General features: G+C 38.8%; 3 protein-coding genes across 6 annotated transcripts; 2 read left to right on the forward strand and 1 right to left on the reverse strand.

The window, feature by feature from the left end:
* Positions 1-3343: 3343 nt before the first annotated feature.
* On the reverse strand, positions 3344-23056 carry cpsf6 (cleavage and polyadenylation specific factor 6). Of its 4 annotated transcripts, none has more exons than XR_013205411.1 (11): positions 22916-23056; positions 20980-21189; positions 20372-20475; positions 18202-18347; positions 17151-17321; positions 15312-15801; positions 14319-14423; positions 13641-13756; positions 12608-12761; positions 11832-12137; positions 3344-11725 (listed from the first exon to the last, which is right to left on the reverse strand). XR_013205411.1 is itself a non-coding variant. In XM_077235033.1 (11 exons), exons 1-10 carry the CDS (start codon positions 23042-23044, stop codon positions 11948-11950), a joined length of 1815 nt encoding a protein of 604 aa, XP_077091148.1. In that variant the 5' UTR covers positions 23045-23056; the 3' UTR covers positions 3344-4638; positions 11936-11947. The 4 variants fall into 4 exon arrangements, 2 of the variants coding, with proteins under 2 accessions (XP_077091148.1, XP_077091149.1); XM_077235033.1 differs by having other exon boundaries at positions 3344-4638; positions 11936-12137; XR_013205413.1 differs by lacking the exon at positions 14319-14423 and having other exon boundaries at positions 22916-23055.
* A 605-nt stretch (positions 23057-23661) lies between these two features.
* Positions 23662-25891, forward strand: yeats4 (YEATS domain containing 4). Its single transcript, XM_077233837.1, has 7 exons — positions 23662-23888; positions 23985-24104; positions 24207-24273; positions 24381-24475; positions 25213-25302; positions 25383-25470; positions 25632-25891. The coding sequence occupies exons 1-7, from the start codon at positions 23838-23840 to the stop codon at positions 25799-25801; spliced, it is 681 nt and encodes a 226-aa protein (XP_077089952.1). The 5' UTR covers positions 23662-23837; the 3' UTR covers positions 25802-25891.
* Positions 25892-27377: 1486 nt separating this feature from the next.
* On the forward strand, positions 27378-54566 carry frs2a (fibroblast growth factor receptor substrate 2a). Its single transcript, XM_077235041.1, has 7 exons — positions 27378-27753; positions 50358-50442; positions 50662-50753; positions 51204-51390; positions 51870-52007; positions 52084-52247; positions 52711-54566. The coding sequence occupies exons 3-7, from the start codon at positions 50688-50690 to the stop codon at positions 53671-53673; spliced, it is 1518 nt and encodes a 505-aa protein (XP_077091156.1). The 5' UTR covers positions 27378-27753; positions 50358-50442; positions 50662-50687; the 3' UTR covers positions 53674-54566.
* Positions 54567-72089: the final 17523 nt, after the last annotated feature.

The following is a 72089-nucleotide window of genomic DNA, read 5'->3' on the forward strand; positions in this document are numbered from 1 at the left end:
ATTTTTTTCGGCGCCCATGTGCCATGTTAACAGATTAGAGCATTCACACCGCACGCGGAGGCGGCGCGGCAGCGCGTAACTGGAGCAGAGCAGGAGCAGCAGTGCCGCGATAGTTTTGGCGCCCAGTCTATTTTTGCCGCGCCGCTTACGCTGAATTAAAGTGACAATGCATTGATCATGGCCAAAATACACAGCAGATTTACCCAAAAATCGCATTGATGATATATATTGTGTTTTAAACAGTCAATCAAATGTCCTTCATCAATTAAAAAAGAAAACAAATGTCCAAAAACAACTTGTTGGCCAAACTACAAAAACAAACATGAACCAAACGTTATATAATATATTAATTAATAAAATAAGCTTCTTGATAAGTATTATTTCTTAAATGTAATTGAAAACGAAATAAGGCAATGCCAATTTACTCAGTACTACTCTGTCTACACACGCCGCGGTTCAGTATAGTTGAGTAGCCTACATTTGAAGCCACACAAAGCCACTTCTAGAAAAAGAGTCAATGATTGAAGGTTTGCACAGACCTACAGAATGCTTATAATGCTTTGATTTTAGGTTAAAGACTAAATCATTCATAAGTAATCAAAAGCACACTTGCAGTATTATTATTCCTCGTTTAGGTTAACGACTCAGCTTGTCCATCAATATTTTGTTCAAACTTTCAAAATTTTAATTATATATAAAACTATAAAAAGTAATATATTTTCGTATCATAAAAGTCATAAGAGCAATGATTAACAGATATAATGGTGGAACAATCCGCAGTGTTTCACAGCTGAAGCAAAATAAAATTTTTGTTCTTATCTGAAAACTATTTGTTTCCTGCATGTTGTTTTTTTCATTCTTTGAGCTGTCGGTAAGATGAACAACCCGAGATAGCGATTACCAGAAAAATATTTTGCAAATATAGTCTGCATGATCATCATATGGAATTCCAGACAGCATTACGCAAAACAAGCTGGATGTGCAACGAGCATGATTATTTTACACAACCATAAGTGGTAACGACAATAGAAACACCGAGGTACAACGTCAACTGAATAATTTCTATGCCCCAAGACAATAGAAAAAGACCATTCGGATAATATTCTACACCAGTCTTCTGAACATACTACTTGCACAATACGCCTCTATTTAATAGACGTTATGTTATCTTAGCAATTACTCATGTCATGATCAAGGCAGAATCAAGTTGAGAAAAATAAAGGTCCTTTATTGCCATTGGTTCACGAAGAATCATTTTTTATTGCACAAAAGGTTCTATAGTTCAACATTCTTAGATCTTTATAGAATGTTCTAAAGAAAATGTATAAAATGCAAGCGTTTAATGAATTAATATTATTAATTAATTATAAATGTTCCTCATCCTCTTTTGTAAGCTTTGTTCACATTTTGATGGGTGTGCAAAAAAAATCTGTTCGATTCTTAGAAACGGCTTAGTAAATGTAATAACATTTGCAAAGAAATGGCAAGTAACACGTTGAATTAAACATAAAAGTTTGAAGTAGAATTTTCTTGTAAAACGTAGGCTACTCCAATAATCTTTATTTTATTTACAGCTTCAAAATAACTTTTATCTGGCTTATTTATTTAGTGTAACAACTGGCCTCATTGAGTCTCTTTTCATGCAAATGTTAAAAAAAAGTTATTTGATTTACATTTATAGAACGTTCTTAACCTTATAAATATTTAATATGCACTCTTAAGACGTTAAGAGAATGGCTTTATGTACTTGAACGTTCTCATTACATTGAGAGAAAACGTTCTGAGAACATTCTTATAATGTTATACTTGTAATAGTTGAATGTTAAAATGAACCTTCTTGGAATATTACAAATAGGCGTAAACGTTCATAGAATGTTAGGCCTACATTGTGAGTAAAAATAGGTTATTTAATCTTTTAAATAAAGTTCTAATCACGACATTTCACGCTTTAGAAACATTGAAAATCATTGTTCTCACGGTTTCAGAACATCAGTTTCTCAGCTGGGTGAGTCCAGAGGACTTTATGCTCATCTAAAGTCAGACGGTCCGAGAATAAAGTTGTTCAATGCACAATCAAGGTCATCTCTGTGGTTCAGAATGAGGTGTTTCATTCTGGGTCGTCTACAGAAAAAGCCAGCACTGTTACTGGCTACTTTAGGGAAGCACCGTTGCTGGGATTAGGCTACGAGTAGACAAAAATAACAAACAAAAAAAACAGATTACACAGAAAGATATCTGACCCCCCAGATGAGTTAGCGCAAACCCACACACATTCTGTGGAACTGCATTATCACAGGGAGTCTTTGTTTCAGGAAATATAAAGAGTTTTGTGTTACTGTAGAGTTCTATAGGCCTGCACAATTATCTTGATGCATTAACTATCGTCAAAAGTGTGCGACGCAGTGCATTATCTGCAGGAATGGACGCACAAGAAGTTCATGCGCATTTACTCGAGCTAGCAGAGCAACATTAGTTCAGTAACATTCACACTCATAACTTGACTACAACTTCAGCCTAGTTACCCAAATCATCCCACCCATAATTTTTAAAGATTACAAAATTAAAACTTGTTTGAACACATCCAATTATTTAGAATGGCTTCATTAAGAAAAATGTCATCTTGCAACCTGCGTTTAGACTAAGAAACAGATAATCTAGTTTGTGTAGCAAACCTGACCCACATGGGATGTTTTATCAAACACCAGAACCCCCTCTCTCACAGGACTACAGGAAAAAGCAGCATTTACAGTATTCTAGTAGTCCATTTTACACTTCTAGGCACAGTTACAATTAAAAGTACTCGCATTATTCTGCCTCTCCATGACTTTTCATTCCCAAAGCACTAGAAACAGAAGACAAGAAAAAAGACAAATCTAGTGTGGGAAAAATTTATTGATTGGCAAAATTATTTTGAAATAGGTAGCCCACATTAATCACGAATTTAATAATATGTGGACTGAACCACCTCAAATGTCTATGCACAATGAATGAAAATGCATCAGAGAAAACGCCATCCAACAGAAGGTCCTGAAAAGTTTAAGCATAACTGCAATGTACAAGTATAACTGCATAACTAGCAATATTACAACAAAATGTCCATTCAGAGCTGTAAATGCTTGGGTCAACAAAAACACAGGCGTATCCACTTCAATAAGATACAAGGCAAAATTGACTTACCTCTCAGTCCAGATGATTCAGTCCAGGGAACAGGAACCCACAATACAGTCGTTCATCCACTTCATCACCAGAGTATTCAGTTGCAAAAAACCACTAGAAACTAGCATAGAACTTACTCTATTTGCATTAAAAAAAACCATTAAAAACACAGGCCACAAGGGAGTAATTGTGTTCACATGAATCTTATTTTCTGTTGTTCAACAGATGAAACCCGACCACAGCGGTCAGTGTGACAAACACCCCATAGTCCAAGTGCATCCCTCAAATCTATTAATGCATTCAAAGTTTCAAAATAAAGTACTTGCATATTTACAGTAAGCAGTGATGGTCATTTGACAGACTAGTTGCCGACACTGCTCATTACATCACTGGCAAACATTGCCGTAAGTGAAGTGAGACAATGGATCTAAAAACTAACCTTTTTACAAGCGACAGACAAGTTGAGAAATTAAGATCAATCCATACAAATGCATTGGTCAATTTGCATAAATCTCAAGTTAAAATTTTAAATTAGCAGAATCAAACAGTAATAAAGGACAAATTACAATATTGCCTGTATATACACACACATATATGAACATAAGATATATGCATAAAGAAATGTACACGTGTCCGATACATTACAAATGCGGAGTATTTTGTATTAATATTTACGACTCAAGTGATTTGTGTTCTAAAAATAAACTGACTACAAAAATTAGGAGCATTTCATTCCAATTACAATCAAGAAAACCACTGAAAAGTTTCATGGAAAGATAAAACCCTACAAGAATTGGCAAATAATTTGGAATATGAACATGAATGATAAATCTACCCAAAACGTCACCATCACCTCTTTAAACACTGAAACCACTGCATGGAAACTCTTGAAATTGGGTAAAACTGGAAAAGGCACAATGGCACAGCATTTATAGAAAGTAAAGATACAAATTTTTTTGGGGGGGGGATTGTCAAGTGTAGGACAAATTTTGTCTTTTGGCTAAAATGGAGATTGACCCAAATGGAAATTGACCCAAATGGCAAGTATAAACCTTAATTATGAACAAGCAACAACCCCAGTACACACTTTATTACAACACAGATTCTATTTAATAATCAAGGCAAAAGACACTTACAAACATTATATGGACAAGGGCAAAGGGGGAAGAAACATGGAAAAAAAAAAGTTCCTATAAAAACAAATCTAGCTAACTGACAATTTACAACATTATAGCAGTCGGAAAGTTGTTCTGGTTTCGAATGAGCAAGCAAATTATTTGTCAAAAGCTGAACTGACTTAGCACACAGCTACTTCCAAATAAAAGTAAAAAAAATAAAACAAGAGCTGTTGGGAATTAAGAGTGAGTGTATAATATTTGACAGAACTCTCCTCGTGTCCGGAGTCCAGCGCTCTGCGATGCGGGATGCTGTCGGATGAATCCACGTTGCTCCTGACGTCTCTCCTCCTCCTCTTGCGTTCAGCTGAAAGGTGTCAAAACGAAGGTGGCAGTTTGTTTTGGGGCACAGAACCCAGAAACACACACAGATGTTTTTCCCCTCTACATCTACACACGCTCAGACTGTCCCAGACATACACAGGCATGCAAACGTTAAATCAATTTTATAACAGCACCAGCCTAAGGGGCAATTTGTTTCCTATTGATTATAGCAATATAGGGTAATACTTAAATGTATTTTAGTTTCACATCAGCACAGAATTGGGTACAAAAGTATATTAACTGCAGTCAGGGAGAACAGTGACTACGTTCACATGCACCCTCCATGTGAACAATGAGATTAAGGCAATATTGCGGCAAAATTTAGGCAATTTAAGCAAATAACCGTAGTTAAATGTGGTGGATATTGATTTTAAATAGCAATAAACAGGCATGTAAACAATTTAATCGCATCGATTCCAGTCTGATCAAAGTGGGCATGTGCATGTTTGGGTCCTGAAGAAATAAGTGACTGAAGCCCTATTCGCAAGGGATAAATATTACCTGGTGACCTCTAGTCATTTGTAAGAAATTGCGGAGGTTGTCTGTGATCTTAATCCTGTGCGAACCGCCATGTCTGTAATTTATAAAGTAAAAATTCCCCCGCAAATGACCTACCATATTTCGCCGAACACCGAGGTCATGTGATATTAGTCCCGTGCAAATCGGCATCTCTGATTTGGCGGGGTTGTCTATAATTTTCTTTCAAGGTTTTTGTTCTCTGTGCGCTTTTTTTAATCCATCTTTCACGAAGAATGTAGTTGGAGTGTTTTGATAGTATTTTGGGTGCTGGGTCATATCACTATACATCATACAATTTGCAGAAAGAGAAAGCTGAAAACCATCAGAAGAGCAAAAACAAAAACGATTAGATGGATGAGATATATAGCAGCGGTAAGGAACATTATTCTGTTTATGATATATCATACAGCTAGACCTATAATAGCGACAAGACATTTCGAAGCAATAGCCTATTGACATCATATCCGGGAGATAAGTGGAGTAAAATCCCAGGCTTCGCTTTTCCCGTGCGAATGCGAAATTCAGATGTAGGGGGTGATTTCTAATTCACACGAGGTCACCAGATAATACTAATCCTGTGCGAATAGGGCTTTAAATGTTAATTAATTTGGTCGGTTAAGCCTCTTCTCATTGACTATTAGGGGGCATCATCAAAAACATTGAAATGGAGGCATTTGTTACACGTCACCGGGAAAAAATTTAGGCAGATTACAAGAGAACTGGCGAACAAATCGCGCTGAAAGAGCTTGGCCAGTAACAAGCCTACTTTATGTGAGTTTATTATTTGTGCTGTGCACTGGGGTAAGTGAATAATGGCATTAATATGTAAACATCTTGCTGCAATTAAGACCGTACTCTGATTATTGGAAAATATCACATTACTGGTGCACATGTAAATGTAGTCAGTGATAACTGGAAATGCTAAAAACATACAACACTATTTAAGACAAGTCCCTGGAATCAGTGCATCAATACAGTGTGAAAAGATGACAAAAGCATAGACAATGGCATGCAGAACTATGAAACATGTACTTAACACGACAACTGAGCAAATACTTCACTTACACTCGGATTACCTAGTCAATAGCAATTATCATTCTTTCATGGAAATTATAATCCTTATATGTATCCAGACGCACAATAACTCACATCAAAACTGTAATTCATAAGAGTTAACCAGTTGTCAAAATATGTATTAAAGTCATATGAAAATATATGGCTTTTAGTTCCACCGAGACAAATCAATCAAACACAAATTCATACAAATCAGCATCTGTATTGTCAACAAAGCAGATTTTCCAAGTACTTTTGTATTTTAAAAGGGCACATTTTAGCTCATTTAATGAAAAAAAAAAAAAAAAACATACAGGTTTGCAACAAGTTGAGGATAAAAGGATATATAATTTTGAGCATGACTTAAAACAAAAGAACATGCATTCAATTTATTCAGTTGAATTGCATAAGCTAGAAGTTAGACAGTACGCATTGCATGATTCCTGCATTGTGATACTGATTTGACATATTGGCTGATTGGTTTGTCTCACTGGATGTAAAACATGTATGACCTCTTATGGCTTTAAACAAGGTTAACTCATAGTAATTGAGTTTTTTTTTTGGCTTGTTGCACAAAATCAAGTTCACAGGTAAATTATAATTCTAGAAGCAGAAGTGATCCAGGTCATTAGTGCTCATTTCTTACACTTCATATCTATTTCTGATTAAATATTTTCACATCTAAAAAGGAGTAAAACAGAACATTCAAATTTAATGTCGCCAAAACAATCGTTCAATTATGGGTAATGAAGACTAAAGACTCATCTACACATGGTTAACTACTTAAAAGATACTACTGATTTTTTTTCAAACGCTCATCCAATCATTTAAGTTTCTTTAGAGCAGTTAACTAGTCGATTACAATTAAACTAAATTAAATGAGTTCTGTATTTTTGCTACAACAGGAAAAATCTTATTTCCCCCATAGAGAACAACTTTCTGTTAAGCACATAATAAAATATACAGTGTCCACTGCACCTCTGAGAATAAGCATCAAATCCACATTTCAATTTTGATTACCCTCGATGCAAAACTATGCATTTTATTAATTAAGATGCAATGCTTATTTACATCGTTTTCTACCATTGAGTTTACAGTTTTCTACATAATGTTTATGCATAACGTGACCTAGAAGCTAAGTTTCTAGGAGTTTATATAATAAAAATGAAATAAAAACTGCAAATGAACGACTAGCTTGATTCTAGTGATTCGGTGGACACTGGAGTTACAGTACACAGGGTTGGACAAATAATTCAGAAACGAATTATTCTTTTGAGCATCTGTTGTAACAAGAGAAATGGACATGAAATAAAACGTACTGAAGATGTGATTTCTTATTAAAACATTAACCTGTGTCTTACTATAGCCATATTCATAGGTCTCAGCCCATTTTACTACAGAAATTTCATAAATATTAATTTTACTTTACCTAGACATTAACACATGAAAACTCTCGCACTGAATTAAGGATATCACAGTTTAGTTTGTTTGGAATGACAATTATTAGCACAACCTGTAACTACTACAAAAACATAAGTTTGTCCAATCCTGTGACAGAATCTTATAAAGCACAATACTGAACAGAGGAAAGGGGGGTGGGGATTAAACCCTTCAATATGTCAGGACCATTACTTGAGGAAAAACTACACAAACAACCTTGGAAAAACAGTCATTTCCACCCATACAAATGGACACTACATCCAAATATCCCAATAAACCCAACGTAACAGGGCTGTACGCACGGAGCAAATGCTTTAAAATCCTTCAGTGCATAAAAATCTTTACTCAATCTCACCTGATCTAAAATGCTGTCTTTAATGTCGGGTTTAGAATACACAATTTTTGCCTGTTATGATAGTCACTGTGTCAGATTGTGATTTTAACTCCTAAATTCTTCTATCGTGGACAGAAACACATTTCTCAAAACCAATCAATCATCGCTTGCCACATTTAACGATGTATGTGAAGTCATTCAGAAGGCAGAAATATCAAATGACTTTCGGAAACAAGAGCGTTAACATTGGCTACCGAAGCGGCATGTTATCTTAAAGGTATAGTTCACCCAAAAATAAAAATTCTGTCATTTACTCGCCTTCATGTTGTTCCAAACCTGTATGAGTTTCTTTCTTTGTTTGAATACAAAAGATATTTTGAAGAATGTTGGTAATCAGACTAGGGATGCTAACCGATGACCGTTTGACCGATGGTTGACAGTCTCAACGCTAACCGATCAAAGTTGTCGGTAGTCGGTTAAAAAAAAAAAGTGATCTCTGAATTAGGCTATTATAGACAGTGGACTAAACGCTACTACAGTTAGCCATCTTATTCCAAGATATTTTTGTGTGTAGTGAACAAATCCCTCACACTCAATTTTTCATAACTCGCCTGTTTGTACTTAATAAACCATTAAAAACATTTGGCGCGAGGTCACAGCGGTTGGGTTAGCGCGCTCACAAGGTTTGCGAAAAGTAAAGGCTACAGGCTAAAACACTCGAGGTTAGAGCCAGGGCAGACGACAGGATGAAGCGTGCAAAGAAAAGTAGTGTGTGGGACCATTTCACCAAAAAGATTGACACAGTAAGTTGCAACTTGTGTGATACAGTGCTTAAATACAGTAGTAATACTGTAGAAATACATTACATCTACATTTCAGTGGTAACAGATAAGGTGATGATCATCTTTTTTTATTATTGTTAGCACTAACGTTACCTCAAACTAAGTCTCTTCGGAGCTGTCATTTTCTTAAATGAGACGCTGCAATGTTTCAAATGAGCTTCTAACGCTAGACTAACGCCTTTATTTTCAACGCGATCACCTTGTACCCAAACCATTTCGAAACTAAGGAGCCATTTGCCCTCCGATTACATACAAGCTCCTCGGCGCCGCGTTTGCGGGACTCATTTTTCACGCTGTAGGGGATTTTAAAAAAGTGACGTGAGTGGAAGTGCGGCACCGGGGCAGTGTGTGTGTGTGTGTGTGTGTGTATGTGTGTGTATGTGAGCAGCCAGGAGGCAGAGAGAGATGCGACAGAGTTGCGAAATTGCAGGCGCGGCTCGAAATGGCTGTTATTTCAAATAGCGTGGTATATTTTAAACTAATCGGTTAACCGGTTTCAACCGGCTAATGAGGCTCGGTGGTCGGTCAAGAAAATTTTTAGTTTTCGCCATCCCTAAATCAGACAGTTGAAGGTAGCCATATACTGTGGACAGTTGAAAAAAAGGAAGTCCATCAACTGTCTGGTTACCAACATTCTTCAAAATATCTTGTGTTCAACAGAAAAAAGAAACTCATACAGGTTTGGAAAAACAGGAAGGCGAGTAAATGACAGAATACTTATTTTTGGGCGAACTATCCCTTTAATGCTAATTCCAGCATTAAAGTGCCTCTGCTATCATTCGCTAGGATTTATCTTTTTTCACCCCGTCCTGGTAACCCCGGTCTTTTGGACATGATGTTGGTTGTCTATGATGACACTATACAAGATAAAAAGATGATTTTTCAAGTCTCGACGGCCATTGCCATTTATGAACCAATACGGCATCCTACGTCAAACAGATCGTGCCAAAATCTGGCCGATATTATGTAGTCTGAACCCAGCATAAGAGAAACAGCATGTATTAAAAGTGCAAGGTAAATTCTGTTAGCTAATGGCTTTGGAACCCAATAGTCTTTCCCTGATTAGTGTTGCTTCAATTATAGACTGTACAATTAAGGTTAACAATTGATAATACAGATAAAAATAAAAATAAAAAAGACAACCCGATTAATTGGCAATTTCAGATTTTTTGGCTAGGAGGCCAGAACAATTTGGAAGATTTTCTTGCCAGAATTACATGAAACAAAATTGACAACGTAATTGTGCTTGAGTTTATGCATTTACAATGATTGCAATCTATTTGCTAAAAATTAGCCAACTTCTGTTGCAGTTCTAGTTTCATAATTTTGTCTATGGACAGTTGATAACGTCTCTATGCATCTAAAATCAAATGTATGTGAGATCACTCACAATGGATCACACATGATATTATGGTGTCCTCAGCATTTACATACAGTACAAAATTTAGCCTGTAGGAAACAGTCACACAGAGCTATGAAGCAACAGGCCACAAGTGAGACAGTGACAGTAATGTGTCTCAGTCAGAAAATTAACTAAGACCAAAAGGGTTTGAACTGAGGACATGCTACATAAATTTAAATACTGACTGTGAAAATATTTATTAAATACTGGTTGCATATTAAATAAAAGCAATTGTAAATCATTACAAACATGAGTATGATTAGAAAAAAATTAAATAAAAAAAAAGTAAAAATGTTCACTTTGGAAAAGCTATAGCAGTTCTTTTCCATTCATAAAAGCAGTGAGGAAGATATTAATATGTAAGGCATACTTTGTATTATTTGCCCAGTAGCGCCACATTCTGACCTTGCAGATCTGTAGTTTTATTTTACAGTTAAAACAAATGCTTGAGTGAGTTAAGTGTCAATGGTGAAGAACTGCTACATCTGAGTAATCTAAGGTGTAACATTAACAAACATGGAAAATAAATGAATAACGAATTAATGTCAACTAAGAAAATGTCAAATTCAGATAATTAGCTTTTAAGATGGAAAAACTTTTACTACTAAAACCCTGCAAATATGACTTTAAACCTTGCAGAAATACTAGGACGCACAGTGACGTCTGAAATACCCTTCACAGTAAAAGACATTTAACTTGCTCTGACAGAAGACATTCAGAATGCTTTTCTGAAATTATACTGTACAGATGTTCAAGACTAAATACTTCATTCATAAGGCACAACATGAAAAGATTTGATATGGCCAACACCATGCACAACTCAACCTGACATAAGACTACAGCAAACGTATTTTTAAATGCCAATGCAGATCAATTTGACTCCATTCATTTGTTTTTCACAACATTCAGTTCAATGTGGAACTAAACACTAGGAAAACCATTATGTCAATATCAAATCTGCCTACAGGAATGTCAATGCACAACCTGAGAAACATGATTTTGCTCATTCACTGAAATCAGTAAATGTTTCAATGTGAAATACAAACATTCATTTTCTCTCATCCAACTACAACCAAATTCTCTTCACATTTATGATAACAGGTGGAATTTATATTTCAGAATTGCAACCCTAAAGACATGCAATACATCCAGATTTTTCTGTCAAACAATTAGGCAAAGTATGATAAAGGTAGTTTTCTGCTTGACCTAGACAAAATTGGCATAGTCTTTAAACTTGGAGCAAATCTCAAGCTAAAATGGACAAATACTAAAGTGCAATGTTTATGAAAGGCATTCTGTTTTTTTAAAAAACATTTAAATACACATAAAATCCCTCCAAAGACAAACTGGATTGTGCACAACACAATTGCTTTTTTTTATAACAGTGCCGGACAGTTTATAGTTTCTGGAGCTGATATTGTACAATAAATGGCTTCAAGACCGGTACACAAATTTAAAGGATCAGTGTACTCAGATCATGCTACATCCATAAAATAAAAGAGAAAAAAAAATAGATTAGCCGTAGGGAAAATGACAGTACATGGTCGAATTGTAGGATCAAAGGCTCACCTTTTCTGATCACCTACCTGTGATATCCCAACCTCTGCAGGATAGGATGCAAGTACATCTGAATCCTGAAGGGAAAGAGGAGAAAGAAAGACAGACAGAGAGAAACAAACAGGATACACACCTTCCTCTCCAACTAACGGTGGCGATATTCCCTTTCACGTTCTCGGTCTCTCTCACGGTCTCGGTCTCGTTCGCGATGGCGGTCTCTCTCACGGCTACGCTCCCGGTAATAGTCCTCGTGCCGGTCTCGGCTGCGAGACTTGTGTCGGCGGTTCTTTTCACGAGAGCGACTGTGGTCCCTCTCCCTGGACCTTTCCCGTCTGCTAAAGGGTGAAAAGCATTAAAGAGAATATGAAACCACATGAAATACTTTGCTGCAATGCATCAAGTTATTTAATTCATGCAAATTTAAAATCTTTAAATTGAATGCATTAATGCAAATCATGCACTAATTTAATGCATTGAGGCAAACTGAAAATGCATGAAGTAATTTAATTCAACAGAAAAAACAGGGCAAGACTATTTTTCCATCTGGATTTGATAAGATCACGAAAAAGAACATGTTAGGCTCTGATATTATTAGTTGATTTTACTAGGGCTGCGCAACGTTCAAAATTGAACTGAGAATGCCCATTAAAGCCTTATTTGGTTCCAATCCCTGAATTTTTACCTGCCCTTGTGGTGCTGGTTACATCAGCAAAAAGTGGTCTTAAAACATGTTTCACTTAGACGAAAGATCATGCAAAAATGAATAATCCTCCACAACAAAAACAAAAATCCACAAGATATTTACCTCGACACAGATCCATAGGATTTGGATTCAATTCCATGTAAGCAATCCTGTAGTGAGCTGATGAGAACCTTACAGCGGTCATCAGCGGAAACCTTCGACTGCTTTATTAGAGAGATGGCCGTCACCAGAGTCTCTATAGCACTGCCGTAATCAGCTGCAAAATTAGTCATTTAGATTAAACATGATGATGATGATGAGAACAAGGTAAATAACTGAAGTCATACAATTAACAAACATTGAAAGTCCCCCTGTGGTGAAAATCGAGCTATTAATGCTTTTTATATGTCTATGTGGTGGTGTTATGCTTTAAGACAAACCATGTGCAAATTCACAAGTTAACACCATTGCTGAGCATTTTCTCCTTAAACTGCAGTGATCCAAAGACAGTAACAAAAACACGGTTTGAAATCACTGGTGTTTCTGAAGTCACAAACTACCTTGCAACCAATCCCGTCAATGAGTGGATCTCTGAGCTGGTGCGAGTGAGTGGAGGCGGGCTAATTTGCATATTCATAGAACCGCATATACTAAATGAGGCAAGGGTGTAGAGTTATAATTCAAGCTATTTTAAGGCATGAAGAAATTAAGGAAAAAAGTTCGTCATTTTGGTGATCAAAGATGAGTTTTAAGGGATAAATTATTGACTACAGGGGGACTCTAAGATTTAAACTAGACAATTTGAAAATGCATTCAGGTGATGCATTGAATACATCAGCCATTTTCCTAAATAAAAACATTGAATATTACCTTTAAAAACAGTGCAGCCATGTTTGTTTAACAGTTATTGGAATTTGACAAAAAAGACATGATGACAAGGAAGCTTATTTAACCTTCCAATAAATTACCACGTGTGAATCTTGAATTAAGCAGCACCTAGTAAACAACTTGATCATTATGTGGCTTTGAAATTGCTAAAAAACAATAATAACAAAAAAAACTTCTAATAGTAGGATTTATTTCATATAAATTAGCTGCAAAAAAGACAATTTAACTACCACCATACAAACCAAAACAAACTAAATCACGTTCGCACCTGCGCTCGCATCCGACACAGCCCTTGAGATAGCACTACTGGAGATCGCTCGGTTACGATTCATGATCTCCTCAAACTCTGCTTCGCTCAGAGGAGTTCGAGACGCATCCATGTCCCTACAAGAGAAAAAAAAAGTTGCATTAAGATATGCAAACTAAAAACATAAGTCAGAATAAAACAAATGCACCGAGGGCCAAATTCACACAAAGTGCAGCAGTGCTGTTAACGCTGGATCATATTGCATTGCATCATGTTAAAATTAGCGATGCACCAAAATTTCGGCAACCAAACATATTCAGCTGAAACAGTAAGAAAAAATTTTTTTGGTTTTGGCCGGAACCGTTTTGGAGGGCCAGAATAACTGATTGAAAATTGTTTTGATTGTGTAAGCATCTATTTTGTGCACAGCATGTGGATGCATTTTACCAAGACCAAAAATGTTAGCAATAATTACAATTTGTTGCCGAAGAACTTTCACTCATTTAGCACCTGAGAGCACGAGACACTGAACAGCATAAAGTTCAATTACTGCAACTTTATATTTGGATTTCGTTTTCGGTGTTTCGGTGCATCACTAGTTGAAAAATCACTGCAGAAATGCTGCACACTCAACACTCAAGCCTGAAACGAAGGTCCCATTTCGGGATCCTGGTCTCAGCGGACGGTTACATCACTAACCCTTGATCACTTGTATTGTGCAAGTGCTGGCCAGAGTTTTTCACATCAACCAACCCCTCGTTTATCCAGGGCTCAAAGCCACATACTACAGGGGGTCTGAAGTTACTGAAGAAAGGCCAGAGAGGAGATTCAGGGTCAGTTTTAGGCTACACATTTCACTTTCTTTTTCTTCTTTTTTTAACCAACATTGCCCAATTCTGGAGTATGTAGTAGGTAGTATGCAGTAGGGCTGCACGATTAATTTGAATAAAACCCATTTTGCAATATATCGCTTACTGCGACTTATCTAAACGCACTGCATTCTTCAGAGTGGCATTGTTTTTACACTAGCAGCTTTAGACAATAAATATTTGAATAGTCATTTTACAGTTGTGCAGTAAAAAAGTTTGGTTACACTATTTTTTAAGGTGTAATTATTACAGTGCAATTATAGACTCAAGTACTGAGTAATTTTAATTAACATGTACCTACTATAGGCTAGGATTAGGGTTTGGTTGAGGGTTAGTTGCGTGTAATTATGCATCATTTACTGTTATTACTATGGTAAGTACATGTAACATGTAAAAAGGACACTGTAAAAAATAGTATAACCACATTTTTTAATACTTTAATGTTACAATGTAATTATTGTAATAACATTTTAAATTTTAAATTTAATTACTTATTACTAAATATTAAAATAGTCTTCATATAAAAGTATTCTTATTATTGTTATAGTTACATTGATAATCTCAATTTCAGGCCAAATTGTGCAGCCCTACAAACAAGAACAAACCCGCATCTTAAAACAACAACAAAAAACCTCCCTCATTTTAAATCACAATAGCAAATGTTTTTAATAGCTATAGGAATTTTTTATATACAGATAAATTAAATTAAATTGTGCAGCCCTAGTATATGGTCAACAACAAATGGGACTCAGTTTCCACCAATAAGACCTGAGATCTCATTAAAGGGTGAGAATTACAGAAGTGAAGGTGAGGTGTTTATTACCTGCCACCCGGGCCGTAGTCTCGGTCATAAGGAGGAGGGCGGCCGTAGGGGTCGCCGGGTGGAGGACCCCTGCCGTCGGACGGTGGCATGTTGTTGTTTCCAGGTGGAGGGAAAAAGGCTGGGTTGACGTGAGGAGCTGGTGGTGGACCTCCAGGTGGGGGTCCCTGCATGTGAGGTGGAGGTGCAAGGCCAAGCGGGGGTATTAAGGGCCCAGGTGGACGGGGTGGGAAGGGTCCGGGAGGGGGCGGACCTTGCTGAGGTGGTGGGGGGCCTGGGGGGGGCCCGTATCCTGGTGGAGGCGGGCCAGGAGGCATCGGACCCATTGGAGGTTGACCAAACTGACCAGGAAAAATGACGGGAGGTGGAGGGCGGTCTCCTCTGTGAGGAGGTCCACCGAGAGGCGGCAGGAGACCTTGTCCAGGTGGAGGGGGGCCAGGGGGTCCCGGAGGCCCAGGTGGGCCAGAGGGAGGACGCGGTGGTCCTTGCATACCTGCAAAATAATTTACAACTTGCATTGAGGAAAGACTACATAAGGAATGGGGGGCAGGGATTCCCAAACCGTTTTCTCAGCCAAACCCCTTTGAACTAAAATATTTCTTTAAGTCTACCTGAGAGTTTAAAGTTAATATTTATATGATTTAACACATGGGCGTCAGAACCATAGTATATGGGTGGGACAAGACCCACCCACTTTTTAAGACCAATGGACCCACTCACCTTTACTGTCTCTAATTCAGCGCATATGTTTGCTTACTTTTCAGCCACTTGCAGTGATCTAATTGATTACTCTTCCCATCTCAATAACGCTGTTACCGCCAAAAAATGCGGCGCGTTAGATATTTGATAGGGCTGTGTAACGATACACCAAACCCACGATTCGGTTCGTATCACGATTTTTGACGCACAATTCGATACAAACCTTGATTATTTTGGAGGTGTGGTGATGCAGTGGTGACACGTTCATGTAACATGTATGGGTAGCGCTGCCAATAAAGCACCTAAAAGCTCTCACAAAGAACCGGCAAAAGTAATGATTATGAATGTCAAATATAGCAAGGAGACATTTTAATTGTTTATTAATAAACAAGTGTTTTTTTGTGTGTTGGCTGCAAAGATGAAGTTGACGATGCTTACTGCGATCTTTGTACATTATGAAAAAATAGAGTAGCTTATCAATCGCTACTGTAAATAAAAAATAAAAATAAAAATAATTTCCTTCCTATCCCTTGCTGCCACTAAAAAAAATAAAGTCCCTACCGACCCATGACCTCGACTGACAACCAACCGGAACCAAACTTTTTTTTTTTACGCCTAACTGCTGAAGTAGTTACAAGGGGGAAAACAGTGATGCTAGTTTGTTGTTTGTTACTAGGGCGCAGCCATCTTCAGCTTCAACGGTCCGTCACGTCATAAATGAGACATGCAGCCAGAGATAACTATTTTAAGGAAAAACACTTCCTCACCCTGATTGCATCTGCGAAGATTTTTCTATCTGTTAATATCAATGTTTTTGAGGTCAACCGTCCAATTTGTTTTCTCCTTGTGATTTCACCATTTTCTTGTCTTCTAGGTTACATTTCGAGTTTCAACTAAACCTGATACAAAAGTCTCCTTGATTTTGCACAAAAGATAAAATGCACAGTGATACATCAGAGAGTGAGCCAACTTGCGTTGTCATTATGTTTGATAAACATAGAAAGAGTAGCCGCACTTGAAAAGAAGTGCACATGGTTATGTAAACGCTGTCATAAGGTCAATTATTGGCATTTCATCAACTTACAAACCACTTGCAGTTCCCTCACGAAACTCAGTTTAGGACCCTGATTTAGAGATTTGTACCTGGAAAGTGTGGCGGAGGTCCACCAGGCCCACCAGGTCCAGGAAACCGGTCTCCACCTGGGCCAGGTTGGCCCGGAAAGCGTCCTCGACCCCTGCCGGGAGGGAAGCCACTGCGACCTCCTCCTGGAGGCCCAGCCTTCCCCTCTCCTGACATCTGCCCCGACTGTGTGCCTGGGTGGACAAAAATTGATTTTAAAAGAATTGCAGCACACACACAACAGAAGCCTCACAAACCGTGTTAAAGGATCAGTTCAACTTAAAATGAAAATTTCCTTATAATTTACTCACCCCAATGCCATCCAAGATGTTCATGTCTGTCTTTCTTCAGTGGAACAGATATTAAGTTTGAGGAAAACATTTCAGGATTTTTCTCCACACAGTGGACTTTAACAGTAACCAAACGGTTGAAGTCAAAATCAATGCAGTTTCAAAGGGCTTTGCGCCAGGCATTACGCAATCACTTTGGAAAGGTCACGCTGGACGTAGGCGGAAGAAAAAGTTTGGGAGTCAAAAGATTGAAACATCAAGGATACGCACACGAAAGGACCATTTTAAACAATAAACTGACACAAAGACATAAATATGTCATTCAACATACAATAAAATTTGAACGATCCTCCTCCACGCTTGTAAACAATGGGGCGGTACTTCCACCTACGTCCATTCCAACGTGATTATGTAATGCCTGGCACATCGCAGACCAGCACAAGACGAACTATTGTGGTTAATTATATACAGTTTATTTTTTTTAGAAAATGACCGATCGTTTCGCTAGATAAGACCCTATTCCTCAGCTGGGATCGTGCAGAGCCCTTTGCAACTGCATTGATTTGGACTTCAACAATTTGGTTAGCGTTAAAGTCCACTGTGTGGAGAAAAATCCTGAAATGTTTTCCTCAAAAAACTTAATTTATTTTCCACTGAAGACAGACATGAACATCTTGGATATACAAGAATATAAAAAATTATCATTTTGAGGTGAACTAATCCTTTAAATCAATAAATTTAAGTAAATGCAAACTGTCGAATCATCTGCGAATTACGGTCTCACTTTTTCGGGACTGCATCTCAAACTGGCTCAGCGACTGTTTGTTGCAAGGAGTGACGATCGGGTTTTGTCCGTGCAGCTCCCGTTTAGACAGCAGATCCATCAGCTTTCTGGACGAGGAATCTGAACCCACGCAGACCAGCGCAAACCTGTTGAACAGAGCCGATGAGAAGTTGTCGTGGAGAAAATCTTCTCTTTGCAAGAAATCACTCAAGTTACAGAGCTCCAGATGCCAAAGACAAAGCAGAGATGCTTGCAGAACAACTAACAATTACACTCGTAACTCATTTTTATACTGTTTTTGACCAGTGACCTCAAATACAGCTGTTTGCCTCTTCATCTTTAGACAGTCTGCCCAAAAACATACAGTTGGGCACTTTCAAACTCTTCCTAATTAGCTCATCCAGTTATCCAATCTTCTAGCTACTCCCTACTAGTGGCATAGTCTGTTTTGAAACATTTATCACATGCTGAAGGCCAAAGAAAAGATTACTATAATGCAGGTACAAGTTCAGCTAAGGTGAGGCCTACAGTTTCATTGTGCATTGTGTCTTTGTTACCCATATCTTGAAGGTTAAAAGAAGAGCTTACGGTCATTATGCAGCTGCAAGTTCAGTTAAAGGTAGACGTACAGAGTAGGGCTGGGCGATAAGGAGCAAAAAATATATCTCGATATACATCTCGATATCTTTACAGGAAAAATAATCCCCCAAAAACTATTGCAAAAACAAATATGCCAAATACCACAGTCTTTTTTTATTGAAGTGCGTTCATGTAGGAACAAAGTGCTTCTGCGACATTAAAAAAAAAATCCCTGTATACAAAAATAATAATTTAACTGTAAAATAAAGGATGAAATAATACATATTCATTGCCTTTTCATTCAAAAATGAAACAACTCAAGGTAGGCAGTATCTCCATATAATGGAGCCAGTAGCTCTTTTTTTGAGACGAGTTCTGTAGCCTCGGGGCTGGTTGCGGGCACCGCCATGTTGAATGAGACGACACGCGAGCAGTGTTGACAACTATTTTCAAAAGAAAGTAGCTAACGCCTTCCATAAAAGTCGCTAGATGACGTCATACGCCAATTAGCATATTCATGACGTCATACGCCAATTAGCATATTCATGACGTCATTGCGTCGTACTTGCGTTCTGCCTGCCTAATGTGTTTTCTCTCTAAATGCATGCTCACATTCTGTATTTTAATATAATATAGCTGAATGTCCAATAAAGCTGTTCTCATTTCCTATATTATTTTTGTCAGACAATAGAACAAGTAGCTATGATATAGTGAATGACTACTTTTTTTATATGTGTAAAATTAACTGAATTGAGGGTTCGGGAACTGGGTGAAAGCTCTGTGATAGTGAGTATTACAAGTAATAATCAGAAGAAAGGAAATTAAAATGGTGAAACAAAACTTTAAATATAAAACAAAAGAGAAGTAGATAAGTGACAAGTCCGTGGAAAAACAAAAAACTGCCGCGCGCTCAACACATGAATGTGCTGCTGCTCATCTCAGCCATTCACTGAACAAGGGAGACGCAGTTAGAGAGAGTGACGGCAGGGAGAAAGCAAGAGCTTGCGCTCGCAGAACAGTACTGGCAACATCTGGAGGTTACTGAGGTTTGTCTAAAAAGTCGCTAGATTTGTCACTAGTCGCTTTTTTGAAAAAAAAAAAAAAAAAAGTCGCTAAAGGTGTCTGAAAAGTCGCTAAAATAGCGACAAAGTCACTAAGTTGGCAACACTGCACCCGAGGGGAGGGGGAACAAAAGCAAGGAGGTGGGGGCGAGCACAGCACAGAGAAGGCAAACAAGCAAAGTGGCGAAATCAGAATTAATATAAACAATATATCAGTATACAATGTGTCAAAATCCATATCGTGTTTAAAAAATATCTCGATATATTTTAAATAGAGATATCGCCCACCCCTAATACACAGTTATCACAGAGGTAGTTCATACATTCTGCAAATATCTTTGAAATGTCCAATAAAAATATACTATAAACCCAAAACCATAATGTTTCAGAAAGATAGCGGTCAATCAATATGGGTTGTTTAAGTTCGGTGCAGATATCTAGAAAGCCATGCCGTCGAAAGCCAAAACAGGGCTGAGCTGTGCATTAACTAACCTAGGCAGTGACGTGTGGACAAAACAGAATAGACTTACCCCTTTGACTGGCCATTTGCTCTATTCTCAAAAAACTTTATCTCCAGCACATCATTGATGCCTATGGAGCGAATCGCATCTGTCAAATCTTCATCAGTGGTCCACTGTAAAGAGGAAAGCACAACGTCACAATCTGAACACTGGAACAGAATATTATTTATTTATACATATACACAGTAACGGGGAAAAGTGATGATATTTGTTTTTAATGACCCTACAAGTTTGATTAAACCATTAAAATGTGGAAAATATTTTAATTATGAGGGTGCACTATTTTGTACTAATATATATATATATATATGCACAACAAGGATTGTGTGATATCCTGAAAATTAGCTTTGATCACAGGAATAAATTAGATTTCATAATATATTCAAATAATAATTATTTCTCTTAGATTGTAAATTTTTTTCACAATATTACATTTATGTATTTTGATCAAAAAAAATGCAGCGTTGTTGAGCATTAACATACTTTTTAAAAACGTTTAAAAACGTAAATCAAACTTTTGACCAGTAGTGTATATAGATTCTGTGAGCACAATATTGTGGAGATGCCAATGATCATTATGTCAAGATATTTTGAAAATGAAGAGGTACAAGACTAACCCATGTGAGGTTGCCGATGTACAGAGCGATTCTTTTGCCAGTGTAGGTGTAGACGACGTTTGGTGGAGCTCCTTTGGAGCCCTCATTGCCTCCAGGTGCAGGGAGGTTATCCAGGTAATCTCGGTCCTCAGGTGCGTCCCCGTTGTTGGCAGATGGCGAGATGACATCATCATACAGGTCAATCTGCTCATGGACAGGATAATCTGATTCCTGTATAAGGGAATGACAAATATACATTTCAGAAATATGACAGAAGCTTAAACATGAGCAAATTCATTGAAAGAAATCAAGCATAATTTAAAGTATTATGGGTAATATCAATAAAGATAATCGATATTTAAATAAGGGTAATAAAATGTATTTCTATTGTGATTTATGAAAAAACGCATAAGTGCATAACATTATATAAAGCACATAACATTATTTAAAGCACACAATAAGGTAGGGCTGAAACGATTCCTCGAGTTACTCGATTACAAAAATTCCTCGAGGCAAAAACTCTACCTCGAAGCCTCGTTAAATTCCTATGACGCGCGGCGCAGGGATTCGATTGTTTCACACGGACCGTTTATTCACACGGACCTGTTAAAGAAGAAATAGTTGGCGCGATGGCGGAGAATAAATATGTAAATAAACGGCAGAAATTGTCTAAAGTGTGGGGTCATTACACATTTAACTCGCTGAAAAAAGGTAACGTAGTCTAAGCCTATTGATGTTCGCTTATTTTAATCCCATACTGTATTTGTAGCGATGATGCGGTTTGACTAGATATGATTTTTAGCTTTGATGACATTTGCATTCAATTGCAAGAGTATAGCCTAAAAAAAGAACCCCTTCTCTCTCACACACACACGCCAGTCAGACCAATTGCAGCAATGCATCACATATGCTTACACTTTTATGTAGCCACGCAACAATAATTTCAGCATGCATTCACTGTACACACCGGGACGTGATGGAGGAACAAATATTGTATTGCAGTCTTTGCGAGACCTTGTTTGTATTTCACGTCTGCCACATACAGACAACAACAAAACATTAAAGTCCCCAGTCTGTTGGTTTTTAATAAAGATTCGGAGTACTAATTTTTCAGTTAAAACGCACCGAACAACAAGTCTCGTTACAGCTCTTCTTCAGCGTTAAACTACCAGAATACACAAATATGCTTAGATGCTTAGAGTGGTTATATTATAACATCTTAAAGAAAAATTCACATATGAGATAGCTTTATAACTTGAATACTATATAACTTTTCTATTCTGTTAATAAAACACACACACAAAAATATCCGATTACTCGATCGATTAATTGCTAGATTAATCGATTACAAAAAGAATCGATAGCTGCAGCCCTACAATAAGGGAACCTTCAAAGTAAATGCTTGTAAATAAAATAAATGTCGTGATCAATCTGATTCCATGATTTGAGCTCCTGCTTCCAAATCCCAATTTGCATTTTTATTAAAATACCCGGTCTGCGGGAAAATAAAACCTGCAACAACCAACCAGTTCATTTATGAGTGTTAGATACAACGTGAACACGTTTGTGGTAGCATTTATTGATCATAAATATTAATCTGCCCAGTTGACGCGATATCGTGCCTCGCGCCAGGCCTGCTGTATTTACACGAGACCACAAACAATGAACGCACGAGACGCAGAGTTCGTTTCGCGCCACAAACACGCGTTCCAAATGCATATCAACATAGAACAGACATTATTTCGATAAACAACTGCCAATAAGATATATAACCATTTTAACCACTACATTAACGTATACACAAACGCGGCTCGATAGCTAACGTTACCTGCTAGAGTTAGCAGACGCCCTAGTTCCTCAGAGAGCTGCATGTATGGAGCTCTCTTAAATCTTAGTGTGCAACACGTAATATTTATATATATTATTAAGCTAATCTACATGTTTAAAGTAAACCAACCTGATTAAATTCCTCTTCTACATCAGCGTAAATGTCGATGTGGTCAACACCGTCCGCCATTTTCTGTTTCCCTCCTCCTCCTCGGTCCTCGCGTGAAGAAGAGACGCCTATTCGTGAAGTCAGAAGCATGCGGGGGGAAAACGAGTCTGCCTGATGAGCGATACGCAATTTCAAAATAAAGTTTGAGTTTTTTTCTCTTAACCTTCGCACTCTTTTGCTGTTGAGATTCACTTTAAAGTCTGCATTTCTTGTTCTTAGTGTATAAAACTGTGTATAAATTTAACAATAGAAATTTAACCAATTAAATTCCATTTAAATGTTATTAATATGGTCATCTGCTCTGTCCCAGTCAAACCATTTAATAGCTATTATTGAAACTTCTTTTAACCATGATTTTATACCAGTGAGTTGACTAGATGAAATGATATTATAGTAAAAATAATAATAATAATAATTCCGACGTTTTATCTCACAATTCAGATTTTAATTTATTTTTTTTGCAATTGTGCGCTTATATCGTACAATTATTATTTTTCTCAGAATTGCGAGTTTAAATCTCGCGATTTGGACTTCATAACTAGTTTACAGTTCTGAAAAAAAGGCAGAATTTCAAGATATAAACTCGCAATTCTGATTTTATTTTCTCGCAATCATGACTTAAAATGTCGAAATAGTGGGATAAAAAGTCACACGCAAGTCACTAGTAAACATTTGTTAGGACTCTTAATTTGAAATTTTGTCTAAATACTTCTGTTCTTGTCGTAGACGCAATCAAAAGATCGCTACATACACAGTGTCTTTCTTCATTGAAGAGCCTTTATATCGTGCTTAATGGCATTTCAATACAGTAATTTAGTTCATTTCATAAATGTACCCATTTCATAGAAGCAAATACGAATAAACACTTTGCTCTCTGTATACTATGTTTAAGAGGATGGCTGAATTTGGTCCAGATTCGGGGGGACGGGTGAAGGTAGGTAAAGCTATCATAAGGCTAATGCTGATGCCATAGGTGTTCATTTAAAATAACAGGTGATTTATGTATTTACCATAATTACTTTATTCTCAGGGAGTTACTATCGTGAAACCCATCGTGTTTGGAAACGTTGCACGATATTTTGGCAAGAAAAGAGAAGACGATGGTCACACTCATCAGTGGACAGTTTATGTGAAGCCTTACAGAAATGAGGTTGACACTTATATCTTTTTGTAGGCATTTTAAGTGCTGTATATAAATGGTAAACTTCACCAACAAAGTGTTATTTTTCTTTCCCCCTTGATATTCCCCCAGGATATGTCTGCTTATGTCAAAAAAATACAGTTCAAACTGCACGAAAGTTATGGGAATCCTTTAAGAGGTGTGCTATTCAATTGATCTTAATGTATTATAGTACAATATCAATATCAAATTTCATGGCTTAATTAACAAACATAAGCTGATCAAATACTCTTTATTTTATTTCAGTGGTTACGAAGCCTCCGTATGAGATTACAGAGACTGGATGGGGAGAATTTGAGATCATCATAAAGATCTTCTTCATTGATCCAAATGAGAGACCGGTAAATTACATTATATGACTTTTTTTCTCTGTGCCTTGAGGATGGGAAAGTATTTAATCAATTATTTAAAGAAAATTTAATTAATTAAAAAATATTTATTATTATTTTAAGCTGTATTTATTTTAATCAACTTATATTTACTTATTTTAATAAATCAAATTTATATTATTTATTTTAATCAAACTGTTTACTTTTTAATTCATTAGTTAATCTTATTTTTATTTATTTATTTAAAAAATTGGTTACACTTTATTTTAAGGTGTCCTTGTTACAATGTTACAGTGTAATTATACAATTAAGTACTAAGTAATAGTAATGAACTACATGTACTTACAATATAATTTAAGTTAAGGGTTAGTTGCATGTAACTATGCATAACTGACTGTATTACTATAGTAACTACATGTAAAATACACTGTAAAATAAAGTGTTAACAAAATGTACACTGTTTTTATTCAAACATTTCTACTGGACTCCCTGCACTACTGTACCTTCGTATAAATAGAAAAAAGAAAATAAATAGAAAAAGAAAATAAATAGAAAATAGAATAAATAGAAAAAATAAATATATTGAAAAAGATAAATACCCAAATAGAAAAAATAAATAAATAGAAAAATATTAATAAATAGAAAATAAATTAAAATAATAAAAATAGAAAATAAAAATAAAATAAATAGAAAATAAATAAATAAATAGAAAAAGCACAGGTTTTATGTTGTGGTGTTTTTTTCTTCAGGTCACCCTGTATCATCTGCTAAAGCTGTTCCAGTCAGACTCCAGCGCCATGCCAAAGAAGACTGTTGTGTCCGAGTTCTACGACGAGATGGTGTGAATTTGATCAGAACACCACATCATGACATTATAGTATTAATAAAATCATAAAGCCTAAAACCTGTGTTTTTGCAGATATTTCAAGACCCAACAGCCATGATGCAGCAACTTCTGAACACCACCAGACAGCTGACGTTAGGTGCTTACAAACACGAGACCGAGTGTGAGTGCTTCACTTACCTTTACAGCTCCTTTTGAACCCCCCTGTGAATGTGCTAAAATAATAAAACCCTGAACATACTGTAAATCAGACGGCATACCTTATAAAGAGAATCACAGCAGTTCTAATCATGTGACCTAAACATTCAGTGTTCCGTATTACAGTTGCAGAGCTGGAAATACGAACGCGAGAAAAAGTGGAAGCGGCAAAGAAGAAGACCAGCCTAGAGATCGCAGAGCTGAAGGAGCGACTGAAAGCCTCCAGAGAAAACATCAACTTCCTGAAGGGAGAGATACGCAGACTGGAGGAGGAGGACCAGATGAAAGATCACTGAGGATGTTACGGATTTGTTATGCTTTAGTGTGGCGATACATGACCTTAGTAGACTTTTTTTGTATGAATAAAACTTTGTTTTTTTACAGAAGTCAGGCTTATTGTCCATTTTTGAGTATATAACAATACACTCTCAATTATATTTAGGGGTTCAAGCACAAAGTGCTGAAACCCTATTGTAATTGTAAGGATTTGTAAAACGCATCGTGCAGACCAAACCGTGAGTGCTAGAGACTTGGAACCTGGCCAGATGGTAGGCCTCGATTTGGGGAGAACCCATCAAGAGTAGTCCCTGGTTTTTCGCCCGATCGGAACCAAACCAGTCTAAGTCAATTCTCTGGACTCTCTGGATCAATAATTATTGAAAAACGGTTGAAATATTTTATTTGGGTGGCTGTAACAGGGTCATTTAGAAAGGGGGCGTTACAAAAGCCTATAAATCCTGTACGAAAACTCAGAACTTCACTAAAATTGGTGAGCATATGTGACATAAAATCCTTAAAAACCATGCCAAATTATATGGAGATCGGACCATAGGTGGCGCTATAACTGTTAAAAAGCTTTGAAAACCATGTATTTCCTATGGTAAATTGGCTGTAAATGGTCTTTTCCATCTATAATGTCAGTGGTTAAATGCTTGCTAAATTAATGCTTATGTTCTTAAAGGCCTTAAATGGTTGAACCCCGATAAATGGTGCTTGCAGCTTTAATTTAATAGTGCTTTTTTAAAAATGCATTGTTTCAAGCAGCTTTACAGAACATCATCCCTCAAAGCCCACAATGAACAAGACCAAAGTGACTGTGGCAAGAAAAACTCCATGGCTGCATCTAAAAGCAAACTGTCAGCATCCAGAATTGCATACTTCTCTACTATATAGAAGGTGAAAAAGAGTGTGACAAAAGAAGTATGTCTGAATTCACAGTCAAAGAGTAGAGTAGAAAAGAGTAGGCAAAAAGTAAAGTACCCGGATGACCTACTACTTCCGCAGAGATTATGAAGTGTGCATATGATGGACACTTTACTATCCCATGTGTAGGGAATCTATATAGTAGAGAAGTATGTGTTTTTGGGTGCAGCCCATGAGATGTTCAAAAGAGAAAAAAATGCTGTTTTAAGTGCTTAAAATGCTTATACTTCCACTAGAGGCTGCTAAAGCACGACTATACAGCAATTGCCAACCACTTTTTATTATAATATTCTGAGATTTGTTCATTGTATTAATGTTATATTAAGGACAAGACTTATATGTAGTATATTACACATAATACAACAATATTAAAAAGCAAAGATGCATGGTGCATTTCCGTTTCATGCAGAAATGGATAAACTATATAGACTATTTCAGGCTACCTTTACAAAGCTAAAACTATTTATTTGGCTCTAATGTTTTGAAAGGGTTGTCTAGGAATCCTCTTTCTTACTCATAAGTTTTTCTGTATTTTCAGAAATGAGTGCCTCACATATACACTCACGACCCGGATGCAGTAGTAATGGGGCAGATCTCTCTCTCTCTCTCTCTCTCTCTCTCTCTCTCTCTCTCTCTCTCTCTCTCTCTCTCTCTCTCTCTCTCTCTCTCTCTCTCGGGCCTGATGAGAGTGAGAGCGGAGCAGCGCGAGCTCACATTGAGTCTGCGCGAGCGCCTTCACTTTCTGCTGCTGTTCAACGAAAATATCGCATATATTTACATATAATTCACAGTGAAAACGGTTAGACTTCAAAATCAGTATCGGAATAAAATTTTCAAGTTTGTCTTTTGTTTTCCATCCGTATCGGGACTACAGGACATGGATAGATGTAAAAGTTATGCTGTTTTTTGGTGTCTGTGAGGGAGTTTGATTCGGGCGATGAGTCCCGTGAAGAGATTTTACACATTTGACTGGAAAACACTCATTTACTACGCTTATCTACACCATTAACCACTTATTAAACTCAGCAGTGGAGATATGACTATAGTAAGTACACATTTACCTTATTTTTTTAGAAATCAAATCTGTTCTGCTGTGATTAGTTGTTAGCTGGCTACGTAATTAGCATAGTAGCTTCACAAACTATTATATAATACAAACCAGCCAAGACTTTGGGTTTTATGACATATTTTCTCCTGTTGGTTTGTTGTTTTGGTGCAAAAAAAGAGTTTAAAACTTGTTTGACCTCTGGCATCGGTGTGTTCAAACATTTTTGATTTTAGAGTGTGTGTGTGTGCAGTTAAACTAGAGTTTATCAAAACATCCTGATAAAAGCTTACAAATATGATGTGCTTGGTTCAAATATGCACAATAAACATGAATTCGCTAGTAAAAGTTAAACTGGTGTGTGCGTTTATCCTGATAAGTGATGATGAACTAGTAGTGTGTTTATATTAAAAACACACCCAAAACAACTCATTGTAACTTACAAATGCATTTTATGGTGATTTTATGGCGAATAGTTTCATGTCTGGTGGGCTGTTACCATCATAACCCTCATAACGTGGTTGTTTTATTCATAATTAATTCTATTAAAGTTACATTCTGTGGGTTTTCAGATTTTTAAATGAACATAAACCCATAATTCACTAGTTTGACTTTCAACGGGTAATGAAGGGTATAATCATTAATTAATAAACCTGATAATAATCAGTGGCCACTTATATATGACTACCTCCATTCACACTTACTGGTATTTGCATGCTTTATCACATTTTAGCTCAAGCTATGCAACATTTCTGATGTTTTTCTATGTAGTGTAATGTAAACAATGCATTGAATAGGCTACTTCTGTATACTGTTACTCCACTGTTCACCATGACCGTATATGCTAAAAGATATACAGCTTGTACCTTAACTAACATGGCGTGTTCATCACGCTCCATCAGCAGCATTGATCCTCAGAGCTCCTCAAGGGTCATGTGTTTCCAAGAACCTCATTTGCAGTCTGGCAATGTGTTGTTTCTGGGAAAACAGCGGTCAGCAGTGATGCAGCAGTTATGTCCTTCACGTTTTCTGCGATGAAATGTTGAACAGATTCAGCAGCAGGGCCCTATTGCACCGGAAATCACCCAGGTTGACATGCACATCTCTGGTTTTCATCTGTCTGTTGGGTTATTTAGAGATAGATTTGGTCCATGCAAATGTAGGGTAGGTATTGGTTTGCTTCATAGTTAATAACTCGAGATGTTCCACTACAAATCACCGGCCTGGTGATGGCATGAGCTGAATTGAGGACATATTAGTCCCTTTTCTAATGGGTGCGGTGTATTCTATGTCACCACACCTGGAGTCATGATTGCACTTAAGTAAAGGACCTTTGGGTGTGACGACCAAGAACATCTCCACCCATAGGATAAATCTTTGGCAAAATTCTGTAACGCCGCCTCGTGCTGCTGATAGATGTCAAAAAGCAGGACAGTGTAAAGACGTCAAAAACACATGCTCCCTCAAATCTGTGTGTGTGTTAATGGTGACTGTGTTTCTCCTGTTTGCCCAGTGACTCAGCAGCACTGCCTTTATGGTTTCCCGTTATTGCATTTGACATTTTCTCTGACGCATGTACTCTAAGCAGCGAAAGGATGCTTTAAACGCATTAACTTTGTATTGATATTGGGTTAGGTGTCCATTCTTTTAAGCAAGTAGTTTCAAAGCACTACACAATAATGTTCACATATCTCAGTGAAATTCAGCATTTAGTGTTGTGGCTCTCTTGGCATGTCTTATCATCTATTAATCATTTTCATTCTCTGTCTATGGCAGGAAGATTTTTCTTCTCCGTAATGAGAAACGTTGATTTTGAGGCTGTGTTGAATTGCAGATAATGGAGCAAAAGTTCTGAAGGCCGTCCGGTTCTTTTCAGTGGCTCGGTGAAATAGCTTTGCTGCTCTTATGAAAACACTTGGAGCAGCTCGGCAGTTTTCTTTCTTTCTTCTATCATAATAACCATGTTAGAAGAATTGAGCTGAATCATCATCACAATCGTTCAAAGACGCAATAAATAACCAGAACTATTCATAGTTTAGCCTTCAGTTTGATTCAAGTATTTGCAGAGGTGTAAAGTCCAGGGGTCAGAAAGTAAAAGTCCTTCCATATGTTTATTCCACCAAAATTCACTAATTAGTTCTATCTCCTGAAAAACTGCGAATTAGCAAATCCAGGTGATTGGAACAAAATACTGAGGACTTTTACTTTCTGAACCTGGACCTTACACCTCTGAGTTTTTGTTAGGGGAGCACATAAACAGCTGAGCTCAATTTAAACGTTTTTAATGCATTAATGAGAATAACAACATACTAACTTGTCTACAAATGTTTTATCTCAGACAACATTCACAGTCCCTATAAAGGGACTTTATTTCTTCTGTGGAAAACAAAATAATATATTTTGAAACATTTGTGGGGTTTTTTTTGGCCGTACAATGAAAGTCAATGTGGTCCTGTGTTGTTTGGACCCCAATGTTCTTCAGCATTCAATATACCCAACGCTCAGATCAACTTTATACAAGATTGTTTCAAAGCAGCTTCATAGTAATAAGCAGGACAATAACAGAATCAATAATGCAAACTTCATCAAATATGAGATATTCTGCTGTAAAACAGCTCTAAAAAAGACAATAGTCTCAACATTCAGCTCTTGTCACTTCAGTGTTGATTCAGTTCAGCTCAAGAACGGTGTCATGTTGTAAAAATGTTTTCAGCTATTAAGTAGATTTACAGAAAACAAGTGTTTATGTTTTCTGCTGAAAAAAAGAGACAGCTGAGTGTGAGTTTTAAAGGCTCCGATATCAAGCGTAATTGAAGAACGAACTGAACAAAATCAGGCCAAAACAGAGTTCGTTTCAGGAATTCGAAACGTCTTGCCAAAGCGAACTTTCTGGAAAAGTTTGCTATGGCTGGTAAACAACCACCATTGGTCTGTGGCGATCACGTAATAGGAAGTTGTGGCTCTGAGGCTCCGCCTTCATTGACGTGGAAATCTTCTCCAGTTCATTTCTTCTGTTCAGTCCGTCAAGGTCAGACGACCGTGAGTAAAAACATGAATACACCGACTTGAGAGCTTCTTTATAGTAGAAACCGAAGTTGTAATTTCAATTGAAAGAGACGCTGACACTTAGCCTAGAAATCTAGACGCACCCTAGCGGCAGCAAAAATTATTGTGCATAAAGGGTGGTCTAGAACTCTCCATAGGCTTTTGAGCTGGAAAAACCAAACTCTGGTCAGGCCAATCACATCGAGTTGGTGGGCGGGCTTAACATAATGACGGCAGCGTTGTGACAGTTCCACGTGATTTCCCTGTTACTTGAAAAGAAAGAAGATGCAGCTGGCGAACAGCGGTCTTTCGAATCGCCTTTGGCCGCAACTCTGGATGACTTGTAGTTAAGAGAACGTCACTTAAAAAAGGACGATGTGTTCGGAGTTTTGACGACCGGATACGGCAAAAGTTTAATATATAAACTAGCTCCGCTGGTGGAAAATGCATGGGACTAACTCAGCCACAGCCGTCCGTTGCTCTGGTTGGTTGTAGCGCTGTCCTATTGCGTGCAGAGGGAATTTGAAAGACAACCGTTTATCCCGTTCCTTGGACTGAGGTATGCCAATTGTGAGTTCCCAGATCTAACATCTGGATAGGACTGGCTTGCCAGGCTAGCTGACACTGGTTTTGATACTGTAAAGTAGGGCTGCAACAAACAATTATTTTTATAGTCGATTATTCTAACGATTATAAGAGCGATTAATCATCGATTATTTTTTCTGCCTAGCCAGTAAGTTTGGAACTATTATTCAGCCTTTTCAATTAGTTAAAACATTGAGTTATACATATTCTCACTATAATATATATATATAAAAAATTCACCTCATCTTTTGAAATGGTGTTTTAATGAACTTTGAGCCAACTAAACAGGTCATTCTCTTAAATTTGTCTGATTTCTGTCCAACTCAAATCACACACAAATATTCTGTTTTCTTTCAATAGAAAAACAAACAAACATAAATGAATCAGAATCATGTTTAGAATTGACTATAAGAGCAGCTGCTTGCTGAGGAGTACAAGAATTCCTCTTCAGAAAAAAAGTCATCAATAGGCCCACTGCTTTTCTTAGAACTAAAACAGAAAAAGGGACATTTAGTTTAGGACACAATTCACAAAGAATGGTAAAATATGAATCTGCAAACAATTATTGTAAGTATAAAATTACAATATTTTTTTACATGACATTTGAGCTGACAGAGACATTTTCATTCACCATTTAATTAACAGTATGAAAAAGTAGCTGACATGATATTCTTCCTAACATCTCCTTTTCGAAGTCTTCATGAATATGGAACAAAATACAGGCAAGTGATCAGACTATAATACCTAATAGTGTTACAATAATTAAAACAGCCCTGACTCCTAAGCTCGAACAAGCTTTATTCTATGCAAAATAAATCATCACATTACTGTAATTATATTATTATTGTTAATATTATAACTAGTAGTATTGCATTCTCTAATAAAGAGATGTACAACTAAGTTAGTTAGTTAGCTCCAGCTGGAGAGCACTCACCTCTCACCGGCTCCTCTTGTGCCGGGAGGTTTCCTCTTTAACCCTCTGGGGTCCTTCATTTCAGGGTCACACTCAGGGTCTTCGGGACCAAATGGTCCGGAAGGGTTTGATTCAAATTTATTAAAAGAAAATCTTTTTTTTTTTTTTTACATGTTTTTTATAATATTTTTTCTTTTCTTTTTTGGTGTTATGAGATAATTTAAGATTTATAATTAATATTTATGCAATAAATATGACCCATTTCCCCCCCATTTTCCCCCCCATTGAATATAATAGAAAATAAAAAAATATATTTTTTTATTTTTTTTAAAGCTGTATTTCATTTTAGAGTCATTTTTTTCTGGATCGTGGCTGATTTGTAGATTGTACGCACAAAAAAACTCTGTATTGTCACATTTTTGCCAATTTCCCATTCATTTCCTATGGCGGGACCATTTGGACTCGAAGGCTCTGAGTGTGACCATTTTTTTACAACCACTTAGACTATTCAAATCCTGTCCCCAATTTTTTGGGGTGTTCATATACCAAGTACCAACAAAGTCACCAAATTTCGGACCATTCCGATGAAGCTATGATTTTACACATTTTTTTATTTAAATTCTTGGGGACCATTTGGTCCGAAGAACCCCAGAGGTTAAGTGCTCCAACATGCATGTTGTGCTACCGTGAAAAGCAAGTTCCGCCTTGCATGTATTGCACACAACAGCATTTTTGGTTTGAAGTTTTGTGAAACTTTCCCACACCTTGCTAGTTCGGATTTGTTTGCACTCTGTCATAATTCGCGCTGTGTTCTCTTCTACCGCCATATTTGTAAGGGCTGCATTACACTCTAGCGCTACAGCGTCGTAGCGGTCAAATCGCGATATTGCAGGCCCTAACATTAGGTCACGTGAGATCAAACGACTACTCGACAACAAAGATATTTGTCGACAATTTTTTATTGTCGACTAATCGTTTCAGCTCTACTGTAAAGTAGTAAACAATCTATTGTATAAAATGTTAGGCCTACATAAATAAACATGAAGTGACTTTACTGAGTGCTGAATTGCAGAGCTCGTGCAAACATCCACATCGCTGTGATCAGATCAAGCTTGCCGCACAAGCCCTGAAAAGTGAAGCCAAAGCGTCTCGATCGCCCCCCGGTGACCGGTCCTAGTTTAGCTCATAAACTCCGCCTACCCATGTTATTCACCGGGACGTGACACCAACTAAACAATTAAATTACACTTCACATATCTTTTTTCCAAAGATAGTTTCTGTCATTTACTGTAGTTTTATCACACTGATGTAATTTCAAGTGTTTGTTTGTAAAATAAGTTTGTTTTTGGTTAGTTATTTGATGCTATAAAGACGGCGCTGTGGCGTACATGATTGACAGCTGTGATTGACAGGTTCTCTGAGCGAAGTAGTCACTGAAGCAACAACAGACTTTTTTTCGGGATCTTTGGAAAACTGAGGAGGTTGGAGCTTTAAATTTAATATCTAAATTTCTATAATTATTTCACACCGACATAATGGGTTGTTCTGCAGCAGAGGCGTGTGCTTGCGCTTGATTCGTCGAGAGTGAGGGCGGGACGTTGATTTCGCGGCTTTAGCTTCCTGCTCACTACTGCGCATGTCTGGTCCCGAAATCGCAACTGCGCAGACTCAAGTCCCAAGATGTCAGCGCCATATCGGGACAATGGCGGCTTCACTTCTCGCCAATGGAAGAGAGCGAAGGGGTGTCGTCCATCTTTTTTTACAGTCTATGGATCAGATGCTCTCTTAACTGTCAATTTTCTTTTATTATTTTGTTATTGAAAGGAATGCGCGCAGCAGATATTAACATAATCATCCAAACGACGCTCTCTATGTCGGGATGGTCTTTAACAGTATACCTCTGCTCACATATTTTGAACTTCTTTTTACCCCAAAGCGAAGAACGGAAAAAACCTTCACCGGGAGTGTAACGGGGCCTTAAGCCCAAACTCCTGACTCGAGAGGCTTTACTGTCCCCAGGTCAGCGGACGGCCTCTGTGTCCTCAGAGCAACTGACCTGTGCTTGATTTCTGTATTTCAGTATTCAGATGGACTTTCTTTATCTTTCTCTCACTCCCTCCCCCTTCTCTTGTCCTCAGGATCATGCAGCGAGGTCGGCCGCTCTCTTTCTGATCTTGCGCCTCCCACACGAGCTTAAGCTTGTTTGCTATGTGAAGAGCTAATAGCCACTATTTCATAGTTTCACTGGAGGCTCCTCGTTTTCATCATAGCCCGTTATTGGAGACCTGAGTTAGATTTATTTACTCCATTTACAGAATGAATCTCGCAGATGTTTTTTTAAGATCATGTCACAATTATCAATTAATCGACTGATCTGATTATTCATTCTAATCGCAATTATTTGTGATAACCGCAGTCATTGTGCAGTTTAAATTTTAATCATGTTTTACCAGTTACAGTACATTATATTATATTATAAAAAAGTAATTATACAAATAAGAGTTTTCACAGCCTTAAAGTAAATCATATGGGCCTATTTTGATTATAATTTTTATAATATTATTATAATTATAACTATTCCAACTAAGTAAATAACATAAGTTTACACTGTAAGTGATATGAACTATTAATCGCAATTATTTATAACCATGACATGCCCACTTCATATTTCAATAATGAGAAGAAAGAAATAAGAACGTTATTTTGCACATAGACTTTTTTTTTTGCATTGTGACATCAATTTTTATTTGAGTATTCTCATATTAATATTAATTTGTGAATCGCAGTAAAATAACCAATTAAAAATTGGTCATTACTTTCTTCAATCATGCAGAAGTTCTAATTTATTATATGAATCTGGGGTGAATGAAAATAGGTTTCTTTTTATGCACACATAAGGAGACATTATTTTATGCTTACAATTAAGGAGAGAGGAAGTGTTAAACAAGTTTAAAATAAAATAAAAATTAACAGTAAAGCATACACATGCTGCATGCACCAATTTTAACACTCAGATATTGCAAGACAAATATATCGTTTCTGCCTTGTAGTAAATTTTTCTTTCAAACCAGAGTTGGTATAGGAGTTAAAAAATAATCTCCTATTTTACCTCCCCCGCTCTGACACGGTGTCTCTCGTCCTCTGTGTTTCTGGTGGGAGGTAAAGTAAACTCTGGCGCTCGTTTGAAGTGTGCGAGTCGCTCAGCGTTCACCAGCTGGCCATACTGGGAGCACTGGGTTACCAGGGTGACATAGCCATACGAGGAAGAACTCACTCTCTCTATGCCAGGAGAGCACAGTATTAGTGTATGCACTCACTGGAGAGCTCTCTACCTCCCACCCGTCCCACACACTCATTGCAGCTGCTCTTAAACATATGGCTGATCATACTTCCAGCATAACTTTAGCTCTGTAATTAGCCCGTTTAGTGAATACTCATTAAAGCTTGTCAGTTCTGCATCACTGTTCATAATGCAAATAGTCCTCTGGAGGACCGTGACCTCAGGGAACCCACAAATCAATCATGCTATTGCTTACTTGAGAATTGCGACATCTGTATCATGTCTCAGGATAGAAATGTCCATGCAGTCTCCTTCTAAATGTTGCAGATCTGATCGTTTTTTAACTGAGAAAAAGTCAGGTTTTTAGTCAGGTTTAGTATGGATCAGCTGGTTTCAGATTTAGCATTTTCAGTGTTGTTTGGGGTTTGATTTTCTTTTGATGTTGCATACATTTGTCAATGCTTTTTTAAGGAACGAAGGCATGTCATCCTGCATGTCCATCATCTGTCTGACTGAATGACTTCTACCAAGTGAGAGATTAATTTAAACGAAAATAGAGTAGGTTTTGATCAGACACAAACTATTTTTAACATGATTTTCTTTAAAAAAATGTATGGATAATCAAGTAAACCTGTTTGCTTTAGTCCAGTTAATGTTCTTCTTGAAATAATACTAACAATATAAAAGTTAATCTTACGTTTACTTTATAAAAGATGGTGGATGTTTTTGCAATTATACTAAAAGGCGTTTTACTTGATAAAAAAGTATAAACTATCAATTAGGTTGTATGCAACAGGTTTTGATAGGGGTGGGCGATATCTCGATATTTAAAATATATCGAGATATTTTTTAAACACGATATGGATTTTGACATATCGTATATATCGATATATTGTTTATATTTAATTCTGATTTCGCCGCTTTGTCTTCTCTGCGCTGTGCTCGCCCCCGCCTCCTTGATTTTGTTCCCCCTCCCCTCGCGTGTTGTCTCATTCAACATGGCGGCGCCCGGAACTAGCCCGGAGGCTACAGAACTCGTCTAAAAAGATCGTCTTAAATGCTGTCTTACATGCACTTCTTGAGGCACACACGCACACTAGCAAACACACGCAAGGTCTCTCGCTCTCTGTCCCTCTCTGGCGTGCGCGCGCTACACGGTGCTCTCTCCCTATCTGCCGTGCGCACGCTACACGGTTTGAACCATGGTTTGAACATTCACACAGCCTTTCGAAAACGATGCATTTCCCGGCACATGTTATTAAAAAGGATGACAATCCCGGTAAAACGGGACAGGTGGCAATTATTTTTGTATACAGCAAATAATTTGTATACAATTATTATTTTTGTATACAGGGATTTTTTTTTTAAATGTCGCAGAAGCACTTTGGACTACATGAACTGCCTACCTCTTTGCACTCCAATAAAAAAAAAAAGACTGTGGTATTTGGCATATTTGTTTTTGCATTAGTTTTTGTTGGGTTATTTTTCCTGTAAAGATATCGAGATATATATCGTATATCGAGATATAGCAAAATATATCGAGATATATTTTTTGCTCCATATCGTCCATCCCTAGGTTTTGATCATGTTGATCGTTTAGAGGCCTTTGAAATTTACACATCAAATATAATACATGTAGGGTTGAAGGCTGATATTTATTTTGCTAATCTCAATGAACAATTAAATTTCATGGATTTCCTCCTCTTTTCTAAAAGCCAATCATGAGTCTCTGATCAATGGATCTGATTTATCCTCCTGTTTTTGGATAGAGAGCTAAAACACTTTTGCCCCTGTCAGCATCATCTGATGCCTGTCTGGACGGTTTTGCTGTCAGAGCCATTAAAGTTGAAATAAATCTTTGTCCTAATGAGTGGGTGTGCCCGTGGCGCTTATTCATTGCCAGTTGGAGACGAGCTGTCTGTCATATCTATAGCCCTCTCCTGGGAAAAGACGCTTTAAAGCAAGCATGCATTTCTGTATCCTATTTTTCCAAACCAGAAAGCCCAAGAAACCCAACGTTAAATGGTGTTTACATTCCAGCGTGAAGGGAAGGAGTGTATCTTTATTTCAGAGTTGGGACTCTGGAGAATGTAGCTTTGTGTAAGGAGTTACTGGAGGGTCGCTGCATTCGAGACGTGTTTTTTCCCAGGCTTGGAATGCCGTGTTCAAAGGTGTGGGGTTAGTTCATGCTAATCCCCCACTCATGACTTTCCATCATTCTCACAGTGCATGTACAGTGCACATCCCTGTACCATGCGAATGCATTCCTGTAGCAACTGTACAGTGTGGCGCTAGAAACGCCAAGGTTTCACAGGTTCGATTTCCAGGGAATGCATGACCTGATAAAATGTATAACTTGAATGCAATGCAAGTTGCTTTGGATTAAAGCATCTGCCAAATGCATGAATGTAAATGTAAGTCAGACCAAGAGCGTGTAAATTAGGCTTGCACAATTTGGAGAATATTTTTCTCTCTCGATTTTAAGATGCATTTTTGATTTTTTTTATATCTCCAGATTAGTTGTGCTTGGTTGTAGGGCTGCAGTTAACTAAAACTACAACTAATAAAAACATTTCTGTTAATTGAAATAAAGCCAAAATAAAATATAAATATTAGTTGAAAAAACTTGCCTTGGCCAAAAAAAAAAAAAAGTTTAAGTTAAAGCACTAAAATCATTAACTGGAAATAAAACTTAAACTGAAATAAAAATAATAATAAAATGATAGACACAACAAAATTACATGAAATATTAATAAAACTAAAATACTATGATAAAAAATAACAATATTAATGTAATAGTTCACTTTTAAATAAAAAATATTGAGTATTCAAGAAAATAATCATTTTATTTTTCATTACAACTATAAAATTTAAATAGTAATGTATCTTTTTTTCATCATTTGCTAATATACTAATACTAATGTCCTAATTTCTTCATATTCAGAATGTTGAACCATTGAGATTTTATTTTGGAGATAAAACACAGAGAGCCCTTAAATCGTTCCTGTTGTTGCAACAGCCGGTTTATAAGTGCTTCTCATTAAATGTTAGGAAAGTTTGTGTGAAGCAACATTTAAAGTGAACATTCATTGCATATACTAATTTAATAAAATTGCATCCTTGGCCATTTACCATTTTTTTTCTTGCAGTTTAAATTATCTCAAAACATGCTAAAATAAAAAAAACATTTAGCAACTATAGCAACACCCTGGCAACCATTTACTTTGCAAAAGACCTATTGAATTGCAAGTTTTACATGTGGTACAAGCACTTAAAAACGATGGAAAACATCTTTTCTCAGCAGAATAGCTGTTTATATGAATGCCCTTTTATTTATTCAGCAGATATAAACAGATGCAGTTACGCTAGAATTTGCGAAGCTGTCAGTGTCATGGCATGGCACACAATAATGCTATATTGTGGTGCTACAGTTCAGTTACCTGTCAGGGTTGTACGTTTCAATTTATGTGATAGACCGCAAGTAAAAAGCAAATTGGCGAAATGTTGAACCAAATTGCATGTGATGGCTTCAAATGGCTGTTAATAGGAGCTCGAAAGTGCTAGTTAAGAGCGTCTCCTGACTCATTCTTTCCAGCGCGCTGTTTATACTATTAGAATTCTTTACGAATGCAGAATAACACTTCAGTGCTCCAGTGACCCCACACCGTTCCCAGAATGCAAATCCAGTGAGTCACAGATTGGCCGCTGTATGACAAGCCTCTGCAGCACCAGCAGAGGAGGAGTGGGTGAGCCGAAGATGAAGAGAGAGAGATAGAAAGGCATTTTTGTGTATGAAAAACTCTACCTCTGTATCCACACCCTGTGCCCCGTGGAATGTGAACATTGTGCGGGGGAGAGACACAGTGGCTTCAGTCATCGCATGGTTTGTAACACACACACACACACACACACAGCCCACGAGTGTGTGCGTGTTTGAGGGCGATGAAGTCAGAGGAGTGCAATCTTTACCCGCAGCGGTTCCCCTGTTTTCAGTGAAAGTGTTTGACTTGTCGTCCATCTTTCCCTGGAGGTCTCAGTATGTAGTATGCGTGCCTCATGACCCCTCGCTTCTCTCACACTAAACTTGTCTGTTTTTCTTGCTCTCTCTTACAAATACTAATAATTAGGGCTGCTTTTGGGGGGGGGGAAATCAAATTGCGATTTTAAAATGTGATTTTAAAAAGAACAGGAAAAAAACCTCTCCAGGTTTGCTGTGTTTGTTTGTAGAGCTGCACAATTCCACAAGTAAGTGTTATTATATATGAATATTACTATAAAATAATAATTATTTATTATTAAAGTAAAATTCATATAAAAATACAAAATAATAAATATGAATATAATTGTAATATTTAATTTAAAAAACTGTAAAATTACAATATTAATATATTATTTTTACTAATATACTAATACTAATTATTATTACTGAATAAAGAAATTCAAAAGAAATATTAATATCGTAATATGCGATGTGATTTAAAATCAAAAAGCTTCAGGTTTGCTGTGGTTTGTCAGAAAAATTTGAAATGTCAATATGAATATAAAAATAATATATTATAGTAAATAATATTATAATAATTAGTCAAAGATGGAGAAAGATATTAAAAATCATAGTAGTAGTAGTAATAATAATAATATTTATTATAATGATTACTAAAAATATTAACTGTAAAATAAAAAAAAGAGTAGTTAAAAAAATAATAATGATACAACTGTAAAACTACAACAATACCAGTTTTGGCTTTCTTAATTTCTTCTTTTTCAAACATGAAATCAATCATTGAGCTTTTGTTTAGTTGGAAATCCACATGGATCCCTTAAAGCTTCGGTTTTGTTGACAAAAGTGTTTCTCATTACAAGTTTAGGATTATGGTTGTCGCATGTTATAAGCGACTCAAACTCAGAACAGATGCAGAGACGAGTGGAGCAACATTTACTGTGAACTGAGACAATAAATTCACCAGATCATGAGCTGCTCGCGTGGAAAAGAAAAGTGCCGCTCTTCACTCTGAAACACGCAGCGCTTACATTTATTTTTATTAAAGGTGGGGTATGTGATTTGCAAAACGGCCGGCAGATTTTGAAAATACACTACTCATAAGGTCCTACCTACTTCTCCTCCAACGCTGGCTCTGACTCCACCCATTCGAAAAACATGGACGCGCAATCAAGCACGAGCGAAAACTCAGATGCCCATAACGTTAAATAGATACAATCGCTCACATCAGCTTCCTCCCCAAACAGGTTGTTTAGCTAGCTAGTTCTACATATGGCTGGGCTATAACGTTAGAACAGCTACAATTCTCGTGCGCATATCGTCAGTAAAGACAGTTCCCTGATTATTAGTAAATACTACAAGATAATCGGCTTCTCACCGGTCAAGCAGAAAAAATGCCACAGCCGCATCTGTTGGTAGTCCTTCCTGGTCCTTCAGTTGCCGCCAACGTTTAAAAGCATCGCCTAGAATGACCCTTGTTTTAGACCTTTCTCTTTCGGCCGTTTTGTTCGTAATTGCTCTCTCGAAAATAGATTTCCTTTTCTGTGATGGTGTCTTGTCTGACATTCTCCAAACGGAAGAAATTATACCTTCTCCTTCTCTCTCTGTACCGGGGCGACTTGCACTTCCTGTGACTGGGTCACGAGCTTTGAGTATGCGCACGAACGGGAAAGCGCGCGAGGGGGGTGGGGGGAGGGGGGCATGGTAAGACCGTTTGAGTGACGCATTCTCTGTCCAATGATTCTAGACGGTCTTGAAAATGATTGGCTGGAGTTTTTCGAGTCCTGCCCGTTCCACAGATGATTAAATTGCTTAATTTTCATTTCAGTGCTTCTAATTTACAGCCAGCAAGTGGGTCAGGAATAGGATTTCAAGTAATTTTGAAAAAATGGTCAAAAAAGAAAATCACATACCCCACCTTTAAATCAAGGCCTTTGTGTTTTAATAACTCGTTTTTGGTTTTATTTCAATAATAATTGATTCAGGCTTATAGTAGGCTATATGATCAAAGTATGACTTTATAGATAAGCATTCTTACTGAAACCAAATGGTTTATGATTTGACATTCAATTTGTTAACGGTTCATGAAAATTTGCATAATGTGTTTGACAGAACGTCATACTGAAATATTTTTAGCATCACACCATAAGAAATCATGCTTTAGTTGAGTTGTGAGCTTAAATTGAATGCAATTCATGGGAGAGAAAATAAATGTTCAAGTCGACATTCTCCAGCTTTCTTTTGCGTGATCCACGCAGCAACAAACATACATCTGCAAGCAACAATTTGATCAAATACACACCAGTCTTAGGCTTATGAGATTCGTCCAGGTAGAGCCGTGATAATGACCTCTTCAATTTTAGTCATGTGACCTTTGTGAGTTGAGATTGGAGCTGTAACATGACTCGGCGTGAGGCTGACTCATGCCCGTGGTTTAGTAGGGTATTGCAGGCTAGTCATGACCTCCCTCATTATGTGGAGTGATAATTGCCCAAACATGCAGTAGGAATGAGTGAATCTCGACGTGCCGCTGCTAATCTGTCTCGTACGGAGAGGCAGAGATGGTGTGTGAGCGCTCTGGTGAGTTTGTCGTAGGCGTTTGGACTTGAAATTTAAAGTGAAATTGCAGTGGGTGTCATGATTATCCTTAATGCTCATTCTAATGTTGTGCAAGTTGTGCAGTTGTGCCAACATGCCTAATCACTGAATGTGTTGAGTCTTTTGATTAGAACCCACAAGCGAATGAGATTTGACACTGAGAGCGTTTGGGTCAGTTGTTCTGGTTGATGGATGTTAAACTAATGGAATGTGAGCAGTACGTGTGCTGTGGTCACATGACCTCCACATACCTGGGCAGGTGGGACACCGGGCTGGTGCCAGGTTTTGCCAGTGAAATTCTCTCCACGCTACGCCCTACATACTTCACTCATTAAATATAGAAGAAAAACCGAGCGCTGCAGTGCTGACTTAATTTTGTGGTGTGACGTATAACAAGGTGTGCAGACTCCGAAGATTGACTTTTGTAGCCTGAGCGAGTCAGAGTGTGTGTGTGTGCGTGGCTTACTTAAACCATTTTACCATGTATGATGAGTGATAATGTGAGTGAAAGAGCGGTTTGTTTCCTGCAGGAAGATGAACTGTAAACTAGAGCAGAGCTTTACTGCAGCTCATGCATTATTCACGTTTCATCCTCATGAGTGGCGATAATGAACTGAGCTTTAGGTCATGCTGCAAATTCTTATTTAAAATCATCTGTTGCCTTTTTTGTTAAAGGTTGAGCTATGAATGCTTGTAGTTTTGGGGCAATTTTCCATCATTGATCATGTTGTCCGCTTTTGCTTCTCTTTTGGAAGTTGATTTAAATAAAGCATCTGCTAAATGTGTGAAGTTGTCAGGTTTTTCAGGCCCTGTTTACACCTGGTGTTAAGAAGTGTTTTCGTCAATCCGATCACAAGTGGACGACACTAAATACTAGGGCTGTGTATCACCAACAATGTCACGATACTAAAGCCACGATACGATACGTATCACGATATGGATCAATTTGGAATTTTAATTTCTTTTGAGCAGAGTTTAGTAACAGTAATATCTTTATTGAATAAACAGTGTTATAACAGTTGTGATAACTGAAAAACTGTTTAGTTTTTATAATTAAAAAACAATGAGAGTTAAATTAAATAAATGTTGGAATGTGTACCAAACACAGTAATTTCTTTACATTATGTTGAAATCATTTTAAACATAAATACAATTGAATAAAGAGCCTACCAATAAAGAGAAAAGTTTTTGAATAGGTTTAGCATTAAGAACTTAATAAAGTAATTAAATGTAAAATAACATTGGGTAGTATTTTAGTCCTGACTAAATTAAATAAATCGACTATAAATCCAGATTCCTTATAATTAAAGCTATCTTTTGTTGTTTTTACAACAATATTAATGACAGACACATATTAGTGTTGTCACGATACTAGAATTTCTAACTTTGATACGATACCTTGAAAAATATCGATATTCGATACCACAGAGAAAAAAACTGCCACAATATTAAGGGAGTCTTTTTTTTTATTTAAAGCTAAATATAACAAGTCTAGAACATGACAATAAGGTATATTTTACATGAACAAAAATGTCCTGAGTTCTATCTGTTAATATTTTTTCATTGGACCAGAGCTAACATGATCCATTGTGTTTTTATTACCTACTGTTATCAAAGATTAAAATATACTGTAACAAATGCATTTTTCATCGGCCATAAATGCTGGTTAATACATTAACGTAATTTGATGAACAGATTTAAACGCAAACGTGCGTGCATCACACGCGGAAACAATGCTCACTGGATTGGCATGAAGTCAAGTCACCTTTATTTATATATTGCTTTTAACAATACAGATTGTGTCAAAGCACTTAACAGTATCAAATTGGAGGATAGAGTGTCAGTAATGTATAATAATAAGATTAAACAGATTAAGGCATTTCATTATTTAATTCAGAGATTGCATTGTCTAGCTCAGTTTAGTTTAATTAGTATCTGTGTAATCAAATTGATTATAATCGCTAATGAAGGCAAATTGCAGAATTAATTAATAATTTTTGAATGAAGTTAAATTGGCACAAGTTAATTTACATTTGACTACAGTTACAATATTTACTTGTCTATGATTCCTCAGTCAGATTATGTTAACTTTATAAATTACGTTGAAAAAACGACATGCCCGCTTGCAGTGTGTTTTTACGCGAGTCCACGCTATTCTCAGACATACCCGCTTGCAGTGTGTTTTTACGCGCGTCCACGCTATTCTCCGACATGCCCGCTTGCAGTATGTTTTTACGAGCGTCCACGCTATTCTCCGACATGCCCGCTTGCAGTGTGTTTTTACGCGTGTCCACGCTATTCTCCGACATGCCCGCTTGCAGTATGTTTTTACGAGCGTCCACGCTATTCTCTGACATGCCCGCTTGCAGTGTGTTTTTACGCGAGTCCACGCTATTCTCTGACATGCCCGCTTGCAGTGTGTTTTTACGCGCGTCCACGCTATTCTCCGACATGCCCGCTTGCAGTGTGTTTTTACGCGCGTCCACGCTATTCTCCGACATGCCCGCTTGCAGTGTGTTTTTACGCGCGTCCACGCTATTCTCCGACATGCCCGCTTGCAGTGTGTTTTTACGCGCGTCCACGCTATTCTCCGACATGCCCGCTTGCAGTATGTTTTTACGAGCGTCCACGCTATTCTCCGACATGCCCGCTTGCAGTGTGTTTTTTACGCGTGTCCACGCTATTCTCCGACATGCCCGCTTGCAGTGTGTTTTTACGCGAGTCCACGCTATTCTCTGACATGCCCGCTTGCAGTGTGTTTTTACGCGAGTCCACGCTATTCTCAGACATACCCGCTTGCAGTGTGTTTTTACGCGCGTCCACGCTATTCTCTGACATGCCCGCTTGCAGTGTGTTTTTACGCGCGTCCACGCTATTCTCCGACATGCCCGCTTGCAGTGTGTTTTTACGCGCGTCCACGCTATTCTCCGACATGCCCGCTTGCAGTGTGTTTTTACGCGCGTTCACGCTATTCTCCGACATGCCCGCTTGCAGTGTGTTTTTACGCGAGTCCACGCTATTCTCCGACATGCCCGCTTGCAGTGTGTTTTTACGCGCGTCCACGCTATTCTCCGACATGCCCGCTTGCAGTGTGTTTTTTACGCGTGTCCACGCTATTCTCCGACATGCCCGCTTGCAGTGTGTTTTTACGCGAGTCCACGCTATTCTCTGACATGCCCGCTTGCAGTGTGTTTTTACGCGCGTCCACGCTATTCTCCGACATGCCCGCTTGCAGTGTGTTTTTACGCGCGTCCACGCTATTCTCCGACATGCCCGCTTGCAGTGTTTTTTACGCGTGTCCACGCTATTCTCCGACATGCCCGCTTGCAGTGTGTTTTTACGCGCGTCCACGCTATTCTCCGACATGCCCGCTTGCAGTGTGTTTTTACGCGCGTCCACGCTATTCTCCGACATGCCCGCTTGCAGTGTTTTTTACGCGAGTCCACGCTATTCTCTGACATGCCCGCTTGCAGTGTGTTTTTACGCGCGTCCACGCTATTCTCCGACATGCCCGCTTGCAGTGTGTTTTTACGAGCGTCCACGCTATTCTCCGACATGCCCGCTCGCAGTTTGTTTTTACCCGTGTCCACGCTATTCTCCGACATGCCCGCTTGCAGTGTGTTTTTACGAGCGTCCACGCTATTCTCCGACATGCCCGCTTGCAGTGTGTTTTTACGAGCGTCCACGCTATTCTCCGACATGCCCGCTTGCAGTGTGTTTTTTACGCGTCCACGCTATTCTCCGACATGCCCGCTTGCAGTGTGTTTTTACGAGCGTCCACGCTATTCTCCGACATGCCCGCTTGCAGTGTGTTTTTACGAGCGTCCACGCTATTCTCCGACATGCCCGCTCGCAGTGTGTTTTTACGAGCGTCCACGCTATTCTCCGACATGCCCGCTTGCAGTGTGTTTTTACGCGCGTCCACGCTATTCTCCGACATCCCCGCTCGCGTGTTCTTTATCAATCAACCAAAGCCGGTCGCGGGGCCTCCGCACTCGCCATCTTTCCATTCACTTTTGCTATTTAGCCAGAGCAAATGAGACGAGTGCGTCACGTGTGGTGTTTGTCAACGCGCCTTTGGAGAGAAGTGAAAGTGACCGCTCGGCTAGTATCGGTGTATCGATACTTCGGGAGATTAGTATTGGTACCGTTCAGATATTTCAGTGTGGATATTTATCGAAATATCAATATTTTTGACAACACTAACACATTTGGCTGCTGTCACTTTAAGAGCCAGTGCACGGATCCTGTTTTCATTATACTGTCACATCACATGCATTTTATGCTTATTTAAGACATAACCGACTGTGTTGGATATAGGGCTGGGTTTCGATTCAAATTTCAAGAATCGATTCGATTCCGATTCTCAAGATCTTGAATCGATTATCATTATTCGATTCGATCTGATCTGATCCGATCTTCGAGATTTAGATAAGTGTTTTTGAAAAAAGCATTGACACAATGACATAATTTGGTTCCATTACCTTCATTAGCCTCCTGAATCCCACGTTCTCAACAACAGAATACGGGCGCATACCTTTGCAAATGAAGCCCGCATTCGCCTCAGTTATTTTGACAGAGCGTGCAGAATTAGTTTCCAGTTGTAGAGTTTTTTTCAGTGTCATCTGTTGCGGTCCGGTGGCGGGCTTGGATATAATGTCTTGATGATGTCGCATCATGTGGTTCCTGAGATTAGTAGCATTTCCACAATACTTCACCTCCATTTGGCAGGCTTTGCAAATTGCTTTGCTTTTGTCAATTCGTTCTCTGCATTGCTTGTTCTAAACCCGAAATGGTGCCAGATCGCAGCTTTGAGCGTTTCTGGAGTTTTCAAAGCAACCGCTTGCTTAACGTTACTGACCGCCTTGTTCGTTGTTGTAATGTCCTTCCACCTCGCGTGTATGCGTGAATTCAATGACGCGGCAAGTTAAAGTTAACGGGGAAAATGTAGGCCTATTATTAAATCGATCCTCTGAGTTACGGATCGATCTTTAGAAATTAATATGAAAATCGATTCAGAATTGGTGAATCGATTTTTTCAACACAGCCCTAGTTGGATACTCACCAAGACCGTCATTTTTTACATCATTTTGCTTGTTTTTCGCTGTAAAAGCGATATAATCCGTGAAAAAGAACTTTTGTTACTCACAGGCTGTTTGTGAGGCGGCTTTACTCTTATTTAAGCATGCCGAGAAAACCATCTCTAAGAGAGAGCGTGCGAGTACTGAATAGTTTAGCGTAGTAAGAATTAAAAAGACGAGCGAATGGTAAACTTAAGTGACATTGCAATGCTCGCCCGAATATGCAAGTGAATATTCCGTCATGTCCCAACTCCTACCCTTTTAGGTGTAGTATCACCGCCTTCAGCGCGTTTAACGCTTGCCTTGAGCAACCCATTTTGAGAGACAGAAGACGCGGCACAGCTGGACACTCAATCAATGTTTGAGGGAATTTCCCGCATTATAAGTGGGAGACCTCGTCTACATTCATGAATGATTAGAATAATGCGTAATACTCGCAAAAAATTCTGAAATTCTGAAGGCTTGCTGAAATTCGAGCCCTGAATTGGCTACATTCAAAAGCACAACAGTATCGATACAGCAGATACGCGCACTGCAGGGGTTCATGACGATGTATCGTTGTATCGATATTCTGAGCATAGGCCTACTAAATACAGGTGTAAACAGGGTCTTAAATGTTTTGAGCTTGTCCACTTTCAACCACTTTCAGAGGTAGACGTAAACATATTCGAGCGGATTGCTTTCATAGAGACGCTCATGTGGTCAAATGTGTTCGAACAGCCGCAAAAGACCGTCTACTCTCCGCCTACTGACATAATGCCTAAACATTACGGGAAGCGCTGAAGACCCAAGTTTGGTTTGAAGATGAGAAACGTACCAAGCACAAACGTCTCGTCTCATCTCATTCATAAATTGCGCGAGCTTGTTTTGTCCATTAGATCGAAAGATCTGAAAAAGCTGATACAGCTTTACCCGCCCATGGACCCTCCCCTTGAAGAAATCAGAACAGAAGAGGATGAAAGTGGACAAAAGAAATGGATTAAAACACCGGGATCCTCATTTATGACCACTGCGTACGCACAAAACAGCCCCTGAAAGAGGCGTACGCCACTTACGACGCACAAGTTGTGATTTATAAAAACAAACTCGACGGGAAAATTTGCGCACCTGCACGCAAACTCTGACCCATGCGTACAAACATTTTGGAGATGGAGCAGTTTGGCGACACCGATGGTGAGCTGAAGTCATGTCTTTTTGGTCACTTTTAGACAGAAAATCTAAAGAAAATTATACATATACAGAAAGATAATACAAATATTATTTCACTCACCAAGCCTATCACATGAAGCAAACATCCATCCCTTCTTAAATGTCCACGTCAGCGAGCGCGTTGGGCCGTTTAGTGAAACTGACGCATATATAGCCTATCTAAAACCGTAAATCTTCATTATAAGTCCTAATCATAAATACAGTGCATGTTCACAATAACAGTTTAAATAAATAAAACAATGATTTAGATTAAATATGCCATTCTGATTAATGTAGTTAAACACTTAAATTACATGAAATCATTACTGAGAAGTTACAACATTTTTTATATTCAATAAATAGAAATATTTGTTGTGGATGCAATGCTTTCGAACCCGTTTCCTCTGGCATGCTGTGTTTTAATGTTTAACTACAGAGATAATTGCTTATGATAATAGCAGATTGTCTGAGAAAATGGTTTCGTGCAAATAATTCACAGCAAGGTCTATCTGTTTCCATTAAAAACATAAATCAATTAAAAATACTCTTTGGCCAGTGGAAAAGATTAAGAAAAACTTTCTCCGAAATGTATTCTATACTATTTGGTTTATTTATTCAAAAACAAGGCAAGGATAGGCTGCTAGTTTTTATTAATGTAACTAATGTGACCACATCCGCATTTCATATTTTCCTAATGTCTTGTACCGTTAAACATGTTATCACATGGATAAATAATAATATGCAAATGATATGCAGATGAGGATATGCATAGTAAAACTAGGCATTGTAAGCTCCATATATGGTTGTTTCGGGGAGGAGACGCATGTGTGCACAGTCTTCCGCTAACTGGGATTTATAAAGTTAATTCTGCGCAGGTTCTGGCGTACGCATGGTTTTATAAGTCTGAATATTTTTTTGCGTATGCCATTTTTAGCTTTCTGGCGCACGTACACTTTTAGTAAGGATCCTACGCACCGTTTTATAAATGAGCCCCCAGGTGTAAACGGGACTGTGTCTCCCTCGTCTACTTGTGATCCCAGCGACCCAAACGCATCTTAATACCAGGTGTAAACGGGGCCTTTTTTAAAGATGCCGTTGCATTTAGTCCAGCAGTTTTTAAACGCAAGGACACGTCTAAGTAAAAGGCTCTTAAGAAATGCATCTGATCAACCCCTGAACCTTAAACTAGCCTAATTATACAGTTGAGACAGATGAGTTTCACACATCATCCATATATCACTCATGTAGCTGGAGTGCATGACCGCTTAATGACTCAAATGATGTAAGTCGCAATGTTATTGATCACAGAAAGAGAAATCAGGGGGCAACAAAAGCAGCAAGATCAAGTGTACAACACAAAAAACATTCTTTCGTTTAAACCGATGAAAATGGTATTCGAAATAAAACAGCTGTTATGATCTGGGAAGTATTTCTTGATGTTCATGTAAAGGAAGTGTGTGCATGAATTATAAATGTGCAGGGCGGCCGGGGCACCCGAGTCAGAATCCGGTCTTTGCTTACGCTTGTTTTAAATCCTCAACACTAGAAAAAAACTGGATTTGCTTTGAAACAATTTTCACTCAGGAATTGCTAGTTATTTCACAATTACAAAGAAACGGCAAGCAAAACATTGAATTAAACGTAAAATTTTGTAGTAGAAAGACTGAAATAGTATTTTCTTGTAAAATCTTTATTTACAACATAAAAAAATATTTTTTTGAGTTTATCCTGAACTTAGTATTTTATGTGTACATCTCTGATCTCTTTATATATACTACTCATCTCTGACGACTCGGTAGAGTTTAACTATGCCAGAGATGGGAAAGTATGGCTCTGTGCTTCATCCAACGAAAATTACAGTATATGCATGATAACAAAAGTGTTCATAAGTTTGTTTTGTGTGTTTTGCCTCCACAGGAAGCTGATCTCTCTCCCTCACACGCACACATGCTGGAAGTGCGATGTTGAGCTGTGAAGCAGAACTGTTGATGGCTGGATGTAGGTGAGCATTGGAGCGCGCTCTGCTGGACGATCACAGTTAACACACATCTACAGAATTGGGACAGATGGATGTTTTGGCTTTACCCTCCTCTAAATGAACAACAGCATAGCAAGCACAACATGTGTGATGTTTCTCAAATGTTTTTATTTTCTCTCTTCATATCTCCCTGTACTTTTCCATCTCAACTGTTTCTCTCCGCACATCTATTCTTTTGCACAGGGGGCCAATGGTGTGTTAAAGGCGCCATGGGGAGCTGTTGTAGCTGTCCCGATAAAGAGATCATCCCTGACAACCATCACAACAAATTTAAAGTGAGCAACGAAACGGTCTGAAAATATCTGTCTGTCACACATGTATTGCGGTCAACAGATTCCATGCCTTACAGAGAGTAAATTCTCATTTTTGTTAATGTACCAAATCATTCAATGCTCTAATAAGAAAATAAATCAGCTCTTGTGTTCTCAGAGGATCAGAAACTGTTCTTACTTTACCCAAGATGCCTCTGTGTGTGTCTATGGAAAAACGTGTGTTAACTGAGGCCAGATTCTTACTATGCCATATACATTTACTACCAGGCAGAAGTTCAGACGCATCATTCTAGTAGGAAAATTACAAATAATCCCAAAACTCTGAAATAACAGTGTAATATGGGAATTATGTAGTGACCCAAAAAACCCTCAAATAAATTCATTTATTTATTTTAACACATGATTTAGAGTTTAGAAGTGTGCAGATGCTGAAAGTGGTGTGTGTGTTTGCAGGTGATAAACGTGGATGATGATGGTAATGAGCTGGGCTCGGGCGTGATGGAGTTAACGGAGGAGGAGCTCATTCTGCACACGCGCAAACGTGACGCCGTTAAGTGGCCCTACCTCTGCCTGCGTCGATATGGCTACGACTCCAACCTCTTCTCCTTTGAGAGCGGCCGGCGCTGCCAAACCGGTCAAGGTGAGACTCACCAGCTTACTCAGTCTCTCCATCAGATCTGCTTTTACTGTATGACTGATATTTGTTGCTTTATGCACACAAGTTTGACCCATGCTTTTTTGCTTAAAGGTGAAGACCCAACTTTATGTTTGTTTTGTAAAATTCCTTTATCTGTCAAACATATTTTATAAGATTGTCCTGGACTTAACGCAAGCAGAATGCTCTTTTATGAAGTTACTTCATTGAAGGACATATTTAATGAGATTATGCCTGAAAAGGTTTTGGATTTTTTATCATGTGTTAATTTTAAAAAATATATTGTATAATATGACTTGTTGTTTATATTTGTTTTGTTTTTATTGTATTTATATGGTATTTGTATTTTTGTAATGGAATTTTTGCCATGAAAATAGCTTTGAATGCTGACATTAAATAAAATAATCTGAATCTGAATCTGTTGCTTTATGTGTCAATCCCATTCATTCTTCACTCCTCTTCAGGGATATTCGCGTTCAAGTGTGTACGGGCCGAGGAGATCTTTAACATGCTGCAGGACATCATGCACAACAACAGCATCAGTGTTGTGGAGGAACCAGTGCTGGAGCCTGAGCTTCCAGTGACGCCACACACTCCCACCAGTAAGAACAGACACACTTCCAAACCTCACATTCATATTGGACTCTCTTACTTACTCTTCAATCGCTCTCTCTACAGCTCCTGGTTACTCTGTCCCAACAGTAGCCAATGGAATCGTCCGTTACCCGTCATTTGGCGACGCGTCCTCGCGCCCTTCGAGTCGCCATCCTTCAGTGGGCAGCACTAGGTTACCATCAGTAGGGGAGGAATCAACACACCCACTGCTGCTCAATGATGAAGCGGTACGCAGACGCACTTCACTTTAAAAACACAGGCTAACACTTTATTAGAATGAAGGCTAATTCTTAGCATATTAGAATGATTTCTGAAGAATCATGTGACTTTGAAGACTGGAGTAATGGCTGATGAAAATTCAGCTTTGCATCACAGAAATAAATTAAATTTTAAAGTATATTAAAATAGAAAACCATTATTTTAAATTGTAATAATATTTCACAATATTACAGTTTTTTGCTGATTTTTTAATCAAATAAATGCAGCTTGGTGAGCATAAGACTTCTTTTAAAAACATTAAAAATAGTAATGTTTCTAAACTTTTGACCGTTAATGAATGTTTTGAATGAAAAATTTAATGAAATGTTATTAAAGCAGGTTTTGTGCGTACAAGCACTCCTCGCATTTTTATGAGAAAATGTAAAACTCGTAATTCATATTTTTCTTCTGATGAATGTGCTGTCTGTGCAGGTGCACACTTACGTCAACACTACGGGTCTACAAGAGGAGCGGCGCTGTCGTAGCGGTGGCCATGCCCCTCTGGAGCTCCGGACGTCCAATCCCGAGAGCGCAATCCCAACGTCGGCTAATGAGACTGAGCCGCACGTGGTTTTGGACTCAGAGGGTGTAAAGTTTGTTTTGGGCCCTACGCCTGTCCAGAGACAGATGCTGCTCAAGGAGAGCCCGCAAGATCTCGGCGAGCAGGACGCAGGAGTGGCCGGCTCTAGTACAGATAACGCCACTTCTCCTGCAAAGACAGTGAATGGCTGCACAGGCCTTGCGACAGACTGTGACACCGGTTACGATAGCGATGAGCGCAAAGAGACGCCCCACGAGCAGCAAAACGGCGTGGTCGCACCCGCCGGGTCCGGAGCGAGACGAAACAGACCTCCTGTACCGCTTCCCGACGCCCACAACGCCAACAACTCAGCGCAACGGCGGACTGCGCTGCTCAACTACGAGAACCTGCCCGCGCTGCCGCCCGTGTGGGAAACACGCAAAACCAACAGTGAGGCGGAGGACGAGGACGATCTCAAGTCGCCCTCTCTGAACGGCTTCCATTCCCTCGATCCCCAGCACAACTACGTCAACACGGAGAACGTCACGGTGCCGCTCAGCGCGCACAAACTCCACTGCTCCAGCACTCAGCCCACCGTATTCAGCTTCGACCTCCGAAGGCTCGGGGCGGGCGACCCGCTCCGGCAGCTCAACTACATTGAGGTGGAAATGGACAAAGTGTCGGACTCCAGTGGACCTCACACCCCAAAAACACCCACCACACCCTTACCACCCACCCCCACACGCCGGACTGAGCTGTACGCCGTCATCGACATTGAGCGCACGGCTGCCATGTCCAGCCTGCAGAAAGCACAGCCACGGGACGACGGCACATCCAGGAAAACTCGACACAACAGCACCGACCTGCCCATGTGACCCGACCAGCACTGATCCAGCAAACCAGTCGGTTTACTCATCCCAGAATGCAGGAGTTTATCTCACGAAAACCTGTCAGGTCACATTTCACTGTGATATCTAAATAAATAAATAATTATATTCCACATTTACCCTATTTTCATACCAACAAACCTGTCGGTTCAGGTCGTATTTTTATACAGCATATGTGGAGTGTTGTAAATTTTAACTGGTGTATTGCAATAAAAAAGAAGCTAATGTGGATCCTAAAAATCGAAATCATCACATTTAATCACATACACATATATACACTAATGTTATTCTCATGCTCACCAAGGCTGCATTCATTTGACTAAAGATACAGAAAAAATTAAATTGTGAAATATTTTTACGATTTAAAATAACTTTTCTATCTGAATATATTTTTAAATTGTAATTTATTCCTATGATCTAAGCTGAATTTTTTTAGCATCATTATTTCAGTCTTCAGTGTCACATGATCCTTCAGAAATCATTCTAATATGATGATTTGCTGCTCAAGAAACATTCCACAAAAAATATTAAGCAGCAAAAACTGTTTTCAACATTGGTAAATGATAAATGGCTCAAAATTATTCAAATGATTTCTGAATGATCATGGGACAATGAAGACTGGAGTAATGATGCTGAAAATTGAGGTTTGCCTCACAGGAATACATTACATTTTAAAATGTATTCAAATAGAAGTTGTAATTATATTTCAGAATATTATTACCCTTTTCTTAAAAAATGGTTTAAAGGTTTATCATTTTATAAAACTTTTTGTTTTTGCCAAAACCTGTATTAATTGAACTCTAAAGTTGTTTGAATCCTCATTTTTCAGTAATTTTATGATTTAGGGTTGTTATAAACATTGAAGTTGTTTAAAAATTGAACCGCTGATTCCAATTATTATTATTATTATTTTTTAGAAAAATTTAAAGAGTATTAAAGCTGCAGTAGGGAGTTTTGAGAAAATTTTGACTTAGCCTGAAAATTTGAACAAGCACAACTTACAGGTCCAACCCCTTGCTCTCTGCTGCGCTACAGCCCTCGCTCCACAGCTCCTCCCCCACAGCTCCTCCCTCCACAGCTCCTCCCTCCGCAGCTCCTCCCTCCGCAGCTCCTCCCTCCACAGCTCCTCCCACAGCTCCTCCCTCCACAGCTCCTCCCCCACAGCTCCTCCCTCCACAGCTCCTCCCACAGCTCCTCCCCCACAGCTCCTCCCCCACAGCTCCTCCCTCCACAGCTCCTCCCCCACAGCTCCTCCCTCCACAGCTCCTCCCTCCACAGCTCCTCCCCCCGCAGCTCCTCCCTCCGCAGCTCCTCCCTCCACAGCTCCTCCCACAGCTCCTCCCTCCACAGCTCCTCCCCCACAGCTCCTCCCTCCACAGCTCCTCCCCCACAGCTCCTCCCTCCACAGCTCCTCCCTCCACAGCTCCTCCCCCCGCAGCTCCTCCCTCCACAGCTCCTCCCCCACAGCTCCTCCCCCCACAGCTCCTCCCCCACAGCTCCTCCCTCCACAGCTCCTCCCTCCACAGCTCCTCCCCCACAGCTCCTCCCTCCACAGCTCCTCCCCCACAGCTCCTCCCTCCACAGCTCCTCCCTCCACAGCTCCTCCCTCCACAGCTCCTCCCCCCGCAGCTCCTCCCCCCACAGCTCCTCCCCCACAGCTCCTCCCTCCACAGCTCCTCCCTCCACAGCTCCTCCCTCCACAGCTCCTCCCCCACAGCTCCTCCCTCCACAGCTCCTCCCCCACAGCTCCTCCCTCCACAGCTCCTCCCTCCACAGCTCCTCCCTCAACAGCTCCTCCCTCCACAGCTCCTCCCCCACAGCTCCTCCCTCCGCAGCTCCTCCCTCCGCAGCTCCTCCCCCCGCAGCTCCTCCCCCCACAGCTCCTCCCCCACAGCTCCTCCCCCCACAGCTCCTCCCTCCACAGCTCCTCCCCCACAGCTCCTCCCTCCACAGCTCCTCCCCCACAGCTCCTCCCTCCACAGCTCCTCCCCCACAGCTCCTCCCTCCGCAGCTCCTCCCCCCGCAGCTCCTCCCTCCGCAGCTCCTCCCCCCGCAGCTCCTCCCCCACAGCTCCTCCCCCACAGCTCCTCCCCCACAGCTCCTCCCCCACAGCTCCTCCCTCCACAGCTCCTCCCTCCACAGCTCCTCCCCCACAGCTCCTCCCTCCGCAGCTCCTCCCTCCGCAGCTCCTCCACCCGCAGCTCCTCCCCCCGCAGCTCCTCCCCCCGCAGCTCCTCCCTCCACAGCTCCTCCCTCCACAGCTCCTCCCCCACAGCTCCTCCCTCCACAGCTCCTCCCCCACAGCTCCTCCCTCCACAGCTCCTCCCTCCACAGCTCCTCCCCCACAGCTCCTCCCCCACAGCTCCTCCCCCCACAGCTCCTCCCCCACAGCGGAGCCTGCCTTGAACGCGCAGGCTAGTAAGCAGGACCACCGATGACGGCGGATTATAAACAGTTATGGAACATTCACTAATAGGGACGTAACATCAACAATATGCTTTACATTGACTATGGCCTGCCCATACTTTGACTACAAACTTGGTCCTCAAATCATTATGTATTTTGCAATACATGTAACTTTATAACGTTGCACTCTTTCTATAAGTTATTTAGCTAGTAAGATAACGTTAAAGGATTAGTTCACTTTTAAAAAAACGTTTGCCTATAATTTGCTCACCCCCATGTCATCCAAGATGTCCATGTCTTTCTTTCTTCAGTCGAAAAGAAATTAAGGTTTTTGATCAAAACATTCCAGGCCTTTTCTCCATATAATGGACTTCAATAGGACACAAACGTTTCAAGGACCAAATGACAGTTTCAGTGCAGCTTCAAAGGGCTTTAAACGATACCAGACGATGAATAAGGGTCTTATCTTGCGAAACGATCGGTCATTTCAAAAATAAATACAAAACTTTAAGTTTTATAAGCACAAATGCTGTTCTGTGATGCACGTTCGTGATCCTGTTCGAACTCGTTCATCAAAATGAACAAATCTTTTTTCGAGTCATTTCGTTCGTTGAATGAACGAAATGATTTAGAAAAAGACTCGTTCAAAATGAACAAATCTTTTTTCGAAATGACTCGAAAAAAGATTTGTTCATTTGGATGAGCGAGTTTGAACAGGAGAGTCACGAACGACGGTTCGCGCTCGCGCTGTGCAAGAGAGGGGTGATCAGCGCGTAAACGAGCGTGATTGCCACTGCTAAGACATTCCTCCTGGCTCTGATTGGTTGTTTCTGACCGGAAGCGGTTTATTTCTGCAAATGGCAATAGGACCACAGGGAGGAGCCAGAGGAGCTTGATTTTTTTCACAGATTATCTGTCTCATATACTACTGTCAGGACATAATGACAGTTTTAACAAATATTTGTTTACAAAAGTTACCTACTGGAGCTTTAATAAGTATTATTAGAGTTGATCTCCTCCTCCTCCTCTTCACAAACCCGGGTATGAATTTATGTATGATAATGTGCTTTAAATGGTTTTAAAAAAAATTCGTTATGCAAATATAAGCTTGTATTTCTTTAGATTCAGGATGAAATATGATCTATGCGTGACAGGTTTTGTGAGATTCACTCAGTTTAAGTACCGGTATATGTACTCTATTGACGCAGGTCTGAAACAGGTACAGATGAGGAAAACGGTTTACAGGTACACTAAACGGTTTACCAGACCTCATTCATCAATGCTGTGATGTTTTTCTCTCCTTTTCAAAAATATCCAAGTGTTCGAGATACGTCTGTTATGTGGTTACTTCATTGATGTAAGTCACTCATTTTGCACTTGAGAGCAATAAAAGATGCTCGCTACGGTATTCTAGAATCACATGGTTCACTGCAGTCACTTTAAACACTCACTCTCACTCCACAGCCCTTCTGCTAGCGTGATCCCAAACGAGAGCGCAAGTGTGTGTGTTTTCAGCTGCACGCTCACGTCTGTCGACCAAAGACACGCTTCACTGCCCGCCGGATAGACTCCAGTGTGTCTGAGCGCCTCTTTTCTTTCTCCTGGCTCTCAGTTGCTAAGAAACACTGATGTTTGAAGTGTTTAGTGCTACAGGTGCAGGTTTAAAAGGGTTTTCAGGTGTAGAATCTGTGCATTTAATAATATTACAGATTATTTATCAGTGATTATGTCGGTAATGGACAATTTTACCTTATTTTAATTATTGGACAATATTGGAAGCAGATGAAATCTTGGCTTATTTTTCCCTCAACTTAAAACATGTTTCTTAAAATGAAATATTGGTATATAAAATCAGGCCATATTTCGGGCCAAACTTAAAAGTTTCTTAAAATAATAATAATTTTTATATTTACCAGGTTAATTTTTTTTTTATTTCTTGCAACTATTGCCCGATATAAGAATACGATAAAATCATGGATTATTTTTTCCCCAACTTTAACATACTTCTTAAAATAATAATAATAATAACTTAAATATTTTCCTGACAGGTTACAAATATATATATATATATTTCCCAATAATTGGCCAGTATTAGAAGCAGATCAAATCAGGGCTTATTTTTTACCTCAAATTTAAACAGATTTCTAAAAAAAATATATATAATTTTTAAATATTCTCCTATGACCAAAACTGGAAACCTATAAAATCAGGGCTTATTTTCCCTTGAACTTAGACACGTTTCTTAAATAAATAAATAATAATTTAAATATTTTCATTGGACAGGTTACTTTGTTTTTAAAAAATGTATTGGTCAATATTGGAAATATATGTGCAGCCTATGGCGTTACAAACATTAAAATATCAAATTTTACTCAAAAGAGCAAAATTTTAAGATTAGAGGTTTATTGTACTTTTTTTACACATCAAACAAAAAACTAGATCCATAATATAAAAACAGCAATCAGAGACACTGAATCGGTGCATCCCTATCAAACACTTAAATGTATTAATGATTATAGGCCTGATTTCTTCAAGTATTTGATAAACGCATCAGTGTTGTAAATCTTGCAGTGTGTTGATCGTAAACACCCGTGCATCACGCGGTTTCAGAAGGACCTGGAGGATTGTGCGGTGCTGCAAATGTGATTGTATCGCTCGTCTGAACGCACTCCAATGTTCTTAAGGGTTTCAACAAAAGACAAATCTGTTTACGGCGAGTGGAGGACTGTTCAAGACATCCGGCTTATGTAAAGCTTCTATTGTAAAGTTTATTGCATTATTATCATGTTATTTTCTACCTTTTTGAGAGAGTGTGCAAATATAGGAACGTTCACATGTAAAAAATGACATTCAGTAGTTTTAGCAACAAATCAGTGCAAATGAAATAACTGCATAAATCAAGATCATTTGGCAAATCTGAGGAACTGAATGATGCATTACGTGTGTGTGTGTGTGTGTGTGTGTGTGTGTGTGTGTGTGTGTGTGTGTGTGTGTGTGTGTGTGTGTGTGTGTGTGTGTGTGTGTGAGAGAGAGAGAGAGAGAGAAAGAGAGAGGTTACATTCCTACGAGAGTATTTCACAATTACGGACGTTGTACTGAAACTAGTTTTGATATTTGCATTTGATATATTGGATATTGATATCAGTTTAGTAAATTGTTTTTTTTTTTAAATTACTTAACTTAGTTACTTAAAAATGACAACTATTACTTTGCCATCAGTGCCAACTCTATTTTTGTAGCATGGCAAAAAAATCATTAAAAAAACCAAAATGAAACTCTTGAGTGTCTCAATCGGTTTAATCTGAAAAACTGAAATTCAAGATGATGTGCATTGGAACAACTTCCATTTAATGCTTTTTGGCAACAGAATTGTTTGATTTCTATTTATGAAAACATCAATATGAAGACGCCATCTCTTTTTTCTGGGATGGAGTTTATATTTGCACACTTTGTTACAGATGCATTGAATTTCCAAGCTTTTTTGTTTTTGCATATTTCAAAATAACCAATACTCTATGTCAGCAGCAACCCAATTACATACAGCCCTTGAAACAAGTTTGATAATAAGAGATCTGTACTGTAGTCTAATAAATCAGGTATTGGGGCAAAATCTTCTTGTGTAGACTGAGCCAAAATGACAAACACAGCAAGCAAAAGCCAATAACCTCATGGTAAAGAGTTCAATGCTGATCGAGCAGAAGCTGTGAGAGTTTCAGCACTGACCGCCAGAGGGCGCTGTGACACAACACGTGCTCAAGTTTATCATTGTGTTTTACAAAAATGGATTATTTATTTATTTATGATTATATATTTTATATATATATAATATATTTATTATTAATAATAATAATAACTAAAAGTAAGATTAAAAGTGTTATCAAGCACTGGAGATTTTGGTTAATTTTGATTTTCTTTAAGACTAGTGAAAAGAAAACCTGCATCAGTAGGTTGTAGTTAAAAATACATATCTTTAAAGCGGTAAGTTTGACTGAGAAATCTTTACATTTACTAAACTTTACAGTTTCATTCCAATCTACATTCTGAAGGATTTTACAAAGGCTTTAAATATATATATAAAATATATATATATATATATATATATATATATATATATATATATATACACTCACTTAAAGGATTATTAGGAACACCATACTAATACTGTGTTTGACCCCTTTCGCCTTCAGAACTGCCTTAATTCTACGTGGCATTGATTCAACAAGGTGCTGAAAGCATTCTTTAGAAATGTTGGCCCATATTGATAGGATATCATCTTGCAGTTGATGGAGATTTGTGGGATGCACATCCAGGGCACGAAGCTCCCGTTCCACCACATCCCAAAGATCCTCTATTGGGTTGAGATCTGGTGACTGTGGGGGCCATTTTAGTACAGTGAACTCATTGTCATGTTCAAGAAACCAATTTGAAATGATTCGAGCTTTGTGACATGGTGGAACATTATTATCCTGCTGGAAGTAGCCATCAGAGGATGGGTACATGGTGGCCATAAAGGGATGGACATGGTCAGAAACAATGCTCAGGTAGGCCGTGGCATTTAAACGATGCCCAATTGCCACTAAGGGGCCTAAAGTGGGCCAAGAAAACATCCCCCACACCATTACACCACCACCACCAGCCTGCACAGTGGTAACAGGCATGATGGATCCATGTTCTCATTCTGTTTACGCCAAATTCTGACTCTACCATCTGAATGTCTCAACAGAAATCGAGTCTCATCAGACCAGGCAACATATTTCCAGTCTTCAACTGTCCAATTTTGCTGAGCTCTTGCAAATTGTAGCCTCTTTTTCCTATTTGTAGTGGAGATGAGTGGTACCCGGTGGGGTCTTCTGCTGTTGTAGCCCATCCGCCTCAAGGTTGTGCGTGTTGTGGCTTCACAAATGCTTTGCTGCATACCTTGGTTGTAGCGACTGGTTATTTCAGTCAAAGTTGCTCTTTTATCAGCTTGAATCAGTCGGCCCATTCTCCTCTGACCTCTAGCATCAACAAGGCATTTTCGCCCACAGGACTGCCGCATACTGGATGTTTTTCCCTTTTCACACCATTGTTTGTAAACCCTCGAAATGGTTGTGCGTGAAAATCCCAGTAACTGAGCAGATTGTGAAATACTCAGACCGGCCCGTCTGGCACCAACAACCATGCCACGCTCAAAATTGCTTAAATCACCTTTCTTTCCCATTCTGACATTCAGTTTCGAGTTCAGGAGATTGTCTTGACCAGGACCACACCCCTAAATGCATTGACGCAACTGCCATGTGATTGGTTGATTAGATAATTGCATTAATGAGAAATTGAACAGGTCTTCCTAATAATCCTTTAGGTGAGTGTGTATATATATATATATATATATATATATATATATTTATATATATTTATATATATTCAGTATTTTCTGATATATATATAATTTGCCAGATTTAGCATTTTATTCCAAACATTATGATTTTTTCAGTATTTTCTGATTACTGTAATGGCGTAATAAAAAGAGATTTTTAAACTGGTTAGACATGTTCAGTTTTCTGTTCTGGATATTTAATTAATTAGATGCCTTATTTACAAATTTAAACATAACATTTCAGAAAACTTGTAATACAAAGCAATTGTCTTAATGTGATTAAACACACGGTAGGTATGGTGATATCTATTTAAAAAAAAATCACATGTGAAGCCTTAATTATTGAAATAATCCGTAACACTGCAATAAGGTCTCATTTGTTTACATTAGTTAATGCATTAACTAACAAACTAACAAATAAAAATATATTCTTAGTTACAGCACTTACAGCATTTATATTTTGATAATGTTGGTTAATAAAAAAAATCATGTTAGTTCAAAGTGCATTCATTTATGTTAACAAACTACTTTTGATCTTAATATAGTAAATATTGAAATGAACATGAATTAAGATTAATAAATGCTGTAAAAAATTATTGGTTATTGTTTTATTCTAGTTAACTAATGTTAAGAAATGAAACTTTATTGTAAAGTGTTACCAAATACACATTACATACCGTTACTATTAAAGTACCCCTATTATGCTATTTTAAAGGTTCCTACTTTTTCTTTGGAGTCTCTTACAACAGGTTTAAAAGCATCATAGGTGACAAACACTTTAATTTTCTCATAATTGCAGCATCAGCTCTTTCCTCACAGTGTCTGAAACGGTTCAATAAAGGATTCAATCTCCTTTCAGAGAGCTTACTGTTCTAATTGGTCAAATATCACAGTCTGTTGTGATTGGTCTACTCTGCTCTGATTGGTCAGATGACCCAGTCTGTTGTGATTGGTCTACTCTGCTCTGATTGGTCAGATGTCCCAGTCTGTTGTGATTGGTCTACTCTGCTCTGATTGGTCAGATGATCCAGTCTGTTGTGTTTGGTCTACTCTGTTCTGATTGGTCAGATGATCCAGTCTGTTGTGATTGGTCTACTCTGCTCTGATTGGTCAGATGTCCCAGTCTGTTGTGATTGGTCTACTCTGCTCTGATTGGTCAGATGTCCCAGTCTGTTGTGATTGGTCTACTCTGCTCTGATTGGTCAGATGATCCAGTCTGTTGTGTTTGGTCTACTCTGCTCTGATTGGTCAGATGATCCAGTCTGTTGTGTTTGGTCTACTCTGCTCTGATTGGTCAGATGATCCAGTCTGTTGTGATTGGTCTACTCTGCTCTGATTGGTCAGATGATCCAGTCTGTTGTGATTGGTCTACTCTGCTCTAATTGGTCAGATGACCCAGTCTGTTGTGATTGGTCTACTCTGCTCTGATTGGTCAGATGATCCAGTCTGTTGTGATTGTTCTACTCTGCTCTGATTGGTCAGATGATCCCGCCTGTTGTGATTGGTCTACTCTGCTCTGATTGGTCAGATGATCCAGTCTGTTGTGTTAGGTCTACTCTGTTCTGACTGGTCAGATGACCCAGTCTGTTGTGTTTGGTCTACTCTGCTCTGATTGGTCAGATGATCCAGTCTGTTGTGATTGGTCTACTCTGCTCTGATTGGTCAGATGATCCAGTCTGTTGTGTTTGGTCTACTCTGCTCTGATTGGTCAGATGATCCAGTCTGTTGTGTTTGGTCTACTCTGCTCTGATTGGTCAGATGACCCAGTCTGTTGTGATTGGTCTACTCTGCTCTGATTGGTCAGATGATCCAGTCTGTTGTGATTGTTCTACTCTGCTCTGATTGGTCAGATGATCCCGTCTGTTGTGATTGGTCTACTCTGCTCTGATTGGTCAGATGATCCAGTCTGTTGTGTTAGGTCTACTCTGTTCTGACTGGTCAGATGACCCAGTCTGTTGTGTTTGGTCTACTCTGCTCTGATTGGTCAGATGATCCAGTCTGTTGTGATTGGTCTACTCTGCTCTGATTGGTCAGATGATCCAGTCTGTTGTGATTGGTCTACTCTGCTCTGATTGGTCAGATGACCCAGTCTGTTGTGTTTGGTCTACTCTGCTCTGATTGGTCAGATGACCCAGTCTGTTGTGTTTGGTCTACTCTGTTCTGATTGGTCAGATGGCCCAGTCTGTTGTGATTGGTCTACTCTGCTCTGATTGGTCAGATGTCCTAGTCAATTGTGATTGGTTTACTCTGTTCTGATCGGTCAGATGTCCTAGTCAGTTGTGATTTGACTACCTCTTACAGCATGTGCTGGACACCAATCGCACATTACTGTATCTGAATTTCACCTCCTGATCTTCCTCTGCACTTCATACACAGTGATACAAACAGTAATAATGGCATCGGTTTCACCGTATCAGTTCCAGTGTGAGTCTTCTCAACATGTCAGCAACAAGAATCAAACTTTGAAGACCTTTTACATTATATCGACCAGATATATTACACACTGCATTAAAAATAATATAGTAATATTCGCAAAAAGCATAGTTGAGGCACTTTAAATGCAACGCAGTAGTCCAAGCCTTTAATTGAAAATCTGCTGGCAACAGAAACTTTTTTAGCATTACCAACAATAATGATGTCAAACTCAATTGCAGATGTGATATAGTGTGTGTGTCAGGTCAGATCAGAGCAGAGCATCATGGGAGGCTGTGAGCAGAGCTTATTATCTGTTTCTCACGCTGGGCGATCAATGCTTGGCTCTGATGAGGTTTTGCTGCATCTTTGAGTCTGTCAGAACAATCTTGAGAAGATGATCCCAACCCGTTTGCCATTAACATGTCGTATCTGATCTCAGAGGTGAGTTCAGATTCACACTGCTCACAAACGAATCTCTGTCAGCGGTTTGACTGGCAGTTCGATTTGTCTCTCGCCTCCTAAGAAACACCAAACACACCCTTTCTGCTCTCAGGACCTCGTGTCTGTCACCTGGCAACCATCCTGTTGCTTAGATACAACATGCCTCTCCTTACGTCCTCAGGATCAAACGGCTCTGACTCGAGAGAACTGATGCGCACGAGTGACGCCGACCGCGCACGTCGAGCAACACGCCAGAAAACACACGCAAAGCTACGTCCGTGATGACAGACTCAATATTCTTGCAAAAATCTGATTATAACTTGTGATTGTTTAATTGCTCACGGTTGGAGTTTGACCCGAAGCATCAAACTTTGGCCTGTAACTCGTTTCTAGCATCATGGGGGCTACCTTTGCATGAGAACGCATTACTCACATGTGCTTCAGAACATGTACAAATATTCACGAACCCACCAGAAGTGAATACGATCTTGTGTGACATCATATCTGTCAAAAGCATTTCAAATTAATTCTATATTTAAGGGAAAGTTCACCCAAATTATGTCCAGTATATCCAAAAATCACCCAGTCTCTTGTGATTTGTCTACTCTGCTCTGATTGGTCAGATGACCCAGTCTGTTGTGATTAGTCTACTCAGCTCTGATTGGTCAGATGACCCAGTCTGTTGTGATTGGTCTACTCTGCTCTGATTGGTCAGTTGACCCAGTCTGTTGTGATTGCTTTCTAAGTCAAACTTCACAGTTAATCTTGCTCATAATTTTAGTAATTTTAGTGATTTAAATGCATATAATCATAAATGGCAGCACAGCAAGCAGCTTATTCAAAGCAATCAATTTGATTTTTCTCATGTGGGTAAAATGAGCAAAAGTGATTCAGTAAATTCACACACTTCAGCAACTACAAATCAAAGTTTTGGCTATCAAAACATCTTTTAATTTGTACCAGCAACTTCAAAATCAATGCAACACACACTCGCTGTCTGCCGAGATTCATGATGCTCACAGTGTTGTTTTAATGAAGCTTTACGTGAGCCGAATGACCGATAATCTTTGTGTTTCTCACACAGAAGTGTGTTATCAGCCGCCCAGCAGCCCAAGGACATTTGCTTTGATAAAACGCTCTTCTTCTCCACACAATGTCAGCCGGTAACAGAAGGCACATTTGATAGACTGATCATATACTGGCGCTGTAAAGTTTGCCCCTGTGATGATCGATGGAAGCCCATTATGAGCCCGATTCAGCCTGCGAGCCCAGATCATTTGCATACAAATAGTGTTCCTCAACAGAGAAAAATGAGACCCGCGTCCAGACGCCCAGCCAACCCGGAGAGAACAGACCTTCATGAAGGTTAAACTCGCTCAATCATGAGTGTAAATCCACATCTGACGCATTTCAGCTTCATCGCCTGTTTTTTGGTGTGTAAACAGTGTCAGAATGATATTGTTCAACTTCATTTGCTGTGTTCATTCAGAGCTGCCTACATTCATAGCATTTTAAGGCCTCAGAGGTGCACATTCGACACGAAGAATAAGGTAGACAGGAACACATGCTGTCTTTTAAGATACATTATTTTGGCCAAATTCTAATGTATGCCTCACAATCCCAGAATGCACTGCAAAATAATTGAAAAAGTCCATCCACAATGGCGTAAACGTTTATTTAAAGGGATAGTTCACCCCAAAATGAAAATTCTGTCATTAATTACTCACCCTCATGTCGTTCCAAGCCCGTAAGACTTTCGTTCATCTTCAAAACACAAATGAAGTCTGAGAGCTTCTGTCCCTCCATTGACAGCTACGTAACTACCACTTTTAAGCCTCGAAAAACTAGTAAAGACATCATTAAAGTAATCCATATGACTCCAGTGGTTTATCCTCAATGAAGTGACGGGAGTGCTTTGTTTGTGCAAAAAACATTATTCACCGCTTTATTTACAGTGGTAGACAAAGTATACAGTAATACGGTACAGTTATATAAAGTAACAAAGTATTTTTTACTTCAGTTTGCAAATAGCACCGAATGATTCATTTGCAAATTGGACTTGGTGGTCAACAACTCACTGATTCAATGATTCGTTTAGAGCGAGTCTCTAGTTAACTGAACAAGTCTGACTCCAAATGAGCCAAGAACCGGGAGATCCTCGGAGTTCAAGTGTGCGAACAACCGATGGTGCGAAAGGTACCAAATGACGAATGAAAATCATATTTAGATAGGGTGACCAGATTTCTCATGGTGAAATACGACCATAACGGACTGTATATACGTGAGATACCCCACATGATGGGCATTTTGACAACTGTGTCTGTATTTGTCCATTTAGGCACAAAGAGAAGTGAATTCGGGATCGGGCACTGTCTGAGAGAGCGCTTCTGGTGTAGTCATTCAGCACCATATTACATTTTCTACACAACTTCCATAATAACTTGATAAACTGTTTTTGAGATTTCATACACTATAGTTGTGTGGGATGGGGGTAAATTAGGCACGATCTGCTGTGATGTCACAATCATGTTGCATTGTGGTCTATGGATCTGCATGGATGTACATGTTCAGTAGACTCACTCCCTCTGTCAAAATCAAGGGGTCGAGGGTCTGTCCAAATAAACGTCCCTCGTCCACTTGACGAAGTTGAGCGCACTTCAAAATGGCCAGGAGAAAAAATGCTTAGGGAAGTTTGCAAGTGTATGTCTAAAAGTGGAGTGAAATGCAGTGGCAACAGTGTCAAAATATGTGAAAAAATGATGCATGAAAACATATTTTGTTAGAGCCCAGAAACAAAATCAAGGCATAGGTCATCTTTAACCGAGCTAGCCTGAGGAAACTTGATTTTGCACTTTAATGGCAGTAAACGCTTGACTGATGGGTGGAAGCCCGACTCACTCGCTTTCTCTCTTTCCACCCCGTTCTTTTAATAGCCTGCTATTTTTAGCCCAGCCGGGGGAGCGAGGGGGTTTTCCTCCGTCGCTTATCAAACGCGAGCAGACGCGTGATGGATTTCCGCCAGAGAGAATACTCATTTCTGACATCACGCGTCCAGCTTCGGCTCTGGTGTCTGTGTGATGAGGTTTTATCCCAAATTAAAATCTTTGAAGTGGCTTTGTTCTTCTGAGGTGGCTGAGGGCGCTTTAAGTCTCCGGGCGTCTTTGCATACTCCAAACTCCACTAGAGAAAAGCTGCATAATTAAAAGGGAAAAGAAATGATAAATAAGTTTCTTTAAAGCATGTTTGGGGGATTTAGCAAATGTGTGTTTAAACACCCAATGCAACGCCACCGTATAAGAGAAGAGATAATCTGTGAATGGCATCATTGAGGGAGATGTATGGTTGCTATGGCAACAGATGGAGGCCTGTGTGATGCGATACCCTGAAAATGTTTAAAAGCACTTTTGGAGGAAGCGGAACCTCAAAGCAGCTTGTTGGATTTCACAGTCGATCAAAACATGCATTTCATCATGCATCCCGTCTCTTTGCTGTTATTCTGTGTGAGAATGAGTGTGATTTCTACATGATCACGTTTACACCTGGATTAGCATCCGTTTCGGCTGATTTGGGTGGAAGTAAACGTAGTCCAAAACTGAGATTTGATCGCGAAGACCACATTCGACGTGCGTCTCAAATATCATCACATAAAAGATTTATTGTTCTCAACTCTGATGCTTAATAATAACTAGCTACTAAAAATTACAACAAAAAAACAACAAAATTACTAAAAATGTAACTAAAATTAAAGTGAAAACAGAAATTATATATAAAAAAAGAAAAATATATATTAATAAAAACTATCTCAATCATACCAGAATTATATGAAATGTCTCAGCAGGACTTTTCAACGTATTCAGTATGGGAACTATAGCAATTTTATAGTTTTACCATATATATATATATATATATATATATATATACACATATTATAGCAGTGTCCAAACTGATGTATAAAATCAGACACCCTTCACTAGGAAATCTCACTGGAAACACATTCGAGAAGGACACACCGTTAGGTTTGAACTTTTGACTCAAACACTTTCTTCATCATGCTGGAGAGTTTAAAGCTCGAGACGAGCGAGACGAGAAACGACGCGATTATCTCGGGTTTACGTGGTCCGAGCCTAATCCAGGCTCAAAACAATTATGACTGAGTATTAGATCCCTCTTTTTATTCTCCCCTCGTTCTTGCCGTCCTGTGTGTGTGTGTGTGTGTGTGCGCGTCTGGAATTGTGCTTTCATTTTTCAAATAAATTGCCCGTAATCTGCACGGCTCGTGTGTTAAACATTAATTGGTTCATTAGTGAAACGCTTGTAAACTGAAATGACAGATTAATTCTCTCTAATCTAGTCGAGCGAAACATACGCTGCACACGTGCCCTTCACTGACAGACAGAGCAACAAAACTATAGTAGGCCTAGCCTATATATAGCTATACTGCACACTACCGGTCAAAAGTTTAGAATAATTAAGATTTTTTGATGTTTTAGAAAGAAGTCTCTTCTGCTTACCAGGGCTGCATTTATTTGAGTTTTATTTGAAATTTTACTTCATTGAGTTTCTTGTTTGCTATAGGCTTTCATTATGTATTTACAGTAAACACATCTTGCATTTTGTTTGTGGAAAATCAAAAGCACGGCACCGGTAGACAAACTCATGATTATCTAATCATCGTCAGCGTGTCGTGCAGAGACTCCAGGCTCACAGAGAGATTTCATTAGCAAATATTTGAAGAAACACCACCCTGTAGATTCCCTCGGCGCTTGTGTACACTCAGAAGGAACGGCGTGCGCTTCAGTCTCGACAGCATTAGTATGCGAGCGCACTTCCCATATCAGCAGCTGGAGTAACGTATCCCGCCTGCCACTGAGGTATTCAACATTAAAAAGTCTTAAAAAGTCTTCAATAATGCAGAGCACTCGGTCTCAGAGCGAGACGTGGAAAATCCGAAGTGACAAATTATGTAAAGTAACACACATGGAGCTTTTTTTAGCTTTGACTGACTGTGTCACTATGGCAACCGACCGCCATAATCGGCCTTGATTTATAGCAGCGGGAAACTGCATTCATTGATTTTTTTAATGTGACATGGGACAGATGTATGCATTTTCACACATACATCTGAGTAACCTAATATAGTTCAGTTTAAACTTCACTTCTCAACCATAAAACATGCTTTAAAATGTAAAGAAATTATTTAGGCTATAGATTGTACTTTGTAAATATATGGAAATCCAAAAGCAAAATCATAAGAAAAATCATAAGAATAATACACAGGATATAAACACAATCTGGAATTTGATTGGCTGAGAGCCTTCACCATATTCAACTAATATAATGGAAACCGTTTCACAACTTATTATATATCACTCCACTTGTTTCTGCCGGATCTATTCTGGCAGCATTTTTCATAGCAAGTGTTAATGGTGGAGGGGCAAACCCACTACAACTTTACAGTATTGTGACACTGAATGTAGTTTTAAGTGTTTTTTAGCCAAGAATGTAGTTGTTTAGACCTCAAATATGTAATTTATATATAAACATAGCGCTTATTTGAACATTTGTTTAGACGTTTTTGGAGACGCTAGACGTGCTGCTTTTGTACGTTTGTCTGAATTGTTTGCTTGTGTTTATTTCTTATACGTTTATAATGACTATTATTGTTCATTTAAATATCATTGTTCTATTAACATTCATGCATCAATCCTTTAAAAAAAACTTCTGAACATATAGCATGAATAAAACATGGTTTTTGACACGGTGTTCTAATACCTTAGAGTTCATGAAAATACCATGGTAAGCTATATAAAATGTGTCCATCCTCACCAAAGTAAAATAATAAACGTATATTATCTTTTGTGCATCATGCATACTGTAGTCTCCTGTTGAAGGTTGCAAACTCTATTATTAATTCAAAATACATACATTTGTTTACCAATCACCAAACTCTCAGATGGCACTGTACTGAACTCATTTAACGTCAGTAACTCTGAGTGAATATGAATATATTACTGCTGACATGTTCTCCCTTTGAGAACATCTCAGCATTGACTCACATACAACTCATTTTGTCCGTATTTCCAGAGGTTCTGGACGGCAGCGAATAACTAAATTTCCCGACAGTCAAAGGAAATATCCCACCCAGCTTTGATATCCCGCCATTCCTTATATTTAAGCCTCTCGCTCATGATTAATCCATAAGGCATAAACACAACACCATAAATACATTTTCAGGTGGAAGTCGACAAACTTTGCATAATAATGAGGATTTGTGAGAACACTGTTCAGTTGGTCTTGTTTCCAGCTCGGCGAGGCATTATTCAGCTGTAGCACACTGACCTTTAGCCTCTGGAAAAAACATTTACAATCACCTCGCAAAGACCTCTACACCTGTGCTTTTATCAAAACACCACTCATTTCCCATTCCACACACACACTGGATACAAAACAATAAAATATACAACGTGCGCACTGAAAACTAACAACAGGGTTAATGCAATGCTCACAATGAACACTAGCAGATGGAGGAAGAAGTAGGGCTGGACTTTATTTGAATATTTTTATATAAAATATATAAAATATTTGTATCATTACTCAATATTTTTAAGCATTTTGACAATATTTTATATATATATATATATATATATATATATATATATATATATATATATATATATTTGTTTATTTGCTCTATGCTTTAAATAAAAATAGTTTTTCTTGTTTCCAATCACATGCAAATAAATGAAAAAAATATCAATATTTAATCATATTCATTGATATGCAATAATATAGCATACATAGAGATTTTATAGACACGATGATGGTGAGATCAGATCATACCGGCTGTTGTCAGACTCCTGGTGCATACAGAAATCTATTACTATTAATGGCAAAATGATTGTTTGGAAATAAACGGATATTTCTTACTGACAGATAGCAAAAGATGGCTTAAAAACATTTTTTTGGGATGAAAATACTAACGTGCACAGTACTGTGTATATATACACTCACCTAAAGTATTATTAGGAACACCTGTTCAATTTCTCATTAATGCAATTATTTTATCAACCAATCACATGGCAGTTGCGTCAATGCATTTAGGGGTGTGGTCCTGGTCAAGACAATCTCCTGAACTCGAAACTGAATGTCAGAATGGGAAAGAAAGGTGATTTAAGCAATTTTGAGCGTGGCATGGTTGTTGGTGCCAGACGGGCCGGTCTGAGTATTTCACAATCTGCTCAGTTACTGGGATTTTCACGCACAACCATTTCTAGGGTTTACAAAGAATGGTGTGAAAAGGGAAAAACATCCAGTATGCGGCAGTCTTGTGGGCGAAAATGCCTTGTTGATGCTAGAGGTCAGAGGAGAATGGGCCGACTGATTCAAGCTGATAAAAGAGCAACTTTGACTGAAATAACCAGTCGCTACAACCGAGGTATGCAGCAAAGCATTTGTGAAGCCACAACACGCACAACCTTGAGGCGGATGGGCTACAACAGCAGAAGACCCACCGGGTACCACTCATCTCCACTACAAATAGGAAAAAGAGGCTACAATTTGCAAGAGCTCACCAAAATTGGACAGTTGAAGACTGGAAAAATGTTGCCTGGTCTGATGAGTCTCGATTTCTGTTGAGACATTCAGATGGTAGAGTCAGAATTTGGCGTAAACAGAATGAGAACATGGATCCATCATGCCTGTTACCACTGTGCAGGCTGGTGGTGATGGTGTAATGGTGTGGGGGATGTTTTCTTGGCCCACTTTAGGCCCCTTAGTGCCAATTGGG

The sequence above is a fragment of the Siphateles boraxobius genome, unplaced genomic scaffold (genome assembly GCF_051911475.1).
Source record: "Siphateles boraxobius isolate OS27281-9 unplaced genomic scaffold, OSU_SipBor_1 19, whole genome shotgun sequence".
Lineage (NCBI taxonomy): Eukaryota > Metazoa > Chordata > Actinopteri > Cypriniformes > Leuciscidae > Siphateles > Siphateles boraxobius.

Coding starts and splice junctions, on each gene's coding strand:
- cpsf6 (XM_077235033.1), bottom strand. CDS start 23,044: ATGCTTCTGACTTCACGAATAGGCGTCTCTTCTTCACGCGAGGACCGA. Junction 18,348..20,371: donor GCAAATGGCCAGTCAAAGGG/GTAAGTCTATTC, acceptor TCTGTTCAACAG/GTTTGCGCTGGTCTGCGTGG. Junction 13,757..14,318: donor CACAATACAAGTGATCAAGG/GTTAGTGATGTA, acceptor TTTCTCTTGTAG/GGACATGGATGCGTCTCGAA.
- yeats4 (XM_077233837.1), top strand. CDS start 23,838: ATGTTTAAGAGGATGGCTGAATTTGGTCCAGATTCGGGGGGACGGGTG. Junction 24,476..25,212: donor TTGATCCAAATGAGAGACCG/GTAAATTACATT, acceptor TTTTTTCTTCAG/GTCACCCTGTATCATCTGCT. Junction 25,471..25,631: donor TTACAAACACGAGACCGAGT/GTGAGTGCTTCA, acceptor TCCGTATTACAG/TTGCAGAGCTGGAAATACGA.
- frs2a (XM_077235041.1), top strand. CDS start 50,688: ATGGGGAGCTGTTGTAGCTGTCCCGATAAAGAGATCATCCCTGACAAC. Junction 51,391..51,869: donor GCGCTGCCAAACCGGTCAAG/GTGAGACTCACC, acceptor ACTCCTCTTCAG/GGATATTCGCGTTCAAGTGT. Junction 52,008..52,083: donor GACGCCACACACTCCCACCA/GTAAGAACAGAC, acceptor CTCTCTCTACAG/CTCCTGGTTACTCTGTCCCA.